The sequence below is a fragment of the Embiotoca jacksoni genome, unplaced genomic scaffold (genome assembly GCF_022577435.1).
Source record: "Embiotoca jacksoni isolate LCO1_2020_lvr unplaced genomic scaffold, fEmbJac1.0.p SCAF_5, whole genome shotgun sequence".
Taxonomy (NCBI): Eukaryota; Metazoa; Chordata; class Actinopteri; family Embiotocidae; genus Embiotoca; species Embiotoca jacksoni.
In genome coordinates, this window is record NW_027185403.1 from 17,658,512 (window position 1) to 17,730,600 (window position 72,089).

Sequence of the window (72,089 nt, forward strand, 5' to 3'; positions counted from 1 at the left end):
TTAAAAAATAAACCTAAATGGCATCTTAAAACTACATTTATTTATATTTTTGTTTTGAAATTCCTGTCATGACTCTTGACTTTATCATCCTTAGATGGTAGTTGATCAGCTAACTAGCTTTCTTCATTGCAAAAGGTTTAGAATACAAATCCTGTCAAACTTCCTACTAGTTTTGACATTAAAAAGCCCTTTTTGGTAAAACACATTTTTTTGTTTGGGCCAAATGTAAAATAATATCTTGAAGAATATGATTTCTATATAAAAGTCTATTACTTGATAGTTATAGTAAAGCATGAAAAAAAACTTGCATGAGTAAACCACGGTTGATGGCAGTAAGGTTTACAGTCAATAAAGCAAACATATCTCAAAAACATGCCATGCTTTCATCTCCGAAAACAAACAACAGTCAGAATACACCGACTAAAAGAAGTGGAATAACCTACAACGTGCAAGGGCCTTCATAATGTCACGAAAAGATTTTGATGGTTGAGACACACTGGGACTTTTTTTTAGCGCTTTAGACTGAACGACAGATGTGGCCGCTTTCTTGACTACTCTCTTTACAAAAAAAAATATTTAAGGAATCCACAAACTCTTTATTGGTGTTCTTATAATAAAATTGAAATTGAACAGTGTGAACCTCCAAAAACATGACAAAAACTTGACATAAAGAACTGAAATAATGTGTTTTATTAGAAACTGTGCACTGAATCAAGCATCCACCTTGTGAACAATCATTTTATCTGGAATGTTTAAGATTCGATCAGGATGTTGGAGAAAATATGAACTATATCCAACGATATAACAAAAATAAATCATATAAATCCTAGATTTTTGTCTCCATGCAAAGTTTGATTCAACAAACAAATCAAGTTAAACCAAGTTAAAATATTGATGTACCATATATGACTGCTGGTATGAGGCTGAATGTGACTTTTTTTCTCACACAATATACAGTAATCACAGAGATTGTGGGAGAGCAATCATATATAAGTTACATACAATAAGTCCTCATACTTCACACTTTTTTTTATAATTTCAACAACAATCCGACCTCTCCTTCACCTGAACTAAATGCCCCCCCACCCCACCCTTTTGAATTACAAGATCATTGAGCACAACCATTGTCCCTGATGTTATCTTTTGAGTTAAGGTCTAAAATTATAGTGTACACAGGCACATCTGCATTTGAGTATGAGGTGAAACCACGTGATAATCTTCTCACTTTATGCCTATTACAAAAAAGATTTACTGGCAGAGGAACATGACTATTAAAAGAACTTCCATACATGATCTGGCGAAGTTCATTTTGGCACAGAACAGGCCTGTTTACAATCCTATACCTTTGAAATCTGTAATTATTTCAAAAATAACTTGTTGGACCATGACATGTGCTGGAAATAGCCAGACATTAGCTGTGGATAGAGAGCAAAACGTGAATGTCAGACAAGCTGACTGGTGCTACAATGCTCTCCTTGACATCAACAAATCCACACTGTCGTCCACAATTATTACCACTTTTGGTGTTTAAAAAAAGCTCAGGCAGTATTTGCCCATCAGGTTTATCTAAACTGAGGTTTGTGTTCATTTACACTCAACAACAGTAATAAGAACATTAAACTTAACCTTGCTTATAAATAAATGTACAAAATAAAAAAATAAACTGTGAATAGTGCTTGAAGCAGCATACTTTTTCCACATTTGCCTTTCTATTTGCCATCTTATACCTTTTTTTGTACCTTCCATATCTTTTTCTATACTTCTAATGTAAAATTTTTTTATCAACGCAAACTTATTTGACTGTTTGATGTAAAAAAAAAAAAAAAGGCTCATTTGCAGTTACAAACCCCCAGAGACTGATCTCTTGACTGTGTGGCTCCAAGTAGGTTTTAGCCTCTTTCAGGCCATTGTTTTGGTTTTACGTACAGCACATTTTGTGTATTGTTCACTTTCACTGACGTCTTAACCAGCTACAGACACCTAAAAAAAAGCTCTAAAAACCAACTGTGTAAATTGTCCAGCAATAAATGTTAGATAGCTACTGTAGCTGTTGAAGAAAGTCTAACACCACGACAGCTAAAGTGGTGGAGACCAAAACAGAACTAAAAGTGGAATAAAGATTTGACTTGCATTTGTAATGGGAGCAGAAACACAACAGTAATGTTGCTATGTGTCTGCTGTTGTGTTAATAGTTAATAGGCATACTGTAATGTTTGCTAATAAAACCTGACACTATACAATGTGGTACTTTGTCAGGCCTCTGACATTTGTGTTTTGTTTTTCTATAGCCTTTTTGGCTTGGAGTGTTTCAGTAATTCAGGAGATGAGCATTCGATTGCAGCCCCATACCTGCAGTCATAGAAAATAAAACAAGTTTTACACTGTAACAATATTATACAAGTGTGTTTTTGCATTGGCTTGGACAGAAAGAAAAAGAGTCAGGTCACTTTTATATGGCAAGGAAAGAAAGAAAAATTATATATTCTGTTCCTTTCACTCCAAAAGAAATATACATATACTGTGATATCAAGAAAGTGGGCATTACTAGCAAAATTCAACACACTTAGAAGTAATCTTAAATAAAATGTATGTGTTCATGTTTATGTGTTTACTCTTCATTTGATTTGTATATGTACAGTGGCCACATACTGTAACTGGAAACATACTTTAAAGGAAATATGCATTCTAATTGAAGTAATCACACAACATATCACCATGAAACCATGAATATAAATATACATACACATTTACAAAAGCCAGGCTTTTCAAAAGTGCTGCAGACAGTGTAGAAAACAGGCGGAGATAGAGGATCACACTGCAATCCAGGACTTCACTCTGCAAAGGTATGTGTACATAGTTGCTGGAGGTATTTGGTTCATCTCTTAGTCCCCAGACCAGAAGCCATCAAAACTGGTCTCTAATTAGAGGGGACCATATCCTTTATAATGGGTTCTCTGTTTAAGTAGGTGGCCCAGTAGACGAGGTTGAAGCTGCCAAAGAGAACCGGAAACAAAATCCGTGACATCCTGTCAATTTTGCTAACGCTGTTGAATGTCTTCTTGCTTTCAGGAGGTTTGCCATCTACTCTGGGCTTGTTGGGATCTGTAGCTCCACCTTTGGCAATGGTTGGAAGTGTGCTGGAATCCTTGGTGATATTAGGCGCGTAGTTGGCAACTGCTACAGCGTAGGCATTATTCTTCTTGACAAGTGATGCCCTCTCTTTTTTCTGTTGAAAGAACAAAGGATCAGGCGTACTCTAAAAGCAACCTTATTTATCATCACCTATCAATGCATTTAAAAAGCGTGTAAATAAAGGGCTGTGGTGAAAATGGATAGATTCTGGTAATGGATCAAAGCACATTTTGCAATGTCAGAATAAAATTCAGCAGGTGACAAAATATGTTAACAGTTTGTTACAGGTGCTCTTTTTTTTTTTTTTTAGCTTTTCATCAATGATTCTCAAAACATTCATAATCCACCATACAGTCTGTGATTTGTTTGGGTTAAATATTAAGATTCTCTGTGGAGACACGCTGTAGGATTTGGGCTTCAGGTGTGGCCACAGGTACAGCCTGTCTGCAGGTCATCGTAAATAGTCATTACACAAGCCTTTCACTGAGCTCAATGATTCAAAGAATTTAAAGGCAAAATATTTTTTTGCAGCAGAATTCAGCAGACCACATAAAAAATACGACTGGAGGCAGATTCACATGGATTCATTATTAGAACAGAAATAGATTCAAAGAAACAGTAACTTAAATTTTGTGGAAGAAATAACTATGAACTTCACTATGAAGTTGAATGTATTAGTATACATTCAACTTCATAGTGAAAATTTTAAACTTCCCTCAGAAGATGTAAAATATAAAACATTACAGTTGCGATTTCAACTTCAGCCATGGATGATAAATTATTTCTTCCACAAAATTTAAGTTACTGTTTCTTTGAATCTATTTCTGTTCTAATAATGAATCCATGTGAATCTGCCTCCAGTCGTATTTTTTATGTGGTTAAAAGTTTATTCTCCACTTGGTGACCACATTTTGCTTCCATGTCTGTCCTGCCTGCATAGAGTCATGTCTGAAAGCCACATTGTCAGAGCTGTGCGCAGTTAGAGACTCCCCTGCAGGAGTTTGAGGGTTAAGTGCTTTGCCATTGGGCACCTCATTGTTAAATGACACGAGTGCATTGATGCAATTTCGAGGTTTAGAAACTTCCTCTACATCACCAATACAGGAATAATAATGAATGGTGTAGTACTTTCAAACTGACATTCTATTCTGTTGGGATACTATGTTATACATGGACCCATGTTCTCATGACTAATAGACAAAAGCAGTGCAGATTGAATCTAAGATATGAATATTTCTTTGATGAGTTTATTACTCTGGAGCCAGAAAACAGAAAATCGGATGTGATGTCTGACAGCAGAGTTAGGCAGATTACTCCGAATAGTAACTAGTCAAATTGCTTTATTTCTATTGTGAGATATAAAATTTCGACTGCCGTTTTAGCACCATTAAAGATGGGATGAAGACTTTATTGAATTTATATTCTTCCCTGATATGTTGAGTTTCAGAGTTTGTCATTTCGATTTTTGTTTGCTAATTACTTCTCAAAACTAGTGGCTCCACTTTTGGAGAAGCCGTAAGCGCCGTTTCCCTTTGCCTCCAACAAATGTGTTTTTATAGCTCCAATCTCCAATTGTTGCTTTCTTCAATGCTAATGAATTCTCTTTGAAAATGGAGCCTGTCAGAAGACATGTTTTCTTCTTCATTACCTTTTCATGCACAACACTCTTTCCATCCCAAGCCCAGCCACGCTTTGTGAAGTAATTGACGGTGGCAAACTCAATCAAAGCGGAGAAGACGAAGGCGTAGCAGACAGCGATGAACCAGTCCATGGCAGTGGCGTAGGCAACCTTGGGCAGGGAGTTCCTCGCACTTATACTCAGTGTTGTCATTGTGAGAACAGTGGTTACACCTGGAAACACACAATACGGGAATTAGGTTGTATGTTCAGTTATTATGATGTTCGTTAGACTTTTTCAGATACTGTTATACATAACACACACGGCACTGTAATGAAGCAGGCAAACCAAGTGTAGAAAACAAATAACTAGGGGGCACAAGTCCACATTTCTATGATATTCAAATCTGCAGCTGCAACTACTATAAATATCTGGATTTATTTCTAAAATTATTATAATTATGTCCAAATATATTTTACTACCAAGCTGAAGCCTCACATCTCAGCTGCTTCTCCCAATGAAATCACTGTACCTGAGTGCTCCATAACAACTGCTTGCCATATTAAGTTTGAGCAAGTACCAAGCGGCAAACAAAAGGCTCCAAAAGAGTGCCTTAAACTGTAATATCACGAGTGCCACTGGAGGTTGGCTCCAAAAAACCTCCTGCTCCATAGACTCTCATTCAATTTCTCTCGTAAAATTCAAGTCAATTAATTCTTTTCACAAGTTATCATGGTTTTGATGGCTAAAGTCGCTCCTTCTTGTTGGTTTTCTGGCGGTCCATCTGAAAATAATCTCGTCATTAATTAGAATATAAACCTCCAAAAACTGTGTTTTTGGGGGCGTGTCTGTTTGATTGACAGGCCTGTGGCACAGTCAGGTTACGGCTATGAGTGGGCGGGACATAATATAGTTAGGTTTCCATTTAGATATAGTCAGATCCACCGCTCACTTCCCCCCAGCTCGTCCAAACATGGTCACTTGTGGCTCCAAACCGCTCCAAACTAGCAAGACAGCGACGGACAATATTGGAACTTGAGGCTTCATAACGGGCGTTCTCAAACTAATGGGTGACGTCACTGTTGGTTGCTGCTTTGTTTGAGCAAGTACGAAGCGGCAGTCTCTGGGGCTGAAACATGAAGCCAATGCTAATTGCCAAAAACCGCAGTTCCTAGAATGGCCACTTGATGCTCCAGAAGAGAGTCAATCCCCAGACTGCCCAACTTTACAAAATAAATAAACATGTTTACAGTCAAAATACAAAAATACTGTGAAAAAGAAAAGGGTTGGGTCTCTATAGCTAATTTTCATGTTCTTGACAACTGATGAAGGTGATTAAAAAAATAATTCTCCTTTTAAATTGTATTAAGGCTTAAAGTTATGCAAAATTAAGGGCAGGGCTGCTTTGATTGACAGGTGGGTTGGCTCGCTGCCTGCAGGTTTCAGCAACCAGGCTTCATTTAAGCCGCCTCAGCTCCATCCACACGCCAACTCTTTGCTGAAACTGAGCTTCAGAACGTCTCTTCAGGAAACTCTATGGGTGACATCATGGAGTCTACATCCATTTCTTATATTCAGTCAACAGCAAGTACATGTGTATCCCAGAGGATGACTGGTACCTGTGAATATGGATTGTAATATGGATTCATTGTATTTATATATGTTTTCTCACTATTGACCTTAACTTCGATCTACTGGATTATAAATTGTATGGCATTAATAGGGCCAAAGTTTAATGTTAAAAAACAGTAAAAACATGATTTGTGGCTCTGCCTTATTCAGATCTGCTGCAACATTTAATGGATTCTTCACCAATTAATACTTCACCCTTCCACCAAGTTTCATGAAAATCGTGCTGGTAATTTTTCCATTATCCTGCTGACAAACAGATAAGCAAATCAACAAACTGCACTGCAAATATACATTTTCTTATTTTGTTTACTGTATGTTGTTACTTTGCTGCCCTTTTTCAGAAGCGTTAGTCTTCACTGTCCTTCGTGTCCTTACAGTGGAAGGTTACTATTAACCTACTGTACCTTAATAACCAGTGACCTTCAGTAATGCTTTAGTTTTTTGTTTTTTTTGGCAATGCTTTATTCCTCACTTCCGTGCCAGTTTCTTTCTGTGAGCTGACCCGTCCGATAGCTCACTACTATTAGCTTCACTTGGCTTAAAACAATTTCAGCAGTAACCGGATGGAAAAGCAGCGAGGCCTCTGAGAACTGTCTTCAGCCTGTTTCCTCGTTTTCCATCAACTTTCAGCCATCCTCTGACTTCATCCCCTCAGAGTTGATTTTTGATCAACCTAGAGTAAGCTTCTAATGCCATCATGCATGGGAGATCCAACATTCATAAAGCTGGGCTTAAATGACATTAGTGCTGTTGGGAATTATCATATTATAAGATAAATATTATATATATATTATAATAAGATAGGTAAGAGGAACTATACTGTGGTCAATATGCTTACCAAACACAGTCCTAGCTGGCACTGATTCTCTGTTCAGCCAGAAAGACACTTGGGAGAGAATGACTGTCATGATGCATGGGAGGTACGTCTGGATGACGAAGTAGCCAATCTTCCTCTTCAGATGGAAATGAGCTGTCATCACCGTGTATTCACCTGCGGAGACAAGAATCAGGGTTAATAACAAAAAATATTAATAATATTAAAAAAAAAAAAAATAACTATGCAGATTCTTCAACTACCATTTGACATTTGAGGACTTTCAAAAACCTTCTGCATTCAATGTCTGTGACAAGTGAAAATATTAATGATCTGTTATCATTTTAAAAAGAGTCAATTCATACTCATAAATTGGTTAAAATCCTGTAAAATGGTTAAAAGGATCATATGTCATAATGAAGAATGTATAAAAATGGGTTCAAAAAGGTTTTTAAAACAGCGAGAACGCTTAGTGTGCTAAAATAGGTTGAAATACTGAGTGATTTATTCATTGTTTATTTCATCCATTTTTGTTCAAAGTTAATTCATCATTGCTTTATCAATCATCTACTAAGTAGCCCGTTCAGTTATCCTGAGATCGATTGTTTTTGTCTTCGCCTGCATACCCGGGGAATTCGCGGTGTTTTTCCTCGTTCCAGTGGATGCCTTCACTGGGGGGGCATCGCCACATCACTCTGGTTATTTCTCCCCGTTTTCAGGTATGTTGATGTTGTTTTACGTTGGTGGAGTGTTTGTAATGATTTCCTGATCAGTCCGAGGTGACGAGAGAATGTGCATGTTGTGTTTTTGGGTAAGTTAATGTGGAGTTTTGTTGAGCGGTGTGGAGTCTATTCGCACGTGTGAAGCCGCGCTTGTTGGCTCGGTTCAACCCGTAACTTCACCGAGTGATGCAGCCATTTTGTGAATTCACCTGTAGATGTAATGCGTGTATGTGAAAATGTTGATTGTTCTGTTAAATTGTATATTGTAAATGTATGTAATTAATTCCAGTAAATGCGTTCACTGAGGAAACATCACCACATCACTCGTGATTATTTCTCCCCGTTTTCAGGGGCGTAACATTTGCACTCATTTCTAATAACTTCTTTCTTGGGACATCTTTTTTTTTTTTTTTTTTTGCATGTTTGCAGTCTTAACCTGTGTATGATTGCTACTGATTTTAACTGAAACTTTTAAGGAAGTATTCATGTTGAACTGTTGTCCTGCATTGTATTATGCTTTTTCATCAACCTTGTACTTTAAATTTGATTCGTAACCCGAGAGGACTTTCTCAAACCACATTACCTCAAATCTTCTTTTGTTAGTCTTCTTTGTGAGTTCAAATGTTATGACTGGGGTTTAATTGAATTAAAAAAAATAAAATGATCATCAAAATACTATTCTTTATATAAAAAGGCTACTGCATTTTATATTCTCCTGGTTTGGTAGTCTGATTCCTCTGAATGAGCAGACCAGGAAATAAAACTACCACCAACATTAATATTTGATACAAATTGCAGTAAAACTTGACATACTTAGCTTAGCATCCATAAAATCAATGACATGTTGTAAATCTCTTTACAACATTATTTATTGTTATCAAATTAGCCTGCACTACACTTATTGGTTACAATTAAAGAAAACATCATGGTTATTGCACATAATGAACTCAATTTCCCTCAAACGTTCTCATACAACAATATGGCAGGTGAGTCAAGGGTTTGAAACCACACAACTGTCAGAGACAATATCTCTATTAGTCAAATTTAACCATCCAAGTACAAGCCCACTTCCGTCTTTGTTCTGCACACTTATGTAATTTACATTAGAAAAATATTTTGGTTTCATCTCCGGTTTGTAGCTTTAAGATGCTCAAGCAGTCTTAGACATAGATTAGACAGCCTACTGCAACTGTCAACAGTGGATACACGAAGCTGATATAATAATCCATACATACATACAAAAGTAGGCAGCATGATTTCCTAACCAGCGAGCAAAGCTTAATAGCTGACAAGGCCATGAAACAGTGCCAATGCTGCAGTAGCAGGCAGGCTTTCCAAATGGAAGATATCTCAAAGAGAAGCCAAGATTAGACATGAGAAGAAAAAGATGTGTTACCCATGGCAACAGAACAGAGAAACATAGCTCATTTGCTGTGATTTTGAAATGAAGGCCTTGATACACAGTGCCACTTGGCAAGAGGAAAGTCCTTTTCAGCAGTGGGAAGGGGGGAGGAGGTTTCAATTCCATGGACTAATCCCAAAAGATTTTTTATTCCCTCTTTTATATATATATAGCACTGTAGTTGTATTGCCTACACGTCTTGCAGTTATGTGAAGACTAACTCTCTCTCTGTCAATATACACACAAACACACACCGGCACCGGAATTTAGAGGAATTGAGTGCACTCTCGGTACCTTATGGAGCTCTATATCTTCTGTAATTTAATTTGCATGCCAGTCCTGATGCCTGTGTTGTGGATGGGGGAGGAGGAGGATGTACAAGCAAGGAATTCACTGCATGTGGCTGACTTTTCTCTAGAAGAGCCTGTGATCGCTTCATGGAGAGGGAAGACAATAGTTATAGCATGAAGATGGTAATCGCTTCATGTTTCCTACAGATGTAGGAAACACCTGTGGGAAACAAGGTTCTCTGCTAAATGGGTGGGAATACCTCGCTCATTCAAGACGTGCTGCAGCAAGGCTTCATGGGAATTTATGATACAGAAATACCTGGCACAACTGCTGCTATACTTAGACCACAATAGTGTTTTGAGAATGTTTTTTACATATAATATATATATATATATATATGTAAAACTTAGCTGCTGTTTATCTCATATGAGCAACACTAAGTAAACTGGTAAGAAAAAAATACTTGCAACTACAAGCATTTTTTAAATATTACATGAAATGGAAACTACGGCTGTTTAACATGGCACCTCCATCAAATTGGTAGTGTTGCAAGATACACAATGGCTATAAAAAGTATTTACCCCCCTTGGATGTTTCACCCTTTTGTTGCTTTTATACATGAAATCATGGTCAATATAATTTGGCTTTTTTGACAAGAATTTGCACAAAAAAAACCTTTAATATCAAAGTGAAAATTGATTTTTACAAAATAATGTCAATTCATAAAAAATATATAAGGTAAAGTAAATGATTGCATAAATATTCAACCCCTTCAGGTCAGTATTTAGTAGCTGTACCTTTGGCTGCAGTCACAGCACTGAGTCTGTGTGGATATGTCTCAATCAGGCTGGCACATGTGGACACTGACATTTGTCTCCATTCTTCCTTGCAAAACAGCTGAAGCTCTGTCAGGTTGCTCGGGGATCGGGTGTGAACAGCTCTTTTCAAGTCCAGCCACAAATCCTCGATTGGATTGAGATCTGGGCTTTGACTTGGCCACTCCAGAACATTCACCTTGTCTTTGAACCATTTCTGTGTGCCTGGGGTTGTTGTCTTGCTGGAAAATAAATCTTCTCCCAAGTCGTAGTTCTCTTGCAGACTGAGTCAGATTATCCTCCAGGATTTGGCGATATTTTTCTGCATTCATGTTTCCCTCTACCTTTACAAGCCTTCCAGGGCCTGCTGCTGACAAGCATCCCCAGAGCATGATGCTGCCACCACCACGCTTCACGGTGGAGATGGTGTGTTTGTGGTGATGTGCAGTGTTTGGTGTTCGCCAAACATAGCGTCTAGTCTGAAGGGCAAAAAGCTCAGTTTTTGTCTCATCAGATGAAAGAACCTTCTTCCAATTGACCTTGGAGTCTCCCACATGCCTTTGGGTGAATTCCAGGCGAGATTTCATGCAAGCTTTTTTCAACAGTGGCTTTCTCTTTGCCACTCTAACCATACATCTTTGACTGGTGGAAAAACCCGGGCAACAGTTGTTGTATGTACAGTTTCTCCCATCTGAGCCACTGAAGCTTTTAACTCCTTCAGAGTGGTTGTAGGTGTCTTGATGGCCTCCCTCACCAGTCTTCTTCTTGCCCGGTCACTCAGTTTGTGAGGACGGATAGCTCTAGGCAGATTTAAACAAGTGCCATACTCCTTCCATTTCTTAATGATGGATTTAACTGAACTCTGTGGGATGTCCAGTGAGTTGGAAATCTTTTTGTAGCCATCACCTGACTTATACTTTTCAATGATCTTTTCTCTGAGTTGCTTGGAGTGTTCTTTTGTCTTCATGTTGCAGTTGTAGCATGAATACTGATGAACCAGAGACTGGACCTCCCAGACAGGTGTTTTTATACTACAATCACTTGACACACATCAACTCCACTCAGGTGATCTCCATTTCACTAACTGTGACACTGCTGGCATCAACTAGCTGGACCTCTGTTGAGTTAGGTCAGTCACTTTAAAGGGGGTGAATTTTATGCAAACACTTATTTTACACTATATGTTTTTAATTAATTGACATTAGTTTGTAAAAATCTGTTTTCATTTTGACATGAAAGAAGCTTTTTTTTGGTGCAAATTCTTGTCAAAAAAGCCAAATTATATTGACCATGATTTCATGTATAAAACCAACAAAAGGGTGAAACATCCAAGGGGGTGAATACTTTTTTATAGGCATTGTAAATCAAAATAAGAAAAGTCATAATTGATGCTACAGCAGCCAAAATACCCAGACTTTTAGGAATTACTCATCATCATTTTTTAATCATTTTAATGTAAAGATCAGTAGTCCTACAAGGTTTGGGATCCACCCTGTCATTTCAACACAACACATCCTCATACTAAGACGTTGATTTCCACTGACTCTCAACAGAATCTGTTGGATAGTACCAGCAATGGGCAATCTGAACCTACGTTGTCATCGTAACAATAATAAACACGTAGTTTTAGCATTGTCACATGGTCACAATTTAATGATTGTTTTTTGCAAGCTAAACTATGAACAGTATGTGATGTAAGTGAAATACAGTACATAAGTTTAAACAAGCCAACTTTGACTTTTGGTTTCACACGGGACACGAACAGCAGGCTGATGGGTGAACGTCCAGTGTTTGATCTTCCAACCACCACCGGCCAATCTCCCTGCACGTTCTACGTCAGTCTGATCTTCAGTTGACACTGACTGCTTCCATTATTCCTGTCATAATTACCATGACCACTACAGACGGTAATAAATGTAAATATAGCTGTCGCTTGAATATCCTTCAACAAGTGACCTGTATGGTGTGAAGATGGCCTCTTGCAGCCCGATGAATTATTATTTTATTATTTCAAATAAAAATTTTAGTTATGTACAGAAACACAACTTCAAATCAATGTCACTATGTTTTGGCTGGATGTGTAAAAAAAACAAAAAAAACCAATATAAGCATATAAACTGAAAATATGCTAATTGTATTGAGGTCTTATTTCCACTGCCTCCATGTGGCCAAAAATCAGAGCTTACCTGACGTACACTCATACATAACTACTACATTAATTTTATACAAGAAAAAAAAGCTCCAATGACACGGCTGCTCAAACAGCATTAATTATACACTGTATACGCGTTAAAACATTACTACCTTCACTTCTGTTCAGTCATGGGTTTTTATGAATAATGTATGCGGTTACACAAAAAGTGTTTTTTAAGAGCAACCACAAACAAGTGAGATTCATGGGAGCTGGTATTTTGTAAGTGCTTCGACGAGTCCAACATGACACTGTGACAAACAAATGTATGACTGAATAGCGGGATTTTTGTAACAGTGTGTTGGTATGTTCACAGGCTTATGCAAGATGTCCATCCCTCTGAAGCCTGAGAGCACATTCATTCGAGCCAAATGACCTAGTTTGCAAGTACGCTACACCAAACACTGACACACTTGTAATGAATGATTAATTTAAAGTCAGCCAATCAGATAATGTGGAGTGACTAGTTAAACAAGAGAAACCGTCACTGGCAGGCATTCTGCCTTCTACCAAGGCATCAAACACCACTTAACCTAGATAGGAGCATTTAGGCATGAAAGGGTATTCTTACTCAATGAAACTGAAGCAGGGATTCCCTTGATAGTGGATTGCAGTCACTGGGGAAATACTGTATACTGATAATTGATACCTGACGGGAGTAGTGGTGGAACACTTGGCTCAGAGATGCAGTTAGATGCATTCATAAATTCATTGGGTGCAATTTAAAAACTGAATTATACAACAAGTAGTTCCGACCCAGAGATCTGATTGGTCGACTGAACATTCGGAACGTGCTCAAATCAGCATGACAGCCCACCCTGCTCATCACTAGAAATATCACTCTGCCTTCTCAATGGGAATATATAGTTGGATTTGAATTTCATATAATATACAAAATAATGTTGCTTTTACTTGTTATAGGTCTATTAAATGTGACCCATTTGGCAAAATCAGTTATCTTTTGGTCCTTATTTGTTGCTCCGAGCACCTGTACCGTAACACCACGGATGGCGGCTAGCTTGACCGGTTATATTTTAACACGACACTGGGCTGAAATCTTAAAAATACATGAGTTAATTGATATATTTTTTGGGGGATATCTTACTTACAGGAAGACTGAGTTAACTAAGCAGTTTAGTGTTTCTATGATCTGTATTTATTGTATTTATGGAGCGAATTGCCCCACAATATGAATACATTTTGATTACATATTCTATTTAGATGGTAACTTTTACAAGAGAGGTGTCAGGATCCCTGTCTGACCCTGGTGTGTCTCCCTCTGTTTTGTCCCCAGTCGCTGCTCCTCGTGTGTTCTGTCATTCCCCCATCTGTTTGTTATTGTTTCCACGTGTTCTGTCACCTCCTGTGGCCACACCCCTCACCAGTCGGAGCAGCTGCCGCCACTCGTCCTGATCACCACCTGCAGGTGGCTGATTCCACTGATCACCTCACCAGACTATATCTGCCCTGCAGTCATGGCGGGGCGGTCCATACTGCGAGTTACTGTCAGATTCTGTGTAGTTTCGACCAGGTGCTCCCTGTTACTACCAGTCTCCCACTATCTGTCGCCAGCGAGTCTGACCGACCGTTCGTCCATCCGTTCGTCCCCGGTCCTGTTCCAGTTCCTGCTCCAGTACCAGCTCCAGTACCGGTACCTGTTCAGTGCTACCAGTCAGTGCTCAGTGTTACCAGCCAGCGCTACCGGACAACGCTCTTACCAGCTGCCCCGTCAGCTGCCCCACCAGCGGTCCATCCAGCGGTCCTGCCAGCTGCCCTCCCCCCCCCGACTCGGGACGAATAAGAAGACTAAGACTGTAGGTACCACCCCTGTGTTCAATAAAGACTGTGTTACACCTCACCACATAACAAGAGGGTGTGCTTTAACGTCATTATTGGCACGTCAGTAATGCGGTTAGCGCCAAGGCGCTTAACACAACACTTAACCTTTTAAAAACACGCCTATTTTTTAGGCCTCTGCTCGAAAATTGCATACCCATAATAAAAAGAGTATATCTCTGCAACCACAAGGTCTATTTGAATAATGTTGGTGTAATAATAAAGGGAACACTTGAGATTTGTTTAGATATGTGTAAATATCAGTATATATGTCCATATTTTAATAATAGTTACGCTAAGTCTTCTACCTGGCCCCCAATTGGGGGCCTCTAGAGCTTAAAAGATTAAGTCAAATTTCAACCTATTTACAAAACCTGTATTTTAATTGAGATTGAAATAATTAATTTTAGATTTAAGTGTGCGTAACTCTTTTAATTATTCCACTGTCATGTTTAATATTATATTAATGTTATAAAATGACATAACGTCATTTCAATAAATGTGGTCTTCGATTGTGATATAAGCTCCAGATTTAACAATTTCTCAATACTTTCACCCACACTATCCTGAAATACCCAGAAACTTAGGCATAAAATGCTCCCAGAATCTAAACTGGAGCGTCTTGTTAGAAGAGACGGACTCACTGTACACGCTCAGGCAATGAAGAAGACATCTAACGCCACAGTGAAGCTTTGCAAACCACCCACTCTTCCTTCAAATGTGTAGTTAAAGTCTGGAGGCGATAATCCTGAGGTCAATATTCTCCACCAGGAACAAACCTCTCAACTCTTTCATGATCATCAAATGTAGAGTTATTTGTTACATTTTTGGAAACATGATACTCATGATTCACATTTACACCCTGATCTGTATTTCCTCTCCTAAAGGTCCACCACAGTGGTTTTCCTTTCTTTAGACAAAATCCCATCTACTATAAATTAAAGACAGTGCAGATCATTTTCAGAGAAAGTTCCACATTTCTTCAAGCTAATTTTATACCACTCATCTGAATTGACAAAACTGTTTACCCCCCTTGAAATAAATAAAAAAGAAACACTATATATATATATATATATATATATGTATAAATGTATGTATATATATGTATATACATATATGTATGCATGTATATATATATATATACATATATATATATATTGATGATAATCAATCTAAAAATAATATACATTTGAAAGATGATAAAAAAACAGTGGTCTACCAACAAGGATAGCCTGCCTACATGCTTCACAGCATTATAAACATAACTATTATAATCGTCATCCTGCACGAAGTGTATTTCAGAAAGGCTTCTTTCCATCACGTTTTCCTCAGCTAAGTAGTGTTACTAAAATTAGATCAGCACTGTCACTCAGTGACACCGAGAAGAGTCTATGCTTTCAGATCTCTCATCTACTGCAACACCTAATTAACTTGGCTTAAACCATAAATGTTGCCTTGTGTAATGCAGCAGAGTATTTATGTTCAATGTTATATATTGTTATTATTTTTGAGGTATAGTTGCAATCAATCAGTTTCAGAAATAGTTTCTTATTCTTTCTACTGATAATACCAATGCAGATTAAGTTAGATGTCTGGTATTTTAATAACTGTCTTTAAATAAGTGCTATCAAAACATACAAGAACAAGGTCGAGATTAAAAAAACATCTGAAAAAAATGTGTTTGATTATAGTTTGGTCATCTGACCCCTCAGATTTATCTGGTGACCCACTGTGGGGTCCCAATCCCCAGGTTGGGAAACTGCTGCTCTGAGTCACCTTTGAAGCCCTAGAGTATTTCTCATGTTTCTTTTTAAATCTTGCTTGCGGAGCCCTTTGTGACTTATGTTTTGAAAAGTGCAATATAAGTACTTTATGATTAGTTTATGCTTGTGTTTCCATGGAAACATGCATTGTTACCATGACAACATGCACTGTAATAAATTGTGTTTTTGTTGAATTTCGCTCATCTGTTGGGTGTATTTTGAGGTACTTCTGGCTGCAGTCAAAAGTCCTTAGTTATTCTTACTCCTTACAGCCATATAATAATAATAAAGTCATAACAATTCCTCATCTTTTTTCTTCATTGATAAACACTGTTATATGAACTACTTGCACCAAAGTGTCCCCCTCCTTCTGTTCCCGTTCACTAACAACATGCACAGCTATCACATCTTACTGCCCTGATCTGGTGGCCTAAATTAGGATGTACGCATGCCATTGTTGCTGCTGCTCCACTCCACCCAGCCTCCACCTGCTTCACATCTGCTCTGTTTGTGTGCACCCCGTATGGCGTTTATTTCTAAGTTAATAACCATTGGGGGATTATTTGCGATGGTCCCTGCATGTTATTTATCACTGCGCTGTGTATCTCATTCTGCTGCGCAGTATTGCCACAGCAGGGAGCCCTACCGAGAGGAGAACCATATTGCAGAGACAATTTGTATTTCCATTTTTATTTGCTGTGTGACATGAGAGTTTCTGACAGAATTAAGCCTAAAACATGGGAAATTAACGGTAAAGAACAACTGGTGGGTGACAAATTTATTCTTTTAAGCAGTAACGATCTCAAATAATTCTTACGTCTTACTTCAGATGCTGTAGGGTTACCTCACAGGATCTTGTAAACACGTTTAATGTTTTGTCCTTTTCTTGACGTACACACAGAAGATGAACACAGCACTCTGTAATCTGGCTTTATTCTCTTCTCACTGGCTCCTTATTGATTACAATCTCTTAATAATTTACTGTGCATTACATAACCTTCATCAGTAATTTGTTTATTGTCATCATATAATCTGCAGTCAGTGGATGTCACATCCTTTGTCACTCCCAGCATGTGAAGGAAAACAGCTGCCAACCTTCTCTCATCTCTCTACAAGTAGGCTCACTGTCTGAGTATTTAAATCCAGGCTCAAGGCCGATTTATTCCCCACTACTTACAACCAGTTTTTGATCTAATCTTTCAAGTTATTTTATATCTACACTGCCTGCTTCCTGGACAGTGATGGTGTCCCTTTCATCTACACCCACCCACACACACACACACACACACACACACACACACACACACACACACACAGAAACACACACACACACAGAAACACGTATAGACTTGTGTATGCACACTTAAGTTCTGACCCCATTTCTTGGCATCTGTGTTGGTGGGCTCGTATGAAATATGGTGCTTCTATTTTTAGTCCTCATTATCTATTTCTTTTACAGTACAACCTATTTTCTATATATAGTATAGTCAACATATGTATGTTTGTGTGTTCTTTGTTTTCTGTATTCACTTTCTGAACAATGCTTGTTAAAAAAAAAAGGTTACAAAAATAATTTAACTTGACAACTAATTGTCTTGGATAGAGCAGGTTTCTATTTCTGTACAGGCTCCAAACAGAGACAACAAAGCTTCAAGACAACATGCTTGTGGTTTTTGTTGCTGCCACGTGCAGTGCTTTTAAGACAAGCCTAAACATTAAGACGACAGCAACAATATCTGTTTATTCCTTATATTTTAAAGGCTCAGTGGAAAAAGGAACATACAAATTTAAATCATGTTTACATTAGTGTATAATCACCTGAAACTAATAACGTTGTGTTTTCATAAGAATGAGCCCATCAGATCTATGTTAGGAGCGATTCCTCTTCCATGAAGCCCTCCACGTTTCACCGCCACGGTTCTACTTTAGCCCACAAGGAAAAACCAAACACTGGCTCTACAGAGCCTTTTGTGTTTTTTGTAAGATTCGTGGCCAACATAATTTCTCCTACATGCTTGGAGGAGGAGGTAAGGGTGTTGGTTACAATCATCAACCTCACTGCTAGACACCACTCAATCCTACACACTTCTCCTTTGAGTCAAAAGTTTGGTCATCGCCATCTTGTTTTTTTTGTGGGTTTTTTTTGCAGGAAGTGACCATAGTTGGATGAGCTGCAGAGGAGCGAGGGGTGGATCTGGCTAAGAACCAGAGGACAATGATGATTTTTATTTTTTATTTTCAGAAGGACCACAAGAACACCGACCAGAAGGAATGAATTTAGCAAATGATACCATAATGACTTGTGGAAAAAACTTAAAGAGTTTATATTTTCAAGAGAGAAATTGAGGCTTTTTGGAGCCAGCCCTTAATGGCCCTCCGTGATATTAAACTTTTAGGCACTTCCACATTTGCTTCACTTTTTTACATATATACAGTCTATGGTATCACATCAATCATTATCAAACCCAAGCTTGTCAGTAGAACAGAAAGTCCGAGGGAGGGGTCAGTTGAGTTTTTCTTTTCTAAAAATCAGCCTTCAGAGCATTTTTACTACCTTTACTTTCCCATTTTATAACTTTTTTATCTCCTCCGTTTTGCTTCGAGTCTGTTATTGAAGCTCTAGACTGAAGCGGACTTAATTATTCTGTCCGCTAATGAGCCTTCCACTGTTTGATTTACTTGCTGATGTCTCCTGCAGGTCCGTTTGACTGAATTGCCCCATTTTCAATGCACACTAAGTTATTCACTTTCTGGGCACAGAATGTAGAATTTTCTTAATAATTTCATGCATCGCTGAACTTAAACGAGACATCCCTGTGTCTTTGGGTACTAACACGGAAGCACACAGCAGTTGGTCTTTTTTGCTGCAGCTCCTCTGTTAGTGTCTCTGACAGCTCCAAACAGACAGATGTTCTCCCGTATGTCTGCATCAGCATCTCTCACTTCTTAGTGACATCCATATAAATCCATCCAATTAAATGTCACTGCATGAGAAAGTTTGTCTATCTTTGTCCTTCAAAAAGAGGGAGTTACATGGTAGAAAAGCTGGTCGCAGCAACAGCTCACCTGTCATGCTGCTTTTGGGCCAAAAACAGATTTACAAAATGCAGAACAAAGTAAGCAATTCAACATGCCCGGATGCCAGGGCCCTGTTTTGTTTAATCATTGTCATGCAGAGGAAGCCAGAACAAACATTTCTCTGCATTTTTCAAGCCAAATAAAGTGAGTAAAAAAAGACAAAACTTAGCAAGCATTTCATAGCAAGCTTACGGCCGCCTCCTGTAACGTGTAGGAGGTGGACGAGCTCAACATCCACCCAAACAAGCACAAAATCACAGTTTAATTTTCACACACTGAAACAGTTTGGAACAGAGATAAAGATATTTAGGTTGCTGATTTCACAAAATGAAACCGGGGAAGTCTTAGATGTCACTACAACTTTGACATTAGTGCTGGGTGTAGGGTGTATTAGAAACAGCTATCAAATATCCAGTTTTTGCTCCATGCCAGCTGTCAACTGTCTGGAAAACCCTGACTATTAAAGCATTGTGCCGTCATTATTTTCTCGTGTTTTATAATGCATGTCACCTTTCCCACATCTAAGACATTTTCTAAGCTGGAGGAACATTTATTGCAGAGGCTGGACATCAGTAGGACATGGAGGAGTCATTCAGTTCCCTATAGATTTCCACTAGACATCTACCACAGCTTACCTGTACTGGATTTGATAGTTTCCTGACCGACTGTTTGCCCGAGCAGGTCGTACTGGTTCAGACGAGAGCTTTCTCCTTCAACCACAACAGAGTCTGAGGCATTTAGAGTCCAAGCATAAGTCACTTCTGAGATTGTGTAGGCATCTAAAAAAAAAAGAAAAAAAAAAAAAGGGAAGAGGATAAACCCATAGGGAATAATTCTGGGGCAGTCGCAGCAATTGATGATTTTTCGAGAAATTATTTCAGAGACCCAAATGAAAAGCTCCCACTATCATGTGTTTGATGCTGGGTTTCTAGAAAAAAAAAGAATACTGCAGAGAGAAGAAAAAAATCTCTCAGTGGCTGAAGATGTTATTTGTAAAACACCAACAAGCAATCGATGCAGAGTGACATTTGCCCTTTTCAATCAGTCACAGCATACAAGGAAAATGAAATGTGAAAGCTTGTCTGCCAACATAAGATTGCCTGGTGAAATAGAAAAAACTATTTTTTTGTCATATTTTTAGTTCAATAGATTCAATTGAAATATTCTGTCAATCATGTTGTGCAATAGACTGTTATTGTTGCATCAGGGTATCAAATGGGCTAAGAGATTAAAGTGAAATACAGTAGGTCATCACATAAATGCAGTAAAGGCAAATGGGGCATTAAATTTATGAGAAGTCAAGGCATTTCAGACATGACCCACCATGTTCTCCTAATAATTAATTAATAACCCCTCGCTTTTAACCCAACATCTTAAAAACAGCTAAAAGCACAAAATTCTTCATCCAAATGTAAAGAAGCTTAAAATGTCAAAACAAAAATATTTGGATGAGTTTAGAACCCATTGTTCCCACATATTTCCCACTGATATTTCCACTCATTCCTTTATCTGTTCTTATATCTGTTTAAATGCTGATGCATATTTTGTTCAAATTTGTTGGGTTACTGCCAGAAAACTGAGCCATGCATTCCAGCTTCACTCGGTTCATAGGCTGCTTTCTGCCAAAGAACCAGTGAGGATAAGAAAAAATTAAAAAGCATTTTACTTAAAGTTCCCTCAGGCACTATCGTCATCAGAGTTACTCACAGCTGCCAAATTTTAGTGGACAGGAATGAAAGTCCATGGGGAAATCCTCCAGATGCATTGGGCACTCTGCATGCACAGTTAACCTGCATCCAATTCACAGAAAATTAAAAAAAAACTTTGCAAATGCATGAAAAGTAAACAGCACAGATTAGGCACCATCTCCAAAAAAAACCTCACAAGCCTCATGCACTATTCAAGACGCTTCCCATCTGTAATGCCTTGAAACAAAAAAGTTCATTTTAACTGTAATCAGCAGAGCAAAGTAAACAAGGTACTGCAGAGACCAGCAGAAATCAAAAGGCTAGTGTGCATCTATGGGTGAGATTGTAGATTAGCTATGTGATAAGAAACTGCATTGTACAAGTATGTATTATTTAAAACACTATTCAACCACTGCAAAAATATCTTGCAATATTCTATCATTCAAATAGGTTTTGTTGCAACGAAAGGTGACAGAAAGAAGCTATGTTGCATAAACAGAATGCATGAAGAATGGGATTCTGTGTCGTACTGAAATACTGTCTTCACACATGCTTCAGCAAAAAAAAAAAGAAAAATAATGTTTTGTTCAAGTCAGTCCGTTTTAAGAAATAGTCCAACATTTTGGGTAATATGCTTATTCCCTTTAAAGCAGATAGTCAACTGAGGAAATATATACTGTTTTTATGTCTATACAGTAAATAGGAAGCCACAACCAGCAGTTTAGATTAGCACAGAGGCTGAAAACAGGAAAACAACCAATCAAGCCAACTCTAAAGGTAACAAAAGACATTTACCATCCCCTCAATAGCTAAAAAAAAAAAAAAAAAATTGTAAAATGTTGTGGTTTTAAATGGGGTTAGGTGACAGACTATTAAACTAGCAGGTTGCTTGCCGTAGTGACATATTTGGCTTACTGCAGCTGCAAATATGATTTTATCATAACGGCAACTTTCACTCAGCAGACCTGTGTTCCAGTCTGGAAGAAAGCTAAAGTCAATGTTTTATTTTATTAAGGTAAGTAAGAAAACGTTCTAAGCTTATTTAAGTTACGTAGAGTACGTGAGGTATGTAATGTTACAGAGGTAAAAGTACTTATTTAAACCCAAACCATTAACTTTTTGTAACCCTAACCAAGTAGTACTGGTGACTAAATTTAGCAACTTCACCTAAACCTTACCAAGCTGCCACTAACACATGACTTTAACCCCTGCAGGAGGCTGGTGTTCGAGTCAGAGAGAAAGCAAAAGTCAAAGTGGATTTATTTGTAGAAATGTAAAGAAAAGTAAAAGTACATAACATATTTAACTTCCTGTATGTGACATATTTAATTTTGTATATGGAAACATACATAAAGTAACTTATTGTACTAAGTGTACATAATGTTACTGATTTAAAAGTACTTACTTAAACCATTATCTTTTCCTAAACCATAACCCTTTGGTACCTCAACTTAACCAATATCACCTAAACTTAACCAAACTGCAAGAAACACAAGACCTTCACAGGAAACCGCTGTTCAAGTCCATGAAAAAGCAAAATTCAACATGTATTCCCTTAGTAAGTAAACATAGATAACATATTTAACTTGTGTTAACATTCGTAAAGTGACTTGCAAGACAGTTTTAGTGCCTAAAACTAACCATGAAACCTAACCACCGTTTTTGGTGCCTAAACCTCGGGCACCTTATGTCCATGTGACGTCAGTGAGCTTTGATAAAAGCAGTATTTGACATCCTGAGATCAGAACGGGTTGCTTACAGACATTAAAATAGTATCAATATTGTCAGCTCGCTTTCAACAAGACAGCAAACAAGTGTACTTTCTGTTCTAAATCCATTTCAGTCATAAATACAACCGTGTGACTTTGTCTTTCGATGTACTTGTGTGATTTGAATTACCTCATGGTGTACAGCAGTGTCCCATCATCTTTGATCCGCAGCAGTTTGTTAGGCATTGTCATGTTATGAGCCACAGACTTTTTCCCATTGTGGAAGAAGGTGTCTGGAGTCCAGATCTTACTCGCCATCAGGTTGTTGAGGGGCAAAATATTCATTGGTCCATGGAATTTCAATCTCTCGTCCTTCCAGCTTTGCCTGAAGAAAACGTCGATGGTGTACTCCTGAGGATAGAGGACATAATTTAGTAAATAAATCTAACTGTTTTGGACTTCTATCTTTATGTTTCAGTTTCCCCATGCATTAAAATGAGTCACACTCCTGCTCAAAAAATTTAAACTAAAACTGTACTTTCCACTATTGTGTTTTAAGGGGCCTACAAGCAGCAGTTCTTCACAACTGACTTCACCTGCCACTTTAAAACCAGGCCACTCTCTCTCAGGCTCTCTCTGTTTGTCAAAGCTCCATCAAGGTGAGGCCTGCACTCTGTGCTCTCCTCGCAGCTCTCTGAGTTGGTGTTTTCCTAAGCTGGCTCTGAGGCCAAGACAACCCCTTGACCTACAATCCTCTGCTGTCAAAAGAAACCACACACAAAAAAAGGATTTAGGGCAGAAAGCACCGCACTGTGAAATGTGTGTACACGAGGGTGTGTGTGTGTGTTAGAGAGGGTATGACGAAGAGAGATAAATTCCTCCAGATTTTCTTTTTTTTGTCACAGTTGAAAAGCCTGACATTTAGATCTTGGGACTCTGAGTATCTACTGAAACCCAGTTTAATTCAATTCTTTCTGGCCAGAGGTTCCCAAACTCTTTAGATCAGGTACCACGACGTACCAAACCAAACTAAATTAAAATGCTCTGATTTAATTCTGCCATAACTCCAGAAAATATAAATAACAACAACCTAAAGCTACTGTTTCAAGAGAATACATTTACAATTACTACAACATTGCTATGTGATACATACATAAAATCGCTGGTGTCTGTAATTCATTTGTAATAACAATTTGTTTGGACTTGGCCTTTTGAGCAAGACACTTGAATACCACCAGTTGAAGCCACTGTTTGGGAATCATTGTTTTAGGGCAGGGTTATTTAAAATCAATAGCAAGAGGGCTGGCTAGGAAGATCACTGGGGTCGAGAGGATTAACCCTAACTCTAACCCTAACCCTAATCTTAACCCCACGCCCATCTGCGAAACTACTAAAATATGTAATTTTTCACCAGGACTGACGCATTTAGCGTTTAGTCAGTGAGTTTGTGAGTATGTTAAAGGCGATTCATTTGTCAGAACTATAATATGGAATAATAATAATTCCTTGCATTACAACAGGGCTTTTGCACCATTTGGTGCTCGGGCCCTAATTAATGGCTATAAATAACTCTTAATGTTAATGGATATATTAGTGCATGGAATAAAGTAATCTAGCGCATCCCTTTTGCGGTGTCAATTTTAGACAGCAAAATACAAGATGAACATAGTAAAACAGTATGTGCCCGTTTATGATACCATCAAAACAATCCAAGCAGACACAAAGTGCTTCATATCCATATTTGTTGAAGGGGAGAACATTGAAATCTTCTTGTGGGCCATAGAAACTTTCAAATGGGCGGCATCCGGCCCACCGACCGAAGTTTGAATAGCCTTGTTTTAGGGTATAGCACCTCTAACAGTAAAAGCGTAATTCTAGTCTATCAAAAATCAGGTCCTGTTTTTGTAGTATTGGCCATACTGTATGTACAGTTGGTGATAATAACATTGAGTTAAACTGTAAAGTAATCCTACAAAAAAAAATCGAATAAAACAGCAAAACCAGTAACATGATCTGACCAACATTATTTAAAGTGAAAATGAATGCTGCTCAAAAGTAAGTTGTAAACCATCATTTTACAATTAAACACAGTACTATAGGTCAAGGTGGAAACAGGGACTTGGTCTATGAACCTTAATATTTACAACATATATTTTGGGTTCCATCTTACTGTTCCGATTGTTTTCCTGGTGATAATTAGTGATATTCGATGTTTTTGTAATTGCCATCAAATCCCAGGTAAAGACCATCCTAACAATGCAACCCAGTGTCACGGCAATGCGTGAAATAAAACAAAACATTATTACACTAGTTAAGACGTTCCTTCATTTTGGTGACTGTGGGCACTGTAGTTTATTTTGAGCCAATCCTACATTTACCGTTCTGATGTGGTAAAATGCTCGCCACAGCACCAAATGTGTATTCATCCATGAGTGAAAATTGTGCCTCAAATGCACTATTTGCTCCTTTTTGTTAAGTATTACAGTACCTAGCTGTGTTAGGAAATTAAATACATTTTTGTTTGTTTTCTTTTCTTTTTTTTATGTCATTTGTTGACAACGAAAGAAATATTGAAAATCCGCAGCCTTATATTGTATGATTATTTATCTGACTGTGTGTATATCAAATTTTTTAAAGTGCATGCTGTAAATCTTTCAGTCCACTGGGTTTAAGTTGACATCTCTTCTCTTTGTGGGCTCATGCTCATAAAACTAAATTCAGTCCATTTTCTTCTGTTTCTTCTTCTAATTATATTATTTTCATTGTGCAGCTTTGGCTTTCAATGGGCTGTCTATAAATCCCATAAAACCGATGACAAGGGGCCACTTCAGCAATCATCCGAATTGCTCGACAGTGTCTTAATAAATCAATCAGACCGGAGGAAAATATTTCATGCTGTTTCTCATTTTTACGGGACAACTAGCCACGCAAGAGTCGAGCCTGAAATAAATAATGTATTTTTTGCCTTATGCCTCATTTTGCAGTACCATATGTTCATTTGACATATGAATAACTAATATAATTTGCAATCCTGAATATACATTGATGATTTTACCCCTATGGACTTTTTAAATTCTGATATATCACTGACTTACTATAATTATTTTAGCTCAGTGATGACCTCTACCATTGAAATGGAAGAAAATGATGTTTTCCTGTCAGCTGTTTGTCTTTCTGTCCATCTGTTTACTTGCAGGATATTTTTAAAAAGAGACATCAGGAGTGATTTGGCTGAAATCTAGTGGACAGATGACCCTCTGGGGCAATTAGTCAATCAGATGTGGGTGGTGATCTGGATCTGGGATTTGCCCTGAGATTAAAAAAAACATTTAATTTTTTTTTCGTCCTGAAGTTTTATTATTCTGTGTCTTAGACCCTATGAGGTGGTTTATGCTCAGCTAAGAGTTCCCTGGTTTACATATCTTTTAGGAGGCCACAGCATTGAAAAGCTAGCTTCTTAATTGTTAAATCAATAGATCACTTGGAAAATGGGTCTTCAACAATGAAAGGGAGGCTGATGATATGATGTGAAGGTGGGCGCATGTTTCAGAATGATAAACAGGAAAGCCCAGGATAAACAAAGGAGTGACTTGAATAACAAAAAGACTTTCAATAATTTATAAGATGAAAATTGTCAGATGAATAGAAATTGTGCCATAGTGAGGAACACTCGTCCTACTTCAGTATCATAGCACGTGTGTGTGTGTGTGTGTGTGTGTGTGTGTGTGTGTGTGTGTGTGTGTGTGTGTGTGTGTGTGTGTGTGTGTGTGTGTGTGTGAAAAGAGAGAGATAGAAAAGAAAGGTGTTGTGATTACAAATGGATTGGAAGCTGAAATGAAACTAAAATAAAATTCCCTACAACAACAATGACATGAGTGAGTAATTAAACGCTGTGAATAAATGTCCGAAATCTGCGCTCACCATGTCCGTGTCTGAAACCGGTCCAAAGCTGGTGACGTAAATGTTTGTCTTCACCTCAGTTACCCTGTCTGGATCAGAGAAAACACTTTGAGGCATCAGGACACCAAAAAGAAAAAAAACAAAGTCAAAATACTGCGAAAAGAAAAGGGTTTAAGGCAATTTTTTTTCTCCAAAGTTTTCTACACACTGTTTATTCTGAACTTTGCGAAAGTTTCCTCTCGCAGCTTTTTTTTTTAAGTTGACCAGACTCTGTGCTAAAAACCTTATTTTTCATGGGGTGTTTTCTTAAAGGTTTTTTAATTTTGTTGAAACACAAGGAGTGGATTTACAAGTATTAAGACACTATTTTTGAACCAATATATCACTTTTTTCCTTCATTTTGTCAGCTATTTTCAATTCCTGCTCTGGATTTATTTTACCTGCCTATGCACAAAGAAGTTTACTGAAAACTAAGGGTGAATGTAGAATTACTGTTTGTAATTTGATCTTTTCATTAAATTCAAACTCACTCTTTGATATTGACTCTCCCAACACTGTATCAGAGTTGTATTATATTGGAAATACAGCATGTCCTATTGATGCTGCTTCATATTAAAAGCAGTCAATTGGAAAATCATGGGGTGGAGAGAGCGCAGACCTCCACCAGGGCTGGTAGTGCAAATCTGCAACTGCAACTGTGTCACCATGCAAACAACTATGTCTGAATGTATTTCCAAAACTATTAGAGTGATGTCAAAATACCTTTGTGCCTATCCAAGCTCACATCTCAGCTGTTGTACCGGTTCCAGTTCTCCCCGAGCACTCCATGACAACTGCTACTGTATAAAGTTTGAAGTACATGTGTATTCTAGAGGATTACTGGTACACATTATTTAGATTGTGATATGGAGTCATGGTGTTTCTACAATGGCCTGTGTTTTGTCACTATTGAACCTTACTGGATTTTAAGATGTGCGGCTGGCACTTTCTCGCAACGTTAAGGAAAGGGAATGTGTGTGAATGTGTGTGAATGTGTGTGAATGTATTCCTGATGGCGAGCACCTTGCATGGCAGCTCAGCCTCATTAGTGTGTGTGTGTGTGTGTGTGTGTGTGTGTGTGTGTGTGTGTGTGTGTGTGTGTGTGTGTGTGTGTGTGTGTGTGTGTGTGTGTGGGTGAATGGGTGAACGGGAAACAGCGTAAAAGCGCTGACACGTAAGGTGATAAAGCGCTATACAAGTGCAGACCATTTACCATTTACCCTTCCACCAAGTTTAAAAACAAATCGGGCTGGTAGTAGCAGAGCTAATATTTGTATTTGTCACAGAGGTTAGCTGTGACAGTGATCATTCATCAAAAATGCAAAACAAAGGATTCATCTTCTGATTTTAAAGAGCTCTAAACTGAATGCCTCTAACTTCTTAGCAATGCAGCACCATGAAGTCAAAACAACGTTGCTGTTATCATCAGCAGCCACAGGTGTGACCAACTCAATCAGGACTGAAATCTCTAGATGATAATCAACAAAAATACCTATTTTTCTATCTGAAAATGAAACATAATTCATAAATGTGAGTCCATATATCATTTTCTTAACATAACACTGTTTAGCATATTTTAACATGTAATATTTTCTTCTAATGAAACCTGACAGTCAAATTTAACTGTTGCTCATCTTCTTCATAAAGCGATCTTTTTTGGTTTCCAATTTGCATTTGTTTGCCATTGGCATTAACATTCAGATGAAACTATGTTGTGTGCAAACTCATCTCACCTATACACGACCTTTGTCAACAAATTTATGGGCAACTCTTGCAGGATTAGATTTATTGAACCAAAGAGACATGTGATCTATGATTCTCGGCGTATCAAATTTGTCCTAAATGTTCCCACTGATGTGACAGATAGGAAGAGCACAGCCTCATATGTTTCCTATTCAAGTGATAATGTGTGACTGCATCAGCGCTGTTGCAGCAGGTCCATTTGCTTTTTCTCTCCACTCTGTCTCTTTCAATAATTACTGAAGCTCAATCTCTCATGCTTGGTCAATTCAAAAAGCTTTCATGTTTTACTCTACACTGTGTTCTACGCAGCAAACAGCATCTTACAATCTAAAAAGATCATTACTCCGTTCAGTGTTCTCATGCATGGCAAGGTGAGCTGCCCTCCACATCCCGCCAACAAGACGATTATAGAAGTGGTTTATAACAGACACCAGAGTTTACAGTGTAATGCAAGTGTTGTCTGTCTGTAATTGTACAATAAAAATCAGGTTGTTAATACCATTTTCTCCAAACTTCAGTTTTGACCCCAGTACTGATCCCTGTAGGCTTCCCGTACTTGCAAAACTATTAAGAGTAGATAGCTAAATATTACTCTCTTGTTCCTGGTTCCCATGTTTTCTTTCACTGTGTCTACATTTAAGTACCAGTAGGAACCAACAAGTGTTTTATTAATACCTGATTCATACTGTGAAATTACATTGTAAATCACAGGCTGTCTCTTAGTGTTACCATCCTTTATAGGGTAATGTAAATCAAGAGGAGGTGGCAGGCCGCTGGGTAATAGATTCAATCCATTTAGCAAGCCATACAGTCGGGTGCATTTATTTATGTGAACCAGGTTATGTGGATAAGCCTAATTCAAATTGATCATATTTTGTTTTACTCTGGCACACAGAGGCTTCCATTAGTTTGATTTATTCATTTTGTTGAGGCACATATGAAACACCATCTCAGTAAAACCATGTTTGACACTAACTGTTGTCGCCTCCTCTTGTAACAAAACACAGAGTAGGTGCTTTTTGAAGTGACTGAGTCTGAGATTGCTCACGGTGTCTATTATATAGTGTGTTGGGCATTTTGTTGTGATGTCTGAATGTTAAGTGGAAAAGTCATTATGCCTGAAAGATCATGACAAATAGTTCCTGGCAATTGGTGGTCACTAACCAAGAGCCCATGCATTATGAAGACAGAGAAAAAGGAGGATTTATGAAACTGAGTGGACTGAATGAGTTGTGTATGAATTGTAAATTTGTCTTTTGTATATTACCACCTGACACTGTCGGATTCTGGAGAAACTACAGTAAGTCGTGACTTAGTGAATGATTTCAGCCAGCGCCAGAGCTTAATGCTGTGAATTATGAATGACACAATCAGCTGCTGTTTTTCGCTCATGATCACCGATGTTGAATAAAATCACGATAGAAAAAAAAATCACCTTTGCACACATGTATTTAAAAATGAATGGATTTTCTTGTTTTAAGGGACTCTGATTCATTTACTTATATATATATATATATATATATGTACAGATAGATAGATAGATAGATAGATAGATAGATAGATAGATAGACAGACAGACAGATTTGTTGTAATTAAATTTATTATTGGCCGTGCTGTTAATATCCATTAAAAATACCTTATCTCTTGCTTGGCTCTATAGATGGGATGTTGTTATTTGTAAGTACACTGTATATGTAAAAGGTTCGTTGTCATTTGTCATATAAAAATGCCTGATGAAGGTCCCACACATAATTATTCTATGATTTTATCATCAGTGTTGACAGTGGGCAGGAGATTATTTTTGTTATATTGAAACATACAGTGGGTACGGAAAGTATTCAGATCCCTTTAAATTTTTCACTCTTTGTTTCATTGCAGCCATTTGCTAAAATCAAAAAAGTTCATTTTATTTCTCATTAATGTACACTCAGCACCCCATCTTGACAGAAAAAAACAGAAATGTAGAAATTTGTGCAAATTTATTAAAAAAGAAAAACTGAAATATCACATGGTCATAAGTATTCAGACCCTTTGCTCAGTATTGAGTAGAAGCACCCTTTTGAGCTAGTACAGCCATGAGTCTTCTTGGGAATGATGCAACAAGCTCTTCACACCTGGATTTGGGGATCCTCTGCCATTCTTCCTTGCAGATCCTCTCCAGTTCCGTCAGGTTGGATGGTGAACGTTGGTGGACAGCCATTTTCAGGTCTCTCCAGAGATGCTCAATTGGGTTTAGGTCAGGGCTCTGGCTGGGCCAGTCAAGAATGGTCACAGAGTTGTTCCGAAGCCACTCCTTTGTTATTTTAGCTGTGTGCTTAGGGTCATTGTCTTGTTGGAAGGTGAACCTTCGGCCCAGTCTGAGGTCCAGAGCACTCTGGAAGAGGTTTTCTTCCAGGAGATCTCTGTACTTGGCCACATTCATCTTTCCTTCAATTGCAACCAGTCGTCCTGTCCCTGCAGCTGAAAAACACCCCCATAGCATGATGCTGCCACCACCATGTTTCACTGTTGGGATTGTATTGGGCAGGTGATGAGCAGTGCCTGGTTTTCTCCACACATACCGCTTAGAATTAACGCCAAAAAGTTCAATCTTGGTCTCATCAGACCAGAGAATCTTATTTCTCATAGTCTGGGAGTCCTTCATGTGTTTTTTGGCAAACTCTATGTGGGCTTTCATATGTCTTGCACTGAGGAGAGGCTTCCGTCGGGCCACTCTGCCATAAAGCCCCGACTGGTGGAGGGCTGCAGTGATAGTTGACTGTGTGGAACTTTCTCCCATCTCCCTACTGCATCTCTGGAGCTCAGCCACAGTGATCTTTGGGTTCTTCTTTACCTCTCTCACCAAGGCTCTTCTCCCACGATTGCTCAGTTTGGCTGGACGGCCAGGTCTAGGAAGAGTTCTGGTCGTCCCAAACTTCTTCCATTTAAGGATTATGGAGGCCACTGTGCTCTTAGGAACCTTGAGTGCTGCAGAAATTATTTTGTAACCTTGGCCAGATCTGTGCCTTGCCACAATTCTGTCTCTGAGCTCCTTGGACAGTTCCTTCGACCTCATGATTCTCATTTGCTCTGACATGCACTGTGAGCTGTAAGGTCTTATATAGACAGGTGTGTGCCTTTCCTAATCAAGTCCAATCAGTTTAATTAAACACAGCTGGACTCCAATGAAGGAGTAGAACCATCTCAAGGAGGATCAGAAGAAATGGACAGCATGTGAGTTAAATATGAGTGTCACAGCAAAGGATCTGAATACTTATGACCATGTGATATTTCAGTTTTTCTTTTTTAATAAATTTGCACAAATTTCTACATTTCTGTTTTTTTCTGTCAAGATGGGGTGCTGAGTGTACATTAATGAGAAATAAAATTAACTTTTTTGATTTTAGCAAATGGCTGCAATGAAACAGAGAGTGAAAAATTTAAAGGGGTCTGAATACTTTCCATACCCACTGTATATTTAAAAAAAAAAAAAAGGTCACAACCATGTATTAAAAACCACACAAGAGTAAACAATAAACAGAAGTCTGCGGAAAACCAAATCCACCACCAAATGACAGCTCTGGGCCATTTACATTGTACAAGTGAAACACATTCACGAGCAAAACTAACTACATTTCTGCTGTACCAAACCTACAAAAGCACAGCCCTCGGGGGGGAAATACGTGTTTACTATTTAAAAAATATCAAGAGTGCATTTAATGCCCGAGGACATCAGGATACTTATTCATGGGAACAAAGACAATATCTAAAGTTCATTTATTCAGCAGAAACAGTCATAAACACTGCTTTTCATATAATCTGAATCATTTGGTACAGATGGGCCTGCTGAACCGTGTTTAATTGGTAAGACACAACCTGCCTGAGTTAGGGACTTTGCATTCCTCTGTGCAACTACCCAAATGTCAACTTAACTCTTGCCAGTTGGGACAAAGATAAAGAGCATCAGCAAAAACTGATGTTGGATCATTAGAGTGAATGACATCGGTTCAGAGATATGAAATCTTCAGCAGATGAGCCTTATTTTAATAACACTGAACAAACTGTTGTTAAGATTTAACATAAATTAACAAAGTGCAAAACTGCCACCTTCCTCTGATTACTCCAACACAAAAGGGATTAAAGGAAGTTAATTACCACTTGTCACCTGTTGGTGAAATGTCATATTTAATGCTACTGTGTGGTTAGCATCGCTTGCTGTTTCAGCATCCAACCACAAGACGTCACAACATCCAGTGCAGACCACCCAAATGTTGTCTATTTAAACTGTGAAAGGTCTTTTTAGCCGGAAGTCAAAAAACAGATTTACATCAAATATCAGACGAGTATAACACTTGCAATTTTGCAGGGAAACAGCTGAGAAAAGTGAGACTGAACCAAAACAAAAAAGTTGTGGGCTGCAAAACCAAAACAATTTGCTTAAAAATGCTAAAATGCCCTGTAAAACTGCAGTGTTGGGTTATATATAGCTGTTTCTTAAGTCCAGAAAACAGCTGCTATTCAGAGCCTGACTGATACTGGATTTTTGGGCTGATGCCAATACTGATATAAGGGAGTACAAAATTCTAAACTTGAAATATCGGATGATATTCTTTATTGACATACTGTAAATACAGTAAAAACACTTTTTGAAATATTCCCTCGAATGTGGTTATCAAACACTTTTGACATGTCATTGAAGCAGGATATTTTACAGTTTATTGACATCAGCGCAGTAAACTTCACTAGGAAATTAATAACAACGGTTTCTAATTTACCCTAGGCCTCTTTTTCTTCATTCTGATCTGTAGAAAGAAGTTGTAAAACCGTCGCATATCAGCCAGTATATATGCCGATTCTGAAATCTGTGATAGGCCAATACTGGCTGACAAAATCAGATGGCCAATATAACGGTCAGGCTCTAGTATTTACAAACCACGGTGGTCTGGGACGTTTTAGACCAGAGACTCTTACTCGTGTATTTAAGTTTAATTTTTCACCACCTGTTGGAGAAGCGAGCATACTCAACAATAAAATATCTTTTTGGCGCCTGAATCAATGAGTTTGGCTCCAACAACTGTAAATTGGATTTTAGTTAATAAAATGATTTTGGTATGAAACTCTTGCTCAGTGCAGCTTTAAAGGTCTCCAGTCGAGGAAGGTATAGCTCTGAGCATGGTTTCATAGATAGATGACACATTTTTGGGGTGAAAAACAAATTAGTGGCAGAAGTGTGAACACAAACAGAAGTGAGTTGCCTCACAGTCACACTAATCATGATGTAGGAGCACCTGTGCTTTCTGTATCCACTCTCTGCAACCTGGCTTGACTTCAGTGAAAGTGACAGAAACCAATGGCTGCATTTTAAAAGAGCACTTGAAACAGACGACAAGTATGAAATATGGATGCAGGATTAAAGCAGCTCAGATTACAATTTAGTCCATGGTAGTTATCAATATTAGAGAAAAATAGCTGTTTTTTCTTCTGAAAGCAATCAGCCTGTTTAGCCATCAAATGACTGTGGCTATATATTATTTGCTATCGATAAATAAAAGAGAAATATGCAGCCCAAACCGACAGTAATTCATTCACTGTTGAAACAATTACAGTTGTTGTTGTTTTCTCCCCTTGAAACCTTCGAGCAGCCTCAAGGGAACATAGGGGTCCATCTTGAAAACCTCTGCCCTACATTCATCTTTTCCATCTTTATCCTTTGATTATTGGTGGAAGCTATAAAATGTTTCAACTACATGTCTTGTTCAGGGCAATAAGAAGCAGCACACTGCTCATATTGATGCATATAATGTAATTTATAATATCAGCCCGGCAACCGTATCTTCTTTTTGGAGGATTTTAGTCTTTAGTGAAACTGTATCTGAGAGGTTTTCAGGTTATTTCTAGGATGCAGTTTGTGGACTTGACATAGTGAATTTGTTGCTTTAATCACACAAGTCTTCCTGTTGTTTTGTCTTTAACTGTTGTTTATTGTGGAGGGAATTGAAAAATAAGAGTAATTATGCTTTGAATAAATGACTGAGTGTTTGATGATTAATGCAGAGAAAGAGTACATTCGATATTTTGGAATTCAGGCTCCTTTTTTCTTTTTTCTCTCTTGCTCTCTCTCTTTTGTGGCATGCTACTTGAACCATGAAAACTGTCAAAGGGACTGACTCTTTATCTCTGAGTATACTGTATGTATGAGTGAACACACGCATGCAGCTGTGATGAGGCTCTTTTTCAGTCATTATAAATGTGTTATAAACCAAAGTCCAGTGGCGCGTGATCCTGTTTTTCCCCACAGATGAGACATACAGATCTAATGTGTCTACAATGTGGAAAATTACATCAGATGTCATTTTATGTTTCCATCAGACTGGCTTCTGTTCAGTCCCTGTGTACATTAATGGATACACTATGTGGCACTATACACTTTGAGTTCTGCTCAAAATGTATGTGCTCATGGTACTGTAACACACTTGAAATCCTGTAATGTATGTTTCAGTGTTTTATTTAAGTTTTTTATTTCAGAGCGCAGATCTCCTCTAAGTTCACACGATCACTTCCTCGCAGCTATCTGTTGGTTGAGTCAGCAGTTGATGTCATTTTTTTTGTCAAAATGAATTGATGCAATCTAATAAAACTTTAGTCAATGAATTTCAGGAAACATGATTTTTGTTTATATTTTTTGAGGATGCATGAAGTCAATTTGGGTTCATAAAACAGGCCATTAAATATGAGCATTATGGTTCTCAAAATAAGACATAGTACCTGAGTTACATTAGTAATAGGGCATATATTTTTTGCTTTTCCTCCACAGTAAATAAGTTAGCAGTATTATTACTGGTCCAGTTGAACAGGCTGAGTGTTGCCAAGCTAAAGGAGGTCTGTTCCCCATATGGCAGCTCCTGGGCTGGGCTGATGGCCCCAGGAATTTGAATTTCAAATGGCACCAAATCCTGAGGGAGGAGCTCAGCTTTGGGGTGAGGGGCCAGCTGGAAATGAGATGCCAAACATGGAGGATAATGGGAGAGGTGAGGATGGAGGGGGAAGCACTGTAGCGCACAGGAGAAGATGTGATTCTCTTCAAATTAAAAAATACAGGAAACTGCCTTCTGCATCAAGTGGAAAATCTTCAGTAAGTGTATCACACCTATCAAACCTCTCAGAGACTCAGGAAACTCTTTTTTTTATTGGCTACAATGTAGCTAAAGGAAAATCTGTTATATTGTAAGCTGTATGGTTATTTTATATTATGGGTGTTTGATTTAAAAAAAAAATATATATATATATATATAATTGTTTTCAATGTGAATTTTGTCACATGAAAACATGTCACACGTTTTTGACAAATGGACCAATGAATTAAATACAGACTTGCTTAATACCATATGAAACAAAGACAAAGCCATATATTTAACACATATTTACCAGACCACTTTGATATAATTTCAGCCATGTTCCTGCATTTACAGCCAGCCCCACAACTACACAACACTGAAGCACCCATAGTGTCTTTCCTTCAACATCTGACAGACTCAGTGGGAATTTACTAGAAAAACAAGTATATAATCATTCGCAGGGTTAAATGTGGCCGCTTTTCCCGCTGTTACTTTCCAGGAAGTGGAGTGAGTGTTATATAATCTCAATGTTTTGTGCACAGAGTGTGTTTGTCAGTTTATTCTTGAGGGGATTGCTGCCAAAGGTTATCGGTACTACAAAAGCTGATGTTAAATGAAGTGTCCTCACTCCAAATGAGTCATCAACCATTAACAAAAGAGAGAGGTGCTGTTTCATCACAACAACTATTCATTTAAGATTGTATTAATTGTACAGATGTTTAAAAAACAATGAACTTCTACACATCCAATGACTTGTCTTACCTCCAAGACCAGGCCGCAGACGGTTGTCATATCCATCCAGCAGACTGTCGAGAATCCGCGTGAACAGGGTGATGTTGGTTTTAAAGGCATCAGATGTGGCATCGGCATTCACTGATCTAGTTGGCAGACCGATGATAACAACATGAGCAACTGAGGGACACTTCAACACTCGGTAATTAGATTACATTTCAAATGTATTTGGACTCAGTTTTCCTCTGAGGTTTGATTTATGGAAAGCAAAGAGGTCAATATTATCTGGCAGAGACTACATACGGGCCCACACAGACACACACATACACATTGTTTCTCATTCACATGGATGACCCAGTTCAAGGCAGAACATTTCGGAGCCATCTGATCTTGCAGCCAAAACACAACTGAATATGCAAATGTAATCAGAGCAGAGATTCATGGTAAATAAATTCAGATAAGGTCCCACATTAAAGCTCGACTTTTGACAGCTCTGGTGTAACAGCCCCAGGTTATGGGTTTACTTTAAGCAGTCGATGGCAAAGTATATACAATGTTAATATTTTTTTTTACGTCTGGGTTATTTTGTTTGGACCACATTCCTCTAATTACCATTGCTGAAAGTTTTGGATTCATGTAGCCTACTTATTGGTGTTGCAACCTAATAAACTACAGAGATTTCATTTTATAATTTCAAATGAGTTGTGTTATAGCTGCAGTATTTTTGCCTCTTTTAAAATCACATATAAGAACATTGTCATATTGTTAGACTGTTAGCTTTACACTTAAAAGAGTACAAACGATCAATAAACCTGCATTAGCATTTGAGGGAAACCCCCAGTTAACTAACATGTAATTTAAACTTTCACATTTACCCATAAACATAAATACATGATTCATAACTGTGCAGTTATTTTTTTATTCATTTGTGCTATCGTTATCCTGCTAGCATTCTGACAAGTTAGGAAGTTAGTAGCCTAAGGCTATTAGTTTAGTTGGATAGCTACTACCTAAAAAAAATGGGTTGCAACCATGTGGTTTTCACAATCCATGAAAACATGCAAGACGTTTTCCCAAAACATGCTTTAAGTGTTAAAGCCTTTCTAAGGACCCTCGTTCTCCTATAAAGCTCAAGAAGCTGGACATTTCTGCGAGGCATGAGCAAGTATTTTGCACTTGATGAAAAGAAGTGTAGAACAAACCTGTCTGCCTATGCTGGCAGTTACGCTTCACTAAGACATGGCCGGACCTTGGATTTATGCTCCAGGACTTCTAATTCAAAACAAGGGCTCTCAACTTGAAACCGACACAGGAAGTCGTAGCATTCAGCTCACCGTTGGTGACTTCTTCAGTTATTCTGGTGACCAATTGTTGAGTTTTTTGCACGAGTTTTTACTATGATTGAATAGCCATGACTGATTAAAAGCTTTTTAATTAACCACCCTCTCGACTACCTCAGCTTTCTTCAAGTTTTCAACTCAGGCATTAGTTTTATATTTGAGGTTCAACCAAAAATGGTCCAATACAGTTGACTCAGTTATCTAAGAACAGCATCCTTGTTACTCTTTAGGAAACTACAGCAGATACACGTGGTGTGATCAGCCTTCGATTAACGCTTGGATTAAAATACTAACTGGGGTTTTTGATGTTCTTCTTGTCACTTTTATATGGTGTGATTGCCTTATTTTTTACATTTTAATTTGTCATATAGGAAAAGCACAGTTTGTTACAAATAGTATTTACTTTAACTACATTTTAAGTATACCAGTCATCACAGTGGGACAGGGAACCACCATAAACAAAACCAGGGCCTGAAAGGGAAGCAGCCAAATGGAATAAATGATCAATTGTATTATTTGCACGTTTGCTTTTCTTATTGTGACATATCAAAATATCTTCTGTGAAAAAAAAGTCACGCAATCAGTAAAGGCAGAGACAGAGATGAGGCTTCCTCAGACAAGTTTTCAAGAATCTATACATACAAGTGGGACCCTGCAGCCATTGAGGGAACCAGAGGCCTTATTTCATTGTGTCCTGCTTCTGACATTTTCTGTTTCTTTCTTTTGTCCACAGTCCTTCAGTGTAAGCAGCTGAGTGACCTAATCTGTCACTCTGGCCAATTTCAAAAGACACCTTTACACATGATGTGATAGTGTGAGATGTCCTCTGATAAATCAGCACACATCCTTCGTGAAAAAATTACAGTGCTAAGCAGCACATTCTTAGAAATACCAGCTTGTCTGAACCACCTACACCATAGACCATTTATTGATTGTAGTATTATCCTTGAAAGGCTGTTTAGTATAAACAATAATGTCTGAGGGAATGTGGAACATTTTACAATAAAAATGGTGGATTGCTTAAAGGCCAATATTGTAGCCTAGAAATCCAGCTTCAACTGTAACAAGCTGTGTTTTCAACAAGGCAAAAGGTAATTGTGACCTCCAGGTTATTTTTTTAAATTAATTTTATGGTCAGACTGTCTCCCCTCCTGTGTCCCCTGATAATCGGTCCAGCAGGATAACAACAAAAAAAGATATATAGAGACCTTCAGTGGGTCCCCGGAGACAAAGTGTGTGATCCCTGGCCTATATCATCGCCTCCCATTCAAAAAGACTCACCTGGTTTTCCAGAGAGCCAGCAGGCAGATGAGAAGTAAAGAAGCGCTCTCTCTGCTCCACATGGCTGCTTCAACACCTACACACAGGACAGCCGCTGTAATTGAATGGAGGCTCAGTTTAACCAGGCTTGACATGTCAGTGGATTTCTATGTGACCCATACAGTCAGTATATCTAACACGGATTTATGGGGATTCCCTTCGGCACGCGATAAATAAATAAATAAATAAATAGACGGAAGGGGGAGAAAAAGCAGAGACAGCAACTGACACTAATTAGCATTCACTGACACGTCCCACGCCTTCACTCACTGAACATTACTGTTACCAAAAATATGGAAGCAAGTCTGTACACCCATTTGAAGACGTCTCGCCAATTTAGACGAAAAAAACAACAATAACAAAATAAATACAGAAAATAACAACAAAAAAGGCTTTAACAGAAAATATGGAAGAGGGATGAAGCTTGTCTCCCACGCTTCCCAGCATCTCCTCCGATAATAGCCTAAATACTAACATGCAATGGACATTTCCTTTGTGTGTGAGGGGAAACACAAAGAGACCAACCTCAAGTGCAAAAAGTACCTGCTGCAGCTGGAATCGTCGAAGATGCGTAAGAAAGTTAAATTCACGGCTCGCTCCTGTTCTGATGAGACTCAATGAGTGCAAGTCTGTCATGAGAACACAGCTGCAAGCATTGATAAATCATAGTCCCAGCCAGCAGCGAGAATGCACCGAAAATGCATTGGCTCTCATAGTGTCCCCAAATTTAATTAAAAAAAATTAAATAAAAAAACAACAACGACGTGGGAAAAAAAAAAAAAAAGGTAAAAAAAAAAAAAAGAAGCCATAAATAAAAAAAATAAATAAAAAAAATAATTAAAAAGCAGCAATTGTGGGAGCTGATGCTGCCTTCAAATTGCCCTGTTAAGCATCCTCCTCAGCTGGTAGAAGATCGATGTGAATCGTGATAAGCAAGAAGCACATCTCAGTCTCCCTCATCTCCACACAAAAACTACAAAGGGCTGAGGAGCAGACACACTGGGTCCTAAAGGTAGTTTGGTATGCACTGAACCTCCTTCCTCCAGCCAGCAGCCGAGACCTTGGAATGTGAGGATGTTGTTGAATTTCATCAGTCAGTATAAAATGGTACAGCCTATTGATTATGTGAAGCTCCGTGGTGGGCTATTGTTGTTATGAAAATTACCTGTTTTGATTTTGTGGTCAATCATCTCATGTGCGACAAATACTTTGATATTTGTACTATAATACTCAGTAGTCTTCTTTTCTTTTGATGTTCACAATAATAATGTATTTTATCTGGATCTGTATATTTACGGGAATGGCAATGTCTTAAGACAGCAATTAGACCATGAGACACCAACACTGTCCACTGAAAATGATCTATGGCTTTGCTAATAGTTTTAGTTCTTTTCAACATGGTGACCCAGCACATCTTTAAATTTGTAAGTCAAATTCTAAGAAACAGAATTGATTTAAAATTAGAATTAGTAAAATAATTACATACTCTTAGAGATAAACTGTTGAGGAATATTGATTTGGTGTGCTGTATCACAAAATTAAACTCGGGTCAACAAATAATTCAATTTTGTATTTGTTCTGTGTGTGTGTGACACAAGCATGTAGGCAGTTACAGTTACAGACTTAGTGTTGTGGTATAAAGCTAAACAGGCCTTTTTGCTGGGAAAAGTGTTTTGGCAATGATATGTCAACATAAAAATATCTTTCATCTATACATTTGAAAAGATAAATCAGAAAATTAAGTACATAATGACTTGTCTTATTATTGGATTACTAACTGGCCAAAACAAATGGGCAACTACCCAGTGGCAACAAGATCTTATGTTTACTGTATGTCATTTGTTTTTGGATAAATGGAGGGCTGTTAGGAGGCCCAGAACTTCACATTACGGTAACAGGCTCCTTACAGGTTAATTCACAAACAGGCTGAAAAAGGGACATCAAGAAGACCTTGTGACTGATAACCCAGCACATACTCTTATTTAAGAAGCAGGAGCAAGAGCAGCACTTATACACACACACACACACACACACACACACACACACACACACACACACACACACACACACACACACACAGATCAAAACAGACCACCGTTTTGACCTCAGGGGTTGGACTATGATCAAACAGCCGCTGCCCCCCTTTGCTATACTTCAGACTAGAAGGATGTTCCATTGATCTGTCCTTTAATCAATACCTCTGACAGGTGATTGATGAGGCAGGTCATCTCAATAACGGTGTTCCTTGGGCCCTTCGTCCAGTCCAAAAGTCCAACAAAGCAGGCAGGTAGGGAGAGAGGTAGCTGAGGAACAGAAACTGCATCAACACATTTTGTTGAGCTGTGTTTGCACGTGTGTGCAACTGATTCTTTTTGCTCTAATCTTGGGTTTTACTCGCGCTGCTAGCCCCTGGGTTACATACTCTTACAGCACATTGTTTATTGCAAGGTGTTGCATCATACTCAGCATACTGCCAGGCCTGAGTGTGTCCCAGTTGGGCACAATGTGACAATGCATATTGATCAAGTCCGTGTGGGGGAAGGTAAGTAAATAATTACAGGTTGAAAGGCAGCCATATATGTTAAATTAAAACCAAAATGAAACCCATGAACATTACTGCCATCCATAGTTTCATGTGCTACAGGAGCACGGCCATTGTTGGAATCTGTTTGGATACTGAAATCCTCCTTGGTGTGATACTGAATACATAATAATACAAATTTGCTCAAAATGATGATATATGTCATTTGGATGAAAGCACATAGTAAATACAAATAGTGTAATCCAAATATGCAAAGTATTTAATCATCAGTACGATAAAAGGATGTCTGAGTAACCCAGATATGTCCATTAAATCTTTGCTTTTACGGCCATTTCCATCAGGCTAAATGTAAACAGCAAGAATACCAAGAGAGCAATACAAACACAGACAGAGACAGGCAGGAATTGAGTGATGTTCTTTTAGTCAGTGGGGAAGCAGCTCAATAACGATCTGGTCAATCAAAAAAAAACCAAAAAACAGGTAAGAGTAAGTGTCCTGTTTCTGCTGCTTTGCATTTAAACAAAATGATTGAATTATTTCCCTTATAAAATAGTTAGAAGCATCTCAAGTCAGTAATTGGACATTTTATAAGGTTTAATGTTTGCTTGCTATTGTATGGAAAATGAAATGTAATAGAATAAAATGTAATGGCCATATGGGGTGATATGACTCATACACATGCACAAATGACACACACACACACACACACACACACACACACACACACACACACACACACACACACAGATGAACAGGTTGACACATGCAGGCACACACATGTACACACACACACACACAAACACACACACACACACACACACACACACACACACACACACACACACACACACACACACAGATGAACAGGTTGCGGCACGCACACACACACAGTGTCCTCTGCTGGAGAAACCAAGTAACTCGCCTCATATTTGGATGTGGAAAAAGTGAGTGGAGCAGGATCGGAGGATGTCTCCATCTCGGCTTTATCCCTTCAAGCAGTTCCGACACACACACAGCTCAGTCTGCTGTGTTCATATCCACGCAGAGCAGCTGAACACAAGATCAAGTATGGCAGCTTTGATGTGATTCCTATATAAGAGCGTGCCATAGCAACGTGGTGGTGGTTGACTCCACTGACAATTTAGGTGAGAAAATACCTGAGCCTGTCAGACAGCACGTTGTTGTCAGCTGCATGTCAGCATGAGTTGATTCATCAGGCAATGCTGGAAATGCTAAACCATTCTCAGGCCTGTTACCCCGGCAACAAGCCATGCACGGCAGAAGAAAGATGTTGTGAGAGAAAAAAGATGAGGAGCCTGTCGAGGGGCTCTGACACTCTTAAAGTGATAGGTCACCCTCAGAAATCCTTTGTCAAACTGCAATAGCTCAGTACACAGCACGCACTCTCATCCTAATACTTAACCAGCTGACACACAGCTGCCCCCGCTTTTACAACCAACATTAACCACTATCTTCATCGTGATTTATTATTCTTCATACAAGCTCACTCAACTTAAAAAGCTCTTCTCTTGCTTGCTGCTGGTGACCTAAATTCAACATGTCAAATACAATTTTAATAATTTGAGAGTAATGTTACTGTCTGCTTCTGAACATATTGATCACATCCATTTATTAATGTGGAGAAGAGCACACAGATTCTTCAAAAACTGGGAAGTATAGGCCGAACACTGACTCATGGCACTGTAATATTTACTTATGCAAATGAGTAAACATGCACAACAGCCATGGATGCATTAAAATAAATGGATAACACATCCCAAGATGACATCCCTTTCATTCAAATGAATTGTTCACCGGTTGGACATGCTGAAACGGGTTTGGGCTCATGGAGTATTGCACATATGTAAAGCTGCCAGAAATCGTACGTGTTTAAGACCTCTTCTGACGTCCCGTTGGCTCCATACACATACGAGTGTCATAAAATTATTTAATAATCCTGCTCTTCAGGAGTTTTCAGATTTTCTTGGAATGAATTGATTAAATGCTGATATTACAGGGAGACATTTGAGCTTTTTCAGATCACATGGTCCTGCAACAGCAACGATGGTTCCCAGCATGCGCCAAAATTGCCTCACGTGAAAACAACAGGGTCATGGCAATGATACAACTAAATGGAATGAAGCCTTTGCTGATGTTATTAGTTCCACCTGAGTGTGACAAGTCAAAATGTCCGTTATTAGAAAGGCATATAAATCAATGTCTAAAGGATGCCATTTGGACATTTTAATACCTATTTGTGACTGGTCAAAGGATTTCTTTTGAGGCTGAGGATGAAAACAGGAAGAAAATGACCTGTATCTCCACGAGAGGTGACAGAAAAGGTAGGAAGGAAAAATGGAAAAAAAAGTATAGATTAGTCTGTAACATGCTATTATAGATCAACAGATCTCAAAAGAAAAAGCTTAAAGTCCAGAGTCAATAACAGGAATGTAAAGGCCTTGAGTGGGTGATTGACAGGTGCAGTGCAGAAACACCTCAGCTCTGCGCCTGGAGCATCACAGATGGAGACAAGTAAAAGTTCATGCAGAGTTCATGCTTTCAACTGCCACATGATCTCACTGTTACAAAATGCTAAGGCTACATCTCTGCAGCTGATTTTTATCCTCTTCTTCTACCTTATATAACTCAGCAGATGAATCACAGGCACACTTAGCATATAAAAATTAAAAGGTCACTTTCATGACCTTGGCAATGTTATTTATGTGGCAGGAGCTTTCTGCTCTCACTGTTGGTAATTTCCCTCAGGTTACCAAGGAAACTAAACTGTGTGCAATTCAACGGTCCTCAGTGTTTTGCCGGTCATATTGCATCTGCCGTCTTCAGCTCCAGAGTTTCTACAATAAGTCCTTTTTTATTCACGGCTAAATTTAACTGCTGAGCTGGTGTACAAACAGCGAAGAGCTAAAGCGTGGGCTCTCACACCTGGTTTCTACTGTCACACACTGAAAAGCATCTCCGCGTCACTATACTCTGGAGAAACAGGAAAATGACTGGTTGTAGATTTGGGAGCTGTAAGTGGGCAGTTTCATATGGTGTGACTGAAATAGTAGAGCTGAAAAAGCATTATTATTATTATTATTATTTGGTGTGAATACTAGAGCCTGGAGTTGTAGTCATGTGCTTTGTATTATTTCTCGGAGCCTTCCAGTTTTAGTATTCAGGGAGTTTATAAACCTCACATATGATGGGTATTTCACAGGCTTCCCTCAGTGTATTTAGTACTCACAATATAGTTTGACTATATGTATAGACCAATAAAAATAAACCAATAAAACCCAGGCTTTTATGTACTTTTTAAAAAAGTATTTGCTGCATCAAATTGGCTGCTCTTTTCTCTCTTCCTCTCAGCTTCTTCAGATCACTTCTCCCCTCTAAGCCTGATTCTTTCAGAGGCTTCTTCCTGTTAAAGGGGTTTTTCTTCGTCACTCACAAATTGTAGAATTTTTGTTTTCTATAATGTCATAAGAACTGTGTTAAGTGCCCTGAATTAACTTGTTTTGTGATTTGGTGCTATAAAAATATAATTGAATTGCATTATCAGCCAAAGTTCAATGTGCAAAGTATTTATCCACCAGTGCACCCAGGAAAGACTTGAGATTGTGGTGAAGCAACATTTATACCTTCATGTTGGGAAATGTTATTTACAGATAATATAACTGAATATTTGAACGGGATCAAAAAGATGAAATACTGCACTAATAATCAGAGTGCACTGGGGGAACTCAGTATTTCTCAAATACTGGCTACAGCTGCTTCAACATTTACTGGCTACATCATTTTAACACCTCTGTCAGGTGATGATGGTGATAAAGGTAAGTTGATACTGTATGTTTCTGTTATTCTGCTCTCTCCATTAGTTCAGAGTTGCACTTTATATACCCAGTTGCTGCAGCAATCCAATCAGCCACTAGATGGCACCAAAAGAAACTCATTTATTGAGCACTGTGAATTCCCTGGATAAATATATTTTGAACAAGAACTTAAATGTCCTTGAGTTTGTTGTGACCCTTTATGGTTTATCAGGATTTGGCAGTCAATTAAAAGGTCCTTTTCTAATGATAGGACATCTGATAGTACACATGATCTGGGTGGACCTGAGGCATCTTTTTGTTTTTCATGAAATATTTAAAGGAAAAAAAAACAACTGGTAAAAGTGGTTATGAAATTTGTCAATTGAATAGCTTTTAATGCAAAATGTAGCATCAATGTCAATATTTATGGGTGAGTATATCTCCATTATTGTTGTTGTATCCATCCATCATACTGACTTTGTCCTGTACACAGAGTCATGGGGGACCTCTCTATCACAGGGACAACACAGAGACACAGACAACTTCTCACTCTCACATTCACATCTATGGACAATTTAAAATTGTCTAAAAAAATCTAAAAGCCTTTAGAGTGTGAGTTGCACAGGAAAAACCTTCAAATACTCTCCAGGCCCCTACTGAGATTTAAACCCACAATCTTCTTTCTGAACGTTTACACCCATACAGGAAGAGAAACTAGGTGCATCCGTCTCTTATCAAGAAATTCCACTCTTAAAATCCATATATTCAGGTACCCATAAAGTCATGAAGGTAAAAATCAAAACCAAAATGTTCCAATTTATATTCTCAAATAGAGAATATCTAAAACTGCAGACAATTATTTATCATATATTATCTTTTTATATATTATTATATATTTATTCAGACTCGCCCACCTACTGTCATTTGATTTGAACAGTTAAGGACATTAAAAGGTGCAATGACAATTTTTTTTTCTCATTTTATCATCTCTGTTGCAAACAGATTTCTTAAATGATCAAGCATATAAAAAGTTTGGCCAAATTTGGCCACTAGAAAAAAGTGGAAACATAACATTAGGATGTTATCATGTAAAGTTGTTATTGTGTCTGACATACCAGCAAAAAGTTGCATATCCAGAATTATCCGTAGCAAGAGGAATTATTTGGAGTAATTTTTTTCTGACAACCAGATAGTTCAAAATTCATTCAGCTGCTATCATTATTTAATTCTTAACCATAGCAATTTTTGGCCTTTTAGCATCTAAATGTTCACCAGTTAGTTGCTAACTTTGTCTGACTTGACAGTCTTGTTTCAGAACTGCAAATCCCACACCCTGACTTGGATTTGTTAAATAGTTTGCAAATTGTGCATGAAGTGAAAATACACAACCATTCAATGTGGTCATTAAGTTAGCAAATACGCTGAAAACAGCTGCATGCAGGGTCTGAAAACAGATCGGTGAGAGTGCTGAGAGTGAATCGAAATAGTAAATCTGAAGGTCATAAAACCAAAACAAGGAGCTGAAAGACACTAAAACACTGTTGACCTGACAGGACCTGCAGGTTTGGGTGATGATTCCTGGGCTCATCACTGAGCGGCTCCTTCACATTACACCTGGTGTAGCTGGTTAATTGATTGTTAATACTGATCAGTGCAACTTAAATTGTCAAACGAAAGGTGTCACAGACTTTCTGTTCCACACACTTGCTGAGTTCAGAGAATATTAACTGTTCCTTTAAATTTCTGAGTCTAATAATTAACATGATGACTTATCTGACAGGAGAGAGATGCTTTGCCAACAGGCGTCGCCAGCTTTGCATATGAAGGGCTGTGACGTTAAACTGGCAAAGCAACTTAGCAGCTGCTGCTTTCCCAGCATGGCCACATGGACGAGTTTATCATTTTATCTCACACTTTTGTGACGACATTTTTAACATCTATTTGGAAATTAGTTTTTTATCTTACTGCAAAAATAAAAATATGCGTTGTTTTTACTTGAGACCAGAGGTGAGAAATATATAAACAGCATGTGGCCATGTTACAGTGCCTGTGTCAATACAAACTGGAATTTTAGATATATAGTTGTGACACGCATCTTGCCGTCACCATGGGTTCTCCCAGCACGAATGAACAACGACCAGTCAAAGTCCAGTTTCAACGAGTTTACGTCCCATGTCCCACGTCCTTTCTGCAGCCAACCTGCGGCCCAGTGTCCTCCAGGAGTCCTCCTCCTCTGGTGTCCTACCAGGTGCTTTTATGTGGAGAGAGATGATTAGTGGTTCCCTGCAACTGGGCTAATTAAGCCTCTTCAGGCACAGTTCCCTGAGCCACTCCCCCAATCAGTCCCACCTGCAGCTGAGCCCAAACCATGCCCCACTACCACAATAGTTTTAGGCAAGAGTTTGGTCACAGCTGTGTAAATTGTATATTTTGAAGATTATCAAAATGAAAAGGCAAATACAACCCTTGCAGCAAACAGGCAAGAAATATTAGCCTTTTACAACATGTCATGCAGCAGGATAAGGCTATAAAATGTTCATATGTGTTTAAACCTTTTGGGGAGCCTTTTGTCATGCTAATACTAACACCACCTGAGTCAGCAATACAATTTTCTGAAGTAATTTTCCCGTCAACTCCGTCAACATCTGCACTTGTTCCTCCCCATGCAAGTTTATCAGATTAGCCGTCTAACTCGCCTATATGCTTTTAGCGAAATGCAGCGTGCAGCTTATCTGACGGTTGTTCTCTGCCAGTAAATACGTTAATGTAATCGTAATATCAGACACAGACTTTCCAGCAATATCTCTGACATCTCAGATATTTAAAGACGGATAGTTTTCTGCTGAGATATTTTTAAATGCAGCAGGTTTGAAGTGTGGCAGCTTAATTTCTGTATTTCTGTCAAAGCCAATAAGTTCCACATTTTTCTAATTACACTATAAATCGTTGTTACCTCTCAGCTGTTTACCTCAATGAAACAGAGCATTATTTTGCTCATTGTTTGCAACACACATTGAACTTTTCCCCTGACTTCTACTTCCTGTTAGCCAGAGTGCAAGTTTTGGTAACTTAGAATTAGCAAAATGGATGTAACATTTCTACTTTAGAAACGTCTGCCAAGACGAGTGTGATTTGAACTGAACAAAATGCATAGAGGGGATGTTAATAGGTCTCATGAAGTAGTAGCCACTAACCAGGACAATGAGAAGCCAGAGGGCAGAGATGAGGAAGAGGAGCTGCCTGTGGTCGCTGCTTCGGACGCTTCATTGTTGAATATTTTAGCAGTCATTCCCAAGAAGGCCCAGAGATGCACAGGCATTTAGGAATCTGCAAAGAGGTTTTAACAAACGTCAGTCTGATTAATACGGCGAGAATACAGCATGTCCAAAGACACAGCATTTGGATAAACTTCTGGAGGAGCAGTGGGGACCCAGAAACCAGTAAACTGGACCTATTGTCTTTAAACACTGAGGGGGCGCCGGGTACCGACAAAATCATTGCTGCCCTTGCACTACAACACAACAACAGACTGTTGTTTTGCTATAATGGTAAGTACATACTTTTCCCCCCTCTATTATCAATTTAATGCATTTGGTTGAGGCACAAACTCTGATTCTATGTGATGCTCATTCATTTAACGTTACAAAGCTACAGGCTCCTGTTGATTGATGAGTCCAGTTCTTGTTAACTGGCTGCATGAGTGTGGCACCCTAAGAACCTGAGGCTGAAATATAAATCTGTGTCTGTTGCTTGCTGTTTGCAAGTCGGCCCTGTTCGTGTCATACATGCAGAAAATTGTATATTCAGAAATATTTTACACAGACAGACTTGTGAACCTTGGGCTGGAAAATATGGACAAAATCTAATACCGCAATATTTTTGACCAAATACCTCTATTAATATTGCAACAATATTGTGGGGATGACTATTAGTGCAAAATATTTACCCAATGAGATCTTTGATAAATAATGCAGATGTAATGCCTAAAGGAAAATAATAGAACAGCTCCAGCAGTCTGGTAAGTTCCCGAAAAAGTATAATTCTTTAAAACCAGGAAAAGACAACACTAATAATTAATTTATAATATTCTAAATCTGAGATGATATCTAGTCTCATATTATAATATGATATCGCGCCTCACCCTGTGTTTGAGCTGAATATCTGACCTTGTGTTTAACAGAGAATGACATTGTTCACTAGTAGAGCGGTACTGCTCATCGGTGTGTGTGTGTGTGTGTGTGTGTGTGTGTGTGTGTGTGTGTGTGTGTGTGTGTGTGTGTGTGCGTTGAGAGTGTTGCAGTACATTAAACTGTAGTGACACATTAATGGGAGACCTTAATCGTGAGAGCGACATCATTGAAAAGTCAAACAACCCCAAAGCAACAGCAAGTGAAAACCTCTGGCGCTGCCACTGTTAACAACCACATTGCTGTACATGGTGATAGCACAGTATGTCACTGTCGTGTTTACAGGTTGTTCCACTGTCCCCAAGAGGCCCTTTTACATTCACACTTATGGCCTCGGTCTCCTGTTTATATCACACGCGTGAAACATTTCGTTACCAAATGAAGCTACGACACGAATCAAAGATTTGTCAGACATATTTAATTGTGTTTTTTCAAAACAGTGAATTAGTTAAGGACTAATAAATGAAACATTAGTTCCAAAATATTTGTACCAGCATATTGACTGTAACAACTTAGTATACAGTAACGTACAGTACCGTAGGTCGTTGTTTCCTTTTAGAGAACGTGGCATTAGTACTAATTATACAATACACACATCTAAGTTTCACAGGTCCACTTCACTCCTCTGCAAAACAGTGCAATCAAAGTTCGGCACTTCTGTTAAAATGTACAAGTGGAGGGTCTGTTAGTTTTTGATTATGAGTTGGATTAATTAAAGTGTTAATCTTAAATTCTTACATAATGGGAAAGCATTGTAATGAGTCCTTTGGTTCAGCATTAGTTCATGTAAGGAAGCCGTTAAAGGTTGTGTACATTTGTCATGTCCTACGCTTGTCTTTACCTTATTGCTCTGTCTGTGGCTTATCTAAGAGCCTAAATATTGCTGTAATTGGTGCTCCTACTGTTGAGTATCACCATTATTATAATTGAGGGTTCCATCATGATCTTGACTCCAGAAATCATTGTTCCACATCACTGAGACCTGCAAACATGCACCAGCAGATAAGAGGAGGATTTTATTTCTGTGCTGTGATACAACAAACAGTCGGATTCATGACGCTCCTCTCCATCGGGAGGATTAATAACCCCCTGAATGACTTGCACATGTGCTAGAAAGTTTAATACAAATTAGGATGTATTATCCTATTAACTAGCAAGGGCCTACATGTTAATTATCTTGGCCTCTGGCATTCCAGAAACTGGGGTAAAAGAGGTCTGATTACACCACTCGGTTACACAAGCTGCATAAGGAGTGTGCCCAAAAGAGTACTTGAAAAGATCATGGTGAATTTAAATCTTTTCACATGCGACAAATACAGTGTCCACAGTACAGTGTGCACAGAAACAATGGAGTTGATCTTTCATTACACAATCTGTAAGAAAAATGTGTGTTAAAACTGTAATGGAAATTCCCCCAACATGTCTTGAGAAACTAAGTGTTCAGGGCAAAGCATCTTCTAGTTCTTCCCAAACACAGCAATTAAGGATACACGAAGATATATCCAATTTTAGGTATAAAGTTGAGACAGTTGGTTGTCTTTTTGTTGCAAAAGCTTCTGTATTTACATCAACAATCCCAGATGCTCACTTTTATTCTGCCTCCCCTCGGCAAGACTTGAGGGATAGTTAGTTACCTATGTGGACAGATGAGTGATAAGAAGGATAACATGGAGGGTAGACACTGTTTCCGTGCTAATCTCAGGAGATTTGCTCATGAAATGAAAAGAATGATTAGACTCGAGAAATTAGACTACTCCCACACCGTAATTTCTCATGAACACAATAAAATGCTATCAATAGATCTTTCAAATTAGAATCACAGAAATCACCCTGTTTGTCCATGTTGTACTGAGACCCATCTGATCGTATCATCTCAAATCTGAAGGGAAGAAGAAAATCCCAACACTTCACTCCCTCTCGTGGTTCATTTCAAGGCTACGACACAACATAATATCCCAAGCGAAAGGTTGTTCCAAATCAGATTAAAAGAATTACATTGTTGTATTAGTCCCGTTAATTTTGAACCTTAAATAAATAAATAAAAAACATATTTAGTTTTCTCAGATGGTATTTGACAACTACAAATTGCTGACGCTTTAAAGTTACAGCACTGACTTAATATCACATACTACTCCAGTGCTGAATGTCAGGAGAAAAAAATAAGAGAATGGGGAGTCATTGTATGCCCTAAAACAAGGTGAGTTACATTTTTATGTCCTTGAGTCCCTAGTGATGATAATATAAAGGAGGCTTTGCTTTTTCAGCAGAAAACAGAAAATTAAAAACCAGTGGTATATTTTTAGGTATTCATATCAATTTATTGCAACTTTACTGTTCCTCTTCTGCTTTACTGCTCATTGAAAGAATCGTTTTAGGCCCAATGAGGTGAAATCACATATTTCAGAAAATGTTAAAGATCAGACAAAAGTCAAAACTTAACTGCACACAATAAACAACAATACAATGCTCATCTTGCATTGATGCATCACTATTAACACATTTCTATTATGATGACAAATCTATAATTCAATATAATCAGTCACAGGTGCCCTCTTTCTGCAGAAGCAACACTTTTATGTTTAGTACATTTCTATGATAATACTTTTTACTCATTTAGAATTTTTAATGCAGAATGTCTACTTGTAATGGAGTATTATTATTTTTTTTTTATCATATTGGTACTGATAGGATCCAAATACTTCTAAAGCCAGGTATTAAAAATTATTTAAAGATAATCAAGCATCTGAACATACAATAAAAGTTCTGAAGATGTCATCTAAGTTGTAAAAAACAACAACTTTGGACCCAGTATTATGAAGCAAATGAGGTCAACGCCAATCGTTTACTCTGTGCTTCATCTTTATTTCACTGCAGAACTTGTGTGTTTTTCAGTGGGTCAAAGCATCGGACACACAGTGTGGGAAAAGTATCCACTATGTACTACATTGAATAGCTGTCTTAACTGTATCACTCAGTTTCTCTTCAAAATAAAGGAATGGCACATCCTCAATTGGGTTTGTCTACAAATTGAAAAGGGGTGAGTTGAGCCACTAGAGGGAGCGTTACACCGTGGTTGACTTCAAATGTGCTCTAAAACTACAATGAATGTCCTGTTTGGCCCATTATCTGCTCAGTCTACATTTTGAAAAAGCTAGTTTGATGCTCCTGATGATGATTAATTGAGAGCTTGATCTCAGGATGTGCTCCCACTTTTCACAAATCTGCACAAATCAGTCAGCCTTCAAAACGCCAAAGTGAGCATCTTTAACTATCTGTCTGTCATCGAGAACAGCATGGTTATGGGGGGAAAAAAACAAAAAAAACAAAAAAAGAAAACCCACAACCTGGCGTTGGCAGCTCCATCAATCATGGACACATTTAGAGCAGCAGAATCACAGCATATAAACACTGAACATCAATCTGTTGTTGACAGGGTCCTCATTAGTACATGGATGTTCTGTGTTCTTTTCTGATGAGATATATTTTGTAGCCTGTTGTGACAGACAGAAAGAAATGGGGAGAGTGGGAGAGCGGAGACCAACCGCGAGGTAATAACGGCAAAATCAATTTCACACATGGCTGCGCTTAGGAGAGGTGAGTGGCGCCGGGCATCTTGATCTGTCCATCAGACTGTGTGTTTCTCGTCGCCGTGGCAGCATCATAACTCCTGTTAGACTAACCGATCGACGAGGGCCAACAACCATGACCACATGGATGATATGGCTATTAGAGCAAGAAACTAGGCACCTACTACATCAGGAACCACCCCACACACACACACACACACACACACTTGCATCCAAATGACATCTCTGTTTGCAGAGGTGTACAGTGGAGCTGAGCTCATCCACTAACTGTTTAGAAGAAAATAAGGCTGAGAGGAAAAATATTATTTTTGTTAGTCATGATTTTCTTTGATTCCTTTAGATTTTTTTATTCCCATAATTATAGATGTTTCAAAATGTTGTTCCTTTCTATAATCAAGCTCACCTACACAACATTTACACGTGACATTTTTTCACTTCCAGCAAATAATCACAGAATGTCATCTCGTCCAGACTGACGACTCAATGTCAATAAATCCCTGACTTCACCTTCACCAGCCAGTCACAGAATAGCAACACGAGGCAGCAGCGAGGACAATTTTCTGTACAGATGTTGTGTGTTATCTAGATAATGGCATCCTTTAACAATTCAAGGATTCAATTACCAGCAGACTCATTACCTCCGAGGGTCACCGCAGGCTGAAACTGCACAAGGTCCCAGTCACATTGGAAGCACATGTTTGTCTTCATGTTTATATAATATGTTTTAAAGTGTGCCGTGCTGTTTATGCCTTAGTGTGAACATCATAATTGACGTCATACTTTTAGTGTCCATAGTGATCAATGGTTTTTCAACTTTACTACTTTCTAATGCAGATACCAAATTTCCTTTTCATAAAATAAAATAAAATGTAATGACTTAACCACACAATATCCTCTGAGAGACTAAATAACAACAATATAAAACTACTGTTTTAAAATTTAAATAGGCCTTATAAATGTATATCTGTTGCTAGAAAAGGTGCCACGTGGTGACTCAACTGCCGACTCGTCAGCATTGAAAGGTTTGTCTGCCCCAGAGTGGGCAAAAAAAAATTGACAGGGCCATCCTGACTTGGATAAAGTAAGCAAAGGGCCACACACTGGTGAATTTAATCCAAACATGAAACTCATAACGTTGAATTATGTTAAACTACATGAGTTTGGCAGAGATAACAGATGGCAAACTTTCTTTTAGAAAATATTGACTTTGTTCCAGCTGCATGTGTCAGTCTGGTGACTCTGAAAAGATTACTTACATAAAGTTAAATTCATTATCAACTTTTAAATTAGTCTACATGTTGCCAATTGTCTGATTTACACCACTGCATAGGTCACTGTTGAAACCCATCAAATCATGTTATAAATATGGACTCAAGACAGTCTGTTATTATCAAAAATGATATGTTTAAGCAACTGCTTAAGAACGTTGCAGGGAAACATTGCAGTCGTAAAGACTATCCCCTCTCAGCTCTCCTGAAGCCAGCTGATCTCACCACTAACTCACTATCACTATCCTCATTCATGTTTTAAGATGCTATAAATTATATCCAGCTATAAAAAAAAAAAAGCCGGCAGTTAAAACTGAAGAATAGAGAGTCGTTGCTGTGGAGAAGTTCCATCGTCTCGTTTAGTGGCTTTGGTGTAAACTGGAAGTTCCTGCATCAATGTGCCCCCTGTTGAATTCAAGTTAAAAAGCAGTACAGACTCATTGAACCTCAAGAGTCATTAACATAATGCTGGTGTTCATTGATTATTTTTTTTTTTTAGGGGTTGTTTTGTTTTTGTTTGAAGATGTCACCTTGAGATGGTCGGTGGACCAGTATCCATATTTTGCCCATTTGTGGTCTGACCTGTAATCACTTTCTTCTCAACATTTTTTTTTATCTTGATATCTAAAATCTTTATTGTATAAATAGTGTAATATACTGATAGCAATTTTTTTTTTGTAATTATCATTGTATTATCATTATGATTATATATAAAAACTGTTGTCTGTAATTATATATTTTTCTGCAAAGCTCCAGCATGCCACCAGGTGGACTATGTACCATAGCTAGCTTCGAGGCTAGAGGGAATGAATCCATGATCTTTGAGGTAGGTGGGAGCTGGCAGGTGGATTTGGTTTACTTCTTAAATAGCTATTTCCAGTATAAGACTGGACCAACTCTTTTTGCAAGAAAAATTCGAGAGAAAAAAAGCATTGAAGCATTTTGTTCATTGGAAAATTGTGCACAGTACATGGCAATTCAACATGTGTGCTTATGGAAGTGTCAGAAATAAAAGTTTTGCTGTGTATGTGCTCTTATGACAAAGTTAGAAATTATATCTGCTGCTGTGGTATTGGTATCTTAAAATGGTTTACGCCATTTGAACTGTGAGACGTTGTGCTTTCAAACTATGTATAATTTGATTCAGAGTGATTAACTAGCCGAGAACACGCTAGGGCTCCACCCACTGCACCTAGCTTCAGGCTTCTCTGTGATTATAGTCTGGAAACCCTGTTTGCATTCAAATTCACTCAGCCACTCTGAAGGATAGACCAATCAGAGACAAGTGGGGGTGACGAAGTGCGATAACGTTGAAGTCAAGTGTTCGAAATATAGTTGCAACAGTGTCGGTGAGCTAGATAAAGAAGTAGCAACAGTTGTACCAACACTAGCAAAAGCAGGAATTGAAGCAAGAACAAGGCCTAATTTTTTTTTTTTTTTTTTATTTTTTAAGGTTTTGTGGTGGTAATTTACTGAAATGGCATTCCACTCTGGAAGTCTTCTTTACAACTTGGTGAGTCATCAGTATTTACAAAATTAACTTGAGGTCTACGCACATTAGGATGCAATGACTGGCAACAACTTCCAACAATCCACACCCACATTGTGGATTTGGGTCTGGTAATAACAGGCTGTCATTACACAGCATCAGACTTTGTGTTTGGGCCAGTGAGTGTTCAGGGTTGAGCTAATCAACTGCTGACTCTAACCCTATTTTTAATATATAATTTTTAGAATGGTATCGATCCTTTCATTTAATTCTCAGCAAGGATGTTACCAAATGTATTTCTCAAAATGTCTGTTGTAAAACTAATCTAAACAGAAAGCGCAGGGCCAGAGGCAGTGCTGCACTTAGACTTTTATTAGGACATTTTCTGGCTGGCAATATAGTGTAGCAACAGTAAATCCCATTACCCTAACTCTAGTTGGCAAAACAGACTGAATGACCGAAAGCTGCACATCAGCTATCGCTGGGGTTACTCGACAAAAGATTAAAACAAATGACAACAAAACTTAATTCCTCTTCCTTCTTCATTCAACCTTAAAAATGTGTCGGGTGTGTTGAGGCTCCACTGCAGCTTTAATAAGCACACTATTCTTGCTCTGCTCCACAGACTTCATCCAGTCACACATGATTCATCATGAAGTGCAGTGAAATAACGTAATATATGTTTAAAATAAAAGCATATGGAACTGCCTTCGAATGTGGATGAGAACAGTCAGATCTTGTGTTTCTCTCCTGGAGCTGCACTTCAGTCTTATTCTTTTATTGAGCAAAATGTCTCTAAACAAACAAGTACTCCCTGTTTAATTGCCGTTGTGATCTACTAGCAAATGGCCGTACCCTCTGCTCCCTGCATTGTTCATGCTACGACTCTTTTTCTAATAACTTGCGCGATCTCTGTCTGCTATTCGGCAACCTGTTATGACAGGAAAGAAGCTTAAATCTTACTGTTATGGGAATTAATAACTTGTATTTACTACTTTCTGCCCTACTTATCTTCAAATTGTGGCTTCAGTATTTCAGATAAATTAATCCATCTTGTACAAAGGAAGATGTTTTGCAAGTAGGTACTGTACAAGAGAAGTTTTTCATGGTTGATCAGGTGTCGCCCAGAGCTCCACTCAGCCTGGTTGAGGACTTTCATTCGGACCAAATCTTTTTCATTTTAGCTTCAAACATATTTGGCCGGCATTCAAGAAAGTTCCTGGACCGCTTTGTGCTCTTTGACAATTTAACTTTCCATCCTCTAACCTGCTGGTGACAAAGCAACAAGTCTTAATATTCAAATGGAAGTAGACTGTATTCATTAAATATAAATCTATTTATCCTAATAAATTTCTATATTTACATTGTCGGTGCAGTTCATTTCAGGATGGTGGCATACACATCCAAACAGCTTTCCATCTGCAGGGTTACAAAAATAGGAAAATGAAAAAAATCCCATGCTTTATCTGGACTGCAGGCCAAAAGAGATCATGAGGCAGTAGAAGCCGATGATGAAGACCTTTACCGTCAGATGAAGCACGACGTAATACAAAGAGGACAGTAGAATATTCCAGTGTGCAGGTGTTCTTTCTTGTGTTGAGTCAGATGTTTCTAATTTGTTCCCGTGCTTGTTGTTCCAGGAAGAAAAAAGCAATGTATTCTGAGTGTGTTCTCCAGGTTATGGAAGTGCTTGTCCAGCACTTTTATCTGTTTGGCAAAAACAACAGTTTAGTTTTTTTGTTTGCAAACTCCCATAATCCTTATTTGCTTTCCTTGTGTGAAAAGAAATGATCATCACTCTTGTTGCCAGAGCAAAGTCTAGCCACCTTTCGCCACCATCGTGTCCTTTGATAAGTAAACCACCCAGTAGACCATGTTAAATGCCCCAAAGGACACTGGGAACAGGATCCGTGCGTACTTGTCAATTTTACTGGTCCCACCCATTCCAGTAGTGGTTGGCTGAGAGCACGGTGTCTGCTTCGGCTCCAGTTTGTTCCCCATCATCTGGATGCGCTCCAGCTTGGGCACCAGCAGATGTTGCAGAGACGAGGAGGAGCTGGCGTTCTGCGAGGTGGCGTTCTGCTTGCACGGCGTCCCCGTCATCACGTCTGGTGTGGAGGCTGCAGCCTGGGGCGGACTCTTCACCAGCTGGGCGGAGGAGGAGGCCACGCTGAGCAGGCTCTCAGACTTGGGGCTGGAGCGGGAGAGGGCGGAGGAGCTGCCATCGCCTCCGGTGGCTAAAGGTCGCAACGGCCTTCCTCTTCCTAACCCTGAAATGTTGGTGGTGGACTGGGCTCTCTGGTGACTGCTCGACTCTTGGTGGGAAATATTATTCATCCGCTTTCTCAGGTTACCGTTGGTATCAGGGTTTTGCTGTGAAAGAGAAGAACAAACAATATTTGAGTTCCACTGATGAGGAAATTGATGCTATTTTTTTTAAGCTTTTATTCTGGCATTTTGGCTAATGACATCAATCACATGAGAAAATTTAATGACCTAGTATTTACTTAATCATAGAATTGGAGCTAGATGTTATTTGGATCCAGCTGGTAGGGTTAACCTTTCAGACCCAGTTAGTTGTCCAATTTTTATATACAGTCAATGGTTTTAATTCATTAACATCTGGGATGTAACCTGAAAAATAATTCATCAGCTAAGATATCAGCCAATATTAGCTTTACAGCTCTATTGGTACTGGCAGATACTGTGTGTCGGGTGATCGTCCAATCAATGCTTAGCTTGTTGTAGAGCTGCGTCTGGTGCTCTAAGAAAGATAACTGATGCAAAAAGTTTGGATTATTATGTTTTTAGACTTTACAAAACCAAAAACACAAGAGGAAAAGTGTAAAGAATGGATCAAATGATGTTTTGGTTACAATGATCAATATGTCCAGCTAACTACCTGCCGTAGAAAACTAACCCAGCATTACTTTCTAAGGCCAACAGAGCATATGATCAGCTAAATGTATTTTCTGTGGTTTTCATCATGTATCAGAGTTCAGGCTAATGCTAGCTGGATTTTTGAGTGGTAAATTTGACACCATTATACATTTGAGTTCATTTGTATAACAACGTCTTCAGTTGTTCAAAGAGCCTTTACAAGATGATCCTTCACTTGTGTCCCATGCTGTGTCTCAAATCACGTTATTGGATGGATGCCATCAGCATGTTTATTGTGTGTATGAGGTGCACAAAAACACGTTCATATAAAGCCGGCAGATGTCAGCAGTTGATGCATTCAAATGGCCATTTTTGCAAGGTGCAGAATGGCAGTGTGCGATTTGAGACCACAAAATCGCATACTACACAAGTAAGTGTACTAACATGTAAATGTACTAACGGAGGTAAATTTCAGACACAGCACCACAGTATATACTGCACATTAATCACAGTGACAATCCTTACTATAAAAATGTATTTTGCTAAAAAATATCACTTGTGTTTCAGGGGAGAATTTCTGTCACATCTTGGTCTGAATGGTGTATCAGAGACTTTTCTGTAAACCTGAAGTCTAAAATCAGAGCTCTGAAAATGAAATTCTGATGTGAGTAAGTTATAAAGATGTAAAGTTAAAAAGCATGCCCACATTCAAGATAAAGCAAAAAAAGGAATTTAAAGGATTGTTTGTGTGAATAATGTTCTCATTTCCCCTTTTTTCTTTTTGTTTGAAGGCGTTTACATTCAAAGTAAAGCTCACTTGCATTTCCTTTCTGAATAACACGCCGCCAACATAAAACTTGTCATATTGATCTGATTACAGTCCCCCTGACACAGATGGCCTTCATCTGCAAGCAGATGATAGAGTATGTGCCAGACAGATGTCACTTACCCAGGATTTCACTCATTTCACACAAGCTTAAGAAAGAAAGTAGGTAGCACAGTGTCGGGGCGGTAATGCAGTGTAGCGTCAAAGGAGCTTATCCTTTGAGAGTTGATGTTTTCAAGCAGGGAGAGTGTGGTGCTGGTACTGAGGCATTTGTAGAAATAATCCCCCCCCCCCCCCCCCCCCAAAAAAAAAAAATAAAAAAAAATTGAGAGGATACAATGTTATTGTGTCCGATGTGCAGCAGTGGAGGTGTGTGTGTGTGTGTGTGTGTGTGTGTGTGTGTGTGTGTGTGTGTGTGTGTGTGTGTGTGTGTGTGTGTGTGTGCGCGTGTATGTATGTGTATGTGTGTGTGTGTGTGCGTGGATAACAGGGGTTGCTTTTCATCATGGAAGAGGTAAAAAGGCTGTGGAGCTGGAACCATCAACACACTCTGACCAGCGCGCCAAGCCCTCTGGTAGCAGGACTTGCTCTCGAGGAAGAGAGTATTAATGTTCCCCCCGAGTGCCAGAGTCTTTCTGAAACCTATACAGATGTATCTGGACTGCGTTGCCGTGGCAACCTACTAATCCACTGAAATGCCGTTGTCACTATACTGCATTCAGGCATGATTATGCCACACTGAGATTTGAACTGGAGGGGGCAACTTAAAGTAGTTAGTGTAAAACTGGCATGTGCATTACTGGGTTATGTCAGCTCCAATGATCAGTTCACAGTACATCTATGAATTTAGATTGATCTCTTTAGAAGACTATATAGACTAAGAAATCTCCACTGATCCCTTCATGTGACAGCCATCCCAACTGTAAAACCGTGTTCATAGAGCACCATAAACGCGCTCCTCCAGTGACATGAACAGTGATTTGTAACACATTCAACATGTCTGACAAAGAGCTCTAAAATAGCTTCATGGCATATTCATGAATTCTGATTCGATCCATATGTCAGCTACGGTGGTGTCAATGTAATTTATTTAAACTTTGTGACAGAAAAAGGATATCATGTCAATTTATTCATATGGAATTTCAAAATAAAGGTTCCTCAGCAAAATGCCATCATTGACACCTCATGATCAGCAACAAACATCTGTGCTGTGAGGCTGTTTTCAGATCCCCCCCACTTATTTTTCTGTCTTCTCATAAACAGAATCAACAAATTAGCTTCCAAATTTATATCTGAAGCGACATTTGTCCAGGCTGATCTGCGGGTAACAGGTGTGGAACATTTTAGGTGTCTAATTTTACTGTCCACTTCAATGTGCACATTTAAAAAGCAGTTGTTTTAGCTCATTAAGCTATGACGGAGCAATTATCTGTGTGTTCAAGGAAAAGAAACAGAGCTCTTTTGCAGCGACATTGACAGTCTGAAACAGCTGCTTCTAGGAAATATAAATAAAGTATAGCATTGTGAATGATTATCAAAGCCTAATAGCATAAGTCGGTTTTGGGTAATGTAGCATGTCGGAAAACATTAGCGGTGCTAAAAATATTTACAATCTGTCATAAAGCCAAACACAAGTAGGTTGTGGTGGTAAACAGAAGTCGATAAACTCCTGGGATCAGACTTCTCTCGCTTTCCCTAATATCCTCTGAGCAGTAGCCTGGCCATTTAGAAGTCCAGGCTAAAGGCCAGATACAGTAAGCACATAATACGGGACATGCTGTGTAAGTGCTCCTTGAAGTGGAGCGCGATCAGATTATCTAGCCACTTTGAGGGAAACAAAAATCACCTGCAGCACTTCCTCCGTGTCCTTGACCTTGACAGGCGTGGTTTGGGGCACCGGGGGACATTTGGCCGGCCTCTTTTTGGCCCTCTCGATCTGGGCATTGGTGAAGTAGTTGACAGCGGCAAACTCAATGAGGGCAGAGAAGACAAAGGCGAAGCAGACGGCGATGAACCAGTCCATCGCAGTGGCGTAGGAGACCTTGGGGAGGGAGTGTCGAGCGCTGATGCTGAGCGTCGTCATGGTGAGGACAGTGGTGATGCCTTAGATGGGGTGTAAGAGATTAAAAAAGGAAAAATGATATCAGCTGTGGTCCAAAGAGAGAGATGACACAGATTGTTTTGTGTTTTGGGCAGTAGATCAGTGACGATCATTTGTCAAAGTGGCCTGAATTTGAAAGCAAGTGGAGCAGTTGTATAAATATCTGTCCGCCTTTGGAACCTGCAGCTTCCCCACAGATTGACATGTACTTCAACACAGAGGACATCTGAATGGAAAACAAAAAGTGTTCAATAACCCATTTATATTAAGTTACTCTCATCAGCATATTTCATTAACTGAATGCAGAGTTATAATCAACCAGATACATTTTGCTCTCTGAAATGGGAGACATGAAAAAAGAAGGCCACAGTTCCTACAACTGCATCAGGATTTTTTTTTTTTGAGCAACTTGGGAGGAGCGAACGTGTCACCAAACTGTTGTTTATTTACACATCCAGCAGAGATCGAGTAACATTAGCATTTCTTTGGAGTTTTGTCTTTAGCTACCTGGAAACTCTAAGTCCAATATTTACTTTGAGTTTACTTTTGTCTACACCAAAGAGTGAAAGTGAACCAAATAAATAGACCAAAAAAAGAGAGCTGGATTGAGAGAGTTGCATGATAGTGGCTCAGATCTAACTAAGTCAGACTTTAGTTAGATGTCTAAATATATCTGTCGCACAAAGTGTAGCTCTTGACTACATAAGTAGGAGTCATTTACTGTGAATTATGGGTAAATGAGACAGCACACTGGAGCAACGCTATATCTCTCTCTCTCTCTCTCTCTATATATATATATATATATATAGAGAGAGAGAGAGAGAGAGAGAGAGAGCGAGGGGATATGATGCCACCAGGTGCCCACAGTTACCTAAAGTAGCTTGTAGCTCAGCATGCTCTCCAACTATGGACACAATAAAAGGAGGTTATACATAATAAAGCTAGAGGACACGTTGACTGAGTCCATCCTAGGACTGAATGTCATATGCTCCTCATTTACTTATCTCTGTACTACCAAGAGACAGACCATCAAAAATAAAACAAGACACCAGTCTGGCCAGCACGGTCCTACAACAACAGAAGGTCACAGTAAGAGCTTGTAGCTCATCATTTGTCCTTGATATTATTAACCAATAGCAACAATGTGATTTGGAGAAAATCCCCTTTATGTCGGAGTTCTGGAACAATCTGTGCTGCAGAGTCCTTGCCGAACATAAATTCATCCCCTGTGCCCGGACGTGACCGCCATATAATTACCTGTCAATCAAAAGCGGCTCGATGACATTGATAGGTGAACTGCAGCTCAAGGCCACAAACGGAGGATATTAACCTCCAATATCAAGCTGTTCTCAACATAAGCAAAAACTCAGACGGTAGATGGTTCCCGAAATTAAAGCATTAGCTGAAAAATCTCCAATGCCTGTCAAAATAAAGGTGTGTATGTGTTTACAGTGCAATCAGTGTGTCACTGAAACCAGAGTTTGTCATTCTCTTACTGTAATTAAGCCAGATTTGGGAACTTGTTCTTCCCAAGAGTTACATGATTGATAGGATTCTCATGTCTGTGTAATTAGTACATCAAGCCAGGAGGTGAACAGCTTAGCTAAAGACTGGCAGCAACAGCATCTGTGTCAAAGCAACAGTTTACTCCTACAAACAGTATTTCTACACAACATATCTCTGGATATAATATTTGGCAATGCTAAATCTAATGTTTCCCAACTTTGGGAAATCACTGTTCACGACTATTCTGCACCAAAATAGATCAGTAACTCTCCATCAAGCACACTGGATACTCTAGTTTGCAATAATCAGTATGTTTCAATCGACAGCCAGTCTAGCTGTTTCCACCTGCTTCCAATCTTTATGCTAAGCTAAGCTAATCGCCACCTGGCTCCACCTTCACAAGGACATTGGAAACTGTTCCTCAGATCCATTAACTCGTGCATATAGGAGGGAATTAAACCTGACCTCTACTGTTCATGGCTCCACCTGCACACATTTATTCCAGACAAACACTGCAGAGAACAAATATCCTGTTACATGCCAGAAAGCATAGAAACCAATCACTTGATGATTTGAATAAGCTTGTTAAAAATGTGCTTTTTAATTTGACTTCTTTCTGGAGCCAGAAGCTCCAACTATAATCCTCCTCCTGACAAACTGCTGCGGCCATGCTCAAAACAGGTCACTGCAGTTGAGTCACTGAGGCTGGAAGTCAAAATAGAGCGTTGCTGCGGGGCGGAAGAGGAGAAATCCAAATACAGACCCCCCTCCTCCTATCCCACCCCGAAACAGCTACACAGGCACATTCGCACGCAGCGGATAACAGCAGAATTGTGCTGCTGCGATGCCTCTGTCATGCTGGACAGTTTGGAGGGGAGGCGGGGCCAGTGCAGCTGGACTGTCAGATACGCTCGCCTCTGCAGGAGAGCAGCACTGATGCTTTATTATGCTGTGTGACACCCGGAGACTGAGGGTCACAGCACCCAGTAAACATACTCAATACACGAACCGGACAGTCGAGAGTTTAGTGTGCATTTGAAACACTCTTAAATGCAACATAAATGGATACAGGTGATGCTGCAGTGTGAGGTCCTCGGCAGTAAATCTATTAGGAAAGTTGGGTGTTTGATTGAATGTGTTGTTTCAGTTTGACTGAGTGCTGTTGCCAGCCAACCACGTGCCTATTGTTATAATTCAAGAAGAACTGGGATGATTTTATACGTCAAAATGTGTTTACAGGTTTTTGGTGAGTATGATTGCATATGTTAAAGAAAAAAGTTACATGAAGCCTTTTTGTGGCTTTATACAAACTTGTGTGTGACATCCTGAACAGTCAGCCTGTCACAGCTGTTCTAGGAATTATTAATCATCACTAACAATTATATTTTTTTCCTTCTTTTCATTACTCATTATGATTATTCAAAATCATCTCTTGTGATGCAACACACCATAATGCATCAAAACTACTTTCAAAATGGAGAACAAGTATCAGTGCCATTATCTCTGAATGACTTTCCATCAACGTAAGTGAAGGAATGTGGTTGTAATTACCAGAGTGAGACGTTCCTTAATAAGAAAACAACAAAGCCCGGAAACACCAGTCTAGTTTTAACAGTTCTGAGTGTCTATCGACACACTAATCAGTCTATTCTAGGACAGACCCAAACATTGTGCCAGGGGAGCCTGGGAGAACGCAACTGGGTCAGAGGCCAGAAACTGAAAGCAGCATGTAAAGTGTCTGAAGCCTGTATGGAGGAAGGCTGTTGGTGGTGAAAGTCCATCTTATCTGCTTCCGCACATGAACAGATTTTGAGGTAATTTGATCAAATTTTTCTTTTTTTTGACCGACAGAGCTGGAGGACAATAAGAAACTTTCTTCTACAACAGTCTGACAAACATCTGTTCATTTACTATTTACTATTATTATTATCATTATCATTATTATATGAAGTATATGTTAGTTACTGCATAGTTAGGTGGAAGCTTGTATTTATATGTATAGGCTATTAATAAATGAGCTTCCATACCAACAAAGCAAATGAATATAATATAAGTTATTATTCTGTTTTGTGGCTTGTTTAAATAAAAATAATACTTTCTTCTAGCAATGGTAATTTTTTCAGCTCACTAAGTTATCATTATTTAAAGTAATAATGTCAAAGACTTTAATGTGATTAAATATCTGTTGAGTCACTGTTATTGAATGAGTTAACAAAATGGTGACCGAGCCTGTGGTCCACTAATGAAAGCCCTTCCTGAGATGTGGAGACATTGCTGAGAAAAATCTTTTTCATCATCCACCAGTGGTCGCTTCACCATAGAGGGTAGGTGGTACTGTTAAAAAAATACGAGATACCTCCAACAGTACTGATACACTTTATTCCTGCTTCCTGAACAATATAAAAAGAAATTCATAAAATCAATTTTAATTGCGGTACAAATCTCTACTTTTCATGCAGTTTAACTAAGATTATTTTCTGTAGTTACACACCTCATGTTCTGCCGCTAGAAGCTTCAATTTACAGATGTTCCAAATTCATATTAAGCCACCAGCAAAGACTGACCCTCAAATGTCAAAATAATGGAAAGTTACTGGCATTACCAACAGTAATGTCATTACTGATATTCTGGTTGTGATTCTTTAACTACCCATTACTAAAAAAAAGTAATCACATTACTGTGACAGTTGTAAAAAAAAAAAAAAGGATTTAGATTTTAAAAAGATTAATGAAGATTAGTCCTATGTAGACCTACTTGGAATTTACATATTGTTATTGACCTCAATCTGTTAAACCACAGTAAGTAATTTAGGCCTATTTAAATTAATTAGATAGTCTAAAAATATCTTATTTTACTCAAATTAAATGAGAAAATAATTTTAAAAAAGGCTCTCGATTAGATGGTGTTATTTATATAAAATTTTAAAATGCTAAATTCCTCCAATCAAAATTACTCCTGGAGCATTTTGTCTGTAACAACTATTTGAAATGCACTTAGAGGACATCTTTCCCCATCGTAGTCGACATTTATGTCGAGTTTTTATTTCATCTCATTTACAGGAACGTGGATCATAAGAAGATTCTGTATCAGCTGCTGAGGCAAAAAAAAAAAAAAAATCTGTAGAAATGATTAATGGATGGTTGGATTTCATTTTTAAATTTTAAGATAAAAAAAAACAAAAAAAAAACCCAGCAGCTCATAATCTCGTAATCACCACATTGTTGTGGCGAGTGGAGAGACACTCCACCTCTGATTGCTCTGTTGACATGCAGAAATCAAATAAATAGAAGGAGAGGAGCCAGAAAGGCTGTGCAGGATAAGAGATGTGTGAAGTCTACGTACCAAAAACTGTGCGTGCCGGGACGGATTCTTTATTTATCCAGAAGGACACTTGGGAGAGGATTACTGTCATTATGCAGGGGATATACGTCTGAATCATGAAGTAGCCCATTTTTCGTTTCAAGTGGAAGTAGACCGTCATCACCACATATTCACCTGGAGGATCAACAGAAAAGAATTAGTTTGATTAACAAAGAATTTAAAGTTGCAGGCTGGCAGATTTCTCTTAATAAAGCTCGAGACAGATGTCACATTTGATCATTTTTTTCTAACTCCTCCACATTTTAGAGACCCCATCCATTTTCAGCCATATGGACACACAACAACCATTCTAGCACTCTGCTGCTAAAATCTTTTTTTGGATCCTTCAGTATTCATGTGAACCAACTGGCTCTCTGAAATGTCTCCGTGCAGGATGTTTACAGAGTTTCATTTCATGAGGCTGGTGCTGTGTGCTTGTCACGGTCCAATAGGCCGACTGTCATGTCTGTGCAAGTGTCAAAGCTCCAAATCCCTCCAATATCTACCACCAGAGCTGCATTCGTACAATATTTGCCCTGTCATTCATGTGGAAAACACACTGTAGACCTGAAATATCTACCCAATATGCCATTATATAATACACACAGATAGCTGAACATCATTTGTTTCAATAAATAAAGAGCAGATTTGACACGTTTCTAAAATAAAACTGTAAACAAACAAGTTCATTTGATTATTTGGTGAGCCATTTTACTTTGACACATTCACTCTAACTCAGCTGGTTACAGAAAATGGTGAAAGGACGAGCTTGTCTCACCTGTGATGGATTTAATCGTCTCACTGGAGACCGTCTGGCCGATGAGATCATACTGAACCAGGCTGGAGGACTCAGGAGGGACCTCCACCGAATGCTCAGGTCCTTTGGTCCAAGTATAGATCATCTCTGTTTTAGGATAGGCATCTGTGGGCAGACGGCAGACACACTGACGTGAGTCACTTACTGTAAGTTCTGAATAGTGCAGTGTAGAAAAATAAGAAGTGGAGAAGAAATTCTTAAAAGTCTTACATTTGTCCATACGCAAGTACACACATATATTAATATGATTTTATATACAGGAGCTAATTTTTGCGTGTGTTCATATCATCGGTGTAGATTTGTGCCTTCTTTTCACCACCCAACTATTTGATGAGTTTGTGGATAGAACTTTCTCCCTGTTACTACTTTACTCTTTTTTTATTGATTGACTGACAGGCTTTTTAAATAGAAATAAGTTTTTTTGTACACTCAAGAAAAATATGCATGCAACACTTTTGGTTTTGTTCCCAATTTTCTCGAGTTGAAGAGAAGGATGTGAGACAGTCAGTATGTGGCGTGACCTCCTGCCTCATGCGGTCTGACGCGTGTCCTTCACATGGAGGTGATCAGGTTGTTGATTATGGTCTGTTAAATGTTGGTCCTCTTACTGTGCAAAGTTGCTGGAAATTGACAGGAATTGAAAGACACTGTGGTATGCTGATCCAAGCATGTTAAATCTGAGATGTTTTCAGCTTCCAGGAATTGCGTACAGATTTTTGCAACATGGGGCGCCGTGCATTATCACACTGCAACATGAGGAGAGGGTGGCGGATGAATGGCAGGACAACGGGCCTCAGGATCTTGTCAGGATATTTCTGTACATATATCGTCATCAATTAAAATGCTCCTGTGTTCACTGTCCATAGCTCATGCCTGCCCATATCATAACCCCACCACTACATTGGGCCACTCTGTTCACAACATTTACATCAGGAAACAGCTCGTCCACAGGATGACAGTACGCGCTGCCTGCCCAGCACAGTTTAAACTGGGATTCATCCATAGAGAAAACACTTCTCCAAAGTGCCAGGCCCCATCGAGGGTTAGCATTTGCCCACTCATGTGGTGGTCCTGGGCTGGCGTGGTTCCATAGGTCTGAAGTTGTAAGGCTGGTTGGACATAATTCTCTTTGGAGATAGTTTAGTGAAATGGACATTTCAATTCACGGGCAACATCTGTGGCAGACATTCCTGCAGTCAGCATGCCAACTGCACACTAGCTCAAAACTTGTGACATCTGAGCTGTGTTGCATGATAAAACTGCACATCTTAGACTGGCCTTTTATTGTGACTAGTCCGCGGAACACTTGTGCCATAATAATACTGTTTAATTGGCATCTTGATGGGCCAGTCAGGTGGATGGACTGTGTTCAACAACATCGCTTTAAACAAATGAGTGAACACAATATGGGAGAAATAAACTTTTTGTGTGCGTAGAAAAAGTCTTATATCTTTTACTTCATCTTCTGAAAACAAAAGTGTTTATATTTTTGTAAAGTGTGTATGAAATGAATTGATTCCCTTTTCCCAACAGCCTCTGATACTTTCTGTTATGATAGAGTGTCCTAGATGATGGGACTGTATCTCCTAGAGCCCCCTCTCTGAGTGCAAACCTCTCCACATTAGTTAAGCTGTAAAACTGAAGTAGACATTTATCATTTTGTCTACGATTAATCGTGGCGCCAAGACTCGAAAACGGAAAGTCAGTGTGGATTTTTTTAAAGTAATGCAAGTAAGTTAGACAACTTACACAATATAAAATATTTGACTTATGTAACAACGTTAAGTAACTTACATGATGTTCATAATATTACTGACATAGAATTACTTACTTCAACTCAATCATGATCTTTTCCTAAACCTGACCACAGGGTTTTGGTGTCTAAACCAAAGACACCAAAACATGACACTGACACAGTATCCTGTCGTAGACTGGAATCTCGCAGCCAATGTATTTTTTTGTCCACCAAAAACTAAAGGTGAAATTAAGGTCAATGAGAGTGAATCAAAGATTAGTATAATTACATATAAGGGCTTCAAGTGAAAACTATTTCTGTTCATTAATTGTTTCTCTGAGCATTGTATTGATGGCGAGGGTAAAAGCCTGCAAAGCAGCATCACAGAATACTAAAACTCTCCACTGACTAATTAAATTTCTACTAGTAGATTGACCCCCCACACACACACACACACACGTACACAAACACACACACACACACACACACGCACACAAACACACACACACACACACACACACACACACACACACACACACACACACACACACACACACACCACCTCCACTCAAAGTAACTGAATTTAATATTCTTCAAAGAAAAATAAAATTCCAGTGCCAGTTTTACTGACTTGTTTTGTAATTGATTGTCAAGGAGGATCGTTGATATGAACATTTAGCATCGAACTGGTATTGACCGGGTTATATCTGACGTTTATTGGTAAAAAAATATATGACAACATTGGGTTCACTCTCTCCACTAAAAGGTTCATAGAGATTCAAGCTGTCATATTTCACTGTTGACATCTACTGCCTATTGAAACTTGTAACTCTGAAATGAATTCTCCATTGTGTCTGACATACTTCAAATGATTAGTAGCTCTTTTATTTCCCCTGTTGCTTCCCCAGAGTGTTTTGCTGTATGCATACTGGTGAGGTTGACCAGTCTGTGGATGCACAACAAAATGCCAGTTGTCTTTGCCTGCCACTCCCTATGGGACTCCACATCGGCAGGATACCAACTGTGCTGCCAAAATGAAATGACTCTGGTGTGTCATGGAGTGGAACGCAAAGCCTGCGCACACAAGTCCAGATGGAGAAAACAGAAAAGGAGACGGAGAGAAGGAGAGAGGAAAACTGATGCAGGAAAAAATGGAGGCAGGGCAGACGGCGAGAAAATTAGCACGCATACATACATAGACACAGCAGCTATGGAGAATAGCTGCATAGGTCTGTGCTATCCTGGGGCAGAGGAAGGGATTCTGACCTTTCCTTCGCTTCAGGCCACACAGATCCATGGTCGCTTTCTCCTCACTGGAGGCTAGCAGCAGCAGAGCAGGATGGTGAAAGGAGGAGGACGAGGAGGGGTGTGTGTGTGTGTGTGTGTGTGTGTGTGTGTGTGTGTGTGTGTGTGTGGAGGGGGGGGTGACAATAACTGAGAAATGGGAATTTGTCCTCTGCAATGTCACCACACTAGGTAATTGACAGCAGATCGGGGGGAGGGGGGGTGAGGGGGGGGGGTGTACCGGCAAACTCGTTGTCCTTTCTTTTCTCTTGCAGATGTAATCTTCAAATCACTGCTCTTCTCTGATAAGACGGAGCTGCTCTGTTTGAGAAACTCCTTTATTTGAGATAAGTCATTTCTGCTGACCAGTAGGCCCAGCATAAACACCGCTGCTGAGTTAGAGCTTCATTGTTCACAATGAAAAAGGAAATAGTTCATTATTTAGCATTAGCATCTCGTCACTTTTTGCTCAGCTCTTTTGCAATCCGCTTCAGCACAGAATATATTTCAGTGCCAAGAAGAAAGTCACATGATCAGGCTTTCTTTTTTTTGTGTGACTTTTTTTAGACCAAGCCAGGACAAACCTTAGATTTTTTTAATAGACTTCTTTACTTTCCTAAACTCTTCTAAACTTTGTTTAATATGCACTAGCTGTGACATTATCATGATTAAATGAATCACAAAACTCTTCAATAATAGCAAGAACCTAACGACTCATAAATACTTCACTCATCCAGAGATATTAAAAGAAGAGTTTGGCATTTTGGGAAATTCTCTTATTCACTTTATTGCAGAAGATCAATGTTGCTCTCTTGTCTATTCACTTTGGTTAGCTAAGATTAGCAGATCGATAGGAAACACTTATATTTTTTTTGAATAAAAACAAAAATTAAATTCAACAATTTAATAATTGAGCTTGAGCTTTAGAATCACTACTAACCAAACCAGTTCCTGGTAGCGACATTTCAAAGCTCCCATTTTTTTTTTATTCTGATTTCTAATTCTTTTGTGATTATAAATCCGGTTTAGGTGCAATATAAATACTGTGAAAATGTCTCAGTTTGCAGAGAAATGCAGAGAAGCTGAAGAGAGGACATGAAAATGTTGAGATGTTTTTTGGTATGTAAAACCGCAAAAATATCTTCTTATGGATATCAAGACTGTAAACAAAACAGCAGAAAGATATAAAATATAGGACCTCTAACTGCGCAAACAATATTCTCATCAAACACTCGCATTTTTCCAAAATAGTGAACTATTCCTTTTAGAGTCCTTTTTTTTCCATCTCACTAAAGTCACTTCATTTGCACTTAAACGGATAAAAAACAATTTATAAAATAATTATCCTGGCAAGATAACCCAATGTCAAAACTCTCTTACTTGTCTGTTACTTGCTAATTTCACTGCCACCTGCTTTGTAATGTAAAGTAATCTAACAGGTCTCCTTTGAAATGCCCAAAAAATTAAATTGCAGTGCAGAGGTCAGTGCAGGCTGCCAGTCTTTTCTGCAATGGGTTTGTTTGTTTACAGTTATTTAAAATGACTCAAGACAGAAATCTTCAACGTGATAATGACTCAGAAATAAAAATACTACAGTCAATTCCTTTGTCAAACTTTCAACAAGAATAGCATTAACATCATTTTCCACTCTCATGTAATCTTTTGACCCAAAGTTGGGATAGTTGTCAGCTCCCCCATGACCCCGTTCAGGATAAAGTAGGTACAGATAATGAATGGCTGGAACCTTTTGCAAGTCTCTGGTTTACAAACATCTGTGATTCTGTAAGAGAACTGAGTTCATCTTTTCATAAAATGGTGTGTTTTTGGAGCAACATT

The 72,089-nt window shown here is 38.7% G+C and overlaps 2 protein-coding genes across 6 annotated transcripts in view; both read right to left on the reverse strand.

Moving 5' to 3' along the window:
* Positions 1-581: 581 nt before the first annotated feature.
* On the reverse strand, positions 582-39,814 carry LOC138211218 (gamma-aminobutyric acid receptor subunit alpha-2). 5 transcript variants are annotated; one of them, XM_069170953.1, is made up of 10 exons: positions 39,403-39,814; positions 38,821-38,896; positions 36,230-36,345; positions 26,613-26,680; positions 22,882-23,102; positions 21,002-21,084; positions 19,930-20,073; positions 7,221-7,373; positions 4,781-4,983; positions 582-3,226 (listed from the first exon to the last, which is right to left on the reverse strand). In XM_069170953.1, the coding sequence occupies exons 2-10, from the start codon at positions 38,880-38,882 to the stop codon at positions 2,918-2,920; spliced, it is 1,359 nt and encodes a 452-aa protein (XP_069027054.1). In that variant the 5' UTR covers positions 38,883-38,896; positions 39,403-39,814; the 3' UTR covers positions 582-2,917. The 5 variants fall into 5 exon arrangements, with proteins under 5 accessions (XP_069027054.1, XP_069027052.1, XP_069027053.1 ...); XM_069170951.1 differs by having other exon boundaries at positions 38,821-38,914; XM_069170952.1 differs by having other exon boundaries at positions 39,385-39,814.
* A 16,284-nt stretch (positions 39,815-56,098) lies between these two features.
* gabra4 (gamma-aminobutyric acid type A receptor subunit alpha4) overlaps positions 56,099-72,089 on the reverse strand; it is a 19,628-nt gene continuing 3,637 nt past the window's right edge. Inside the window, exons 6-9 of the mRNA XM_069170722.1 lie at positions 67,196-67,339; positions 66,400-66,552; positions 61,297-61,553; positions 56,099-58,117 (exon numbers count right to left, since the gene is read on the reverse strand). Of these exons, the coding sequence (XP_069026823.1) occupies positions 57,563-58,117; positions 61,297-61,553; positions 66,400-66,552; positions 67,196-67,339 (1,109 nt within the window). The 3' untranslated portion in view covers positions 56,099-57,562. The remainder of the gene's footprint in view (positions 58,118-61,296; positions 61,554-66,399; positions 66,553-67,195; positions 67,340-72,089) is intronic.

Coding starts and splice junctions, on each gene's coding strand:
- LOC138211218 (XM_069170953.1), bottom strand. CDS start 38,882: ATGTGGAGCAGAGAGAGCGCTTCTTTACTTCTCATCTGCCTGCTGGCT. Junction 23,103..26,612: donor CGGTTTCAGACACGGACATG/GTGAGCGCAGAT, acceptor CTCTATCCTCAG/GAGTACACCATCGACGTTTT. Junction 3,227..4,780: donor AGAGTGTTGTGCATGAAAAG/GTAATGAAGAAG, acceptor TTCTTTCAACAG/AAAAAAGAGAGGGCATCACT.